Source organism: Globicephala melas, chromosome 19 (genome assembly GCF_963455315.2).
Source record: "Globicephala melas chromosome 19, mGloMel1.2, whole genome shotgun sequence".
Taxonomy (NCBI): Eukaryota; Metazoa; Chordata; class Mammalia; order Artiodactyla; family Delphinidae; genus Globicephala; species Globicephala melas.
The window spans coordinates 5116637-5176124 of record NC_083332.1 but is presented as its reverse complement, the minus strand read 5'-3'; the positions used below and the strand labels follow the sequence as shown (position 1 = coordinate 5176124).

Here is a 59488-nt window from a genome sequence, read left to right as displayed (position 1 = left end):
ATATAATAATCAATATATAATCATTAGGTCAAAATAGTTCCTTGTGGGAATTCCCTGGTGGTCCAGTGGTTAGGACTCCGTGCTTTCACTGCATAAGTTCGTTCCCTGGTCGGGGATCCCACAAGCTGCTCGGCGTGGCCAAAAATAAAAACAAACAAACAACAACAACAACAAATTAGTTCCTTATGTTTTTCTTTCTTTCTTTCTTTCTTTTTTGGCTGTGCTGTGCAGCTTGCAGGATCTTAGCTCCCCAACTGGGGATTGAACATGGGCCACTCAGTGAAAGCCTGGAATCCTAACCACTAGGCCACCAGGGAACTCCCTTCATATTTTTAAATCTTTAATAACTGGCATCTGTTTTTTGATAGGGCAAGATGTTGGGGCCCAGGGTGGGCCACCCCAAAATGTGCCTCAATGGTGTATTGATTATTTTGAATTAAAGCTACTTAAGAAACGGCCAATGCAGGGGGACACTTCGACCCTCCTTTTCTATCTCCTGAAACCAGGAAATAAATCTTTCATGTGAAAGGTTCATTCCACGCATCTGGAGGTAGAAGAACAACCCTTATGGCCAGAGATGGCAAATTCGGGCGAGATGCCTGTATAAACCTTACTACTTCTTTAATTTACTACCCCAAGCTCAAATTCTGTTTAGATTCTTCACTAATTGAGCACCCGAAGCCTAAGTTTCTTTGTCCTGCCAATTCCTCGCAAATCTTTTTTCTTTGTCTAAAAAGTATAAAAGCTACCTGCCTTGTCCCCTTCTTAGGTCCCTGTGAAACCTCCATGTGCTCGAGTTAAAATTTATTTCTTTTTCTCCTGTCGTTACCTAACCAAACTTGGGTCTGCTCACCTGAGCACAGCTGCCAATCTACTGACCAATCTACTGACACCAGGTTGTGGTGAAGGAAAATGCGGCATTTATTGTAAAGGCACCAATACAAAGAGGACGGAATCCTCATGCTCAGAATCGTCGAACTCCCTGATAGTTTTGGGGGAGAAGTTTTCATAGGCAGAATTTGGGGTGAGGGCTGCGGGGTGTGTGAATTTCTTCTGATTGGTTGGTGGTGAGATAACAGGGTGGTGCTCCAGGAATCCAGTGCTCAGCCTGAAGTTACCATCCTCCACCTGGGTGGGGGCCTTAGTTCCTGCAGAAGAACTCAAAGATATTATTATATATGTTCCTTGAGGAGGAACCAGGACCCTGCCCCAAGGCTGCACTACTGCTTCTTGACTGCCCCTCCTTGTTTCTGCATTCCTTCCCTTCCCTAATTAGCAACTGTTTGAATCTGCCCTTTGGAACTCAGGGAAGGTCAAGGAGGCTGAATGATGACTATTTTCTACAAACAAGAACCAGGGACACAGAAAGGACTTGTACCCAGGAGGGGCCCATAGGGTCCTGCTCCACTTTAACTCCACATCAGTTCCCCAGACCAGTCCAGCCTCACTGGCAGGACTCCAACATGCTCACAAAAATAGCTTTTGATTTAAGCCGTTTTCAACTGCGAAGAGGAAGACATCTTAGGTTCCAACATATGTGGCCCGCACAACTGTAGCTTTTACCTTAAAACTGTGAGAGATAGTGTTACCAAACTCAAGTTCGTGTGCCCGATGCACAGGGAGGCCAAAGTGAAACGTCAGCGTTTTGGAGGAGATAAAGTTTTACCGCAGTGTCAAGCAAGGAGAAAGGGTGGCTCATGTGCAAAAAAAAAAAAAACAACTCCCCAATGGTTTTCAGGGAGAAGTTTTTAATAGGCAAAATTTGGGGTGAGGGCTGCAGGGTGTGTGACTTTCTTCTGATTGGTTGGTGGTGAGGTAACAGGGTGGGGTCCAGGAATCTTGCACTTAGCCTGAAGTTACCATCCTTCACCTGAGTGGGGGCCTGAGTTCCTGCAGAAGAACTCAAAAATATTGTTATATATATTCCTTCAGAAGAAACCAGGATCCTGCTTTAATCTCTGCACTATTATTTCTTGATTGCTCCTGCTTTTCTTCTGCATTCCCTTACTTCTCTGATTAGCAACTATGTGAATCTGCCTTTTGGTACTGAAGGAAGGTCTAGGAGGCTGAAGCCTATTTACTATAAGCAAGAAGGGGGACAATAGAAAGGATCTGTACCCGGTAGGGCCCGAAAGTGTCCTGCTCTGTTTCAACAGTAACTTAAAGTAAGCAGGAAGCAACAGGGCTGCACAGAAGAAACAGACAAGCACTTCCAAATCCTGACAACCCAGAGGCACTGAAAGCGAAACCCTGGCCCCGCCCCTGCTTTGGCCCCACCCCTGCTTTGGGCCCGCCCAAGCCCGGCCTCTTTTACGTCTCTACGTTCCCGCCCAGCCCAGGCCCCGCTTCCAAGTTGCCCCGCCTTTTCCCTTGGTGCTCTTGCGCAGTTTCCTGCAGACCCCGGAAGCGGTTACCGCGGAGCGAAGGTCGCCCTACGGGATCGTGAGTTTCATCTTTCTTGTTTAAACCTGCGCTTTGCGTTACCCCGTCCTCCATACCTGGGTCTGAGGGTATATTGGGATCTTAAAATCCTGGCACTCCTCTTCCACCCAAAGTAAATGCAGACGTCGCCAGTGAGAGGTGGGAGGGGGAGGGGGTGGGAGTGGGGAGGTGCCGCTTCTCCTTGTTTTTGAAATGCGCGAGCTGCACGCCCCTCAGACTCGCCCACTCGGCCCCTGGAGGGCAGCGCCGACTGCCCCGCTTCAGAAGAGGCCGCGTCCTCTTTATGATCCTGGGATTCTGGAGAGTCCGCCCCGTTTCCTAAACACACCCAGTTCCCTTCAGTTCGCACACTCCTCAGCCGGGTCTTTAACGCTCCCCAGGCCTCCTCTTGTTGGTCACCGCCTCTTCTCACCTTAAGTTGGGGTAAGAGGCTAAGAAAGGGCCTTTCTTGAGTCACCCAGAGTTTTTCTGTCCCGAATTCTACCCCACTGGATAATGTGCTCTATTAATGTGGAATTAATAGGCGGGCATCTAATCCCATCTGTTGACTAAAAAAAAAAAAAAAAACCACCACCTAGAAGTTGAGAATTATGTTTTATTTGGCAGACAGATCTGAGGACTTAAGCCCAGAAGACAGCCTCTCAGATGGCTCTGAGGGACCGCTCCCAAGAGGTAAGGGAGGAGCCAGGGTATACAGGAGTTTTGCAGCAAAAACCAGGTAGTTAGAACATCAAGAGATGAGTTAATTTAAGAAAACCAGACATCTCCAGTTAATGAATTTAGTGCTTTTCTGCGTATGGGAAGATGCGAGTCTGGGCTCACTGAAATAATTCCTTTGGTACGCACGTTAGCTATCTAGGGCTGGCATCCTGCTTTTGTCCACCCTGAATCCCCTTAGGGAGTACAGTCGGGGTGGCTGCAGTGGCTCTTGGCTTGATGGCCGCAGCGTCCTTTGTTTAGTGGTGTGGCAGGAGACATTCTTCATCCATACGGCCCATTCCTGGGTGAATGAGGCACAGACCCACCGAGAGAATGAGGAAAATGAGAAGAATGGGGAAGAGCCGTAAATAGATGGCAAAGTGAAGGACAGATGGATGAGCTCGCCAAGAGACAGAGTTACTGCCCTCAAAAATGGAACAGCCAATTATTTTACCAGCAGAATGGGTTTATTAAGGAATTGCAACACATGACAGGCAGACGGCAGCAAAACACCATAGGCAGGTCCAACAAGTCAAGGAGAGGAATGTTGCTTTATAGAGGAAAAGGAGGAAGTTGGGAGTGGTTGTTTTGAACAAAAGTCCCTTGAAGGGAAGCGGAGAGTTTGGAGTTGGCAAGGCGATTCCCGTTGGCTGGGTTTGTTGCGCGGCAGCGAGGAGAATAATTCATTTTTTTCTTTTCTTTTTTTTTTTTTGAGAATAATTCTTGTTTGAGATCTGCAATTGATGTCTTCCTGTTGGCGTTTGTAATTGACTTGTAGTGCCCGAGGGCTTTCCCTTAAAGCCTCCAGATTGATGAGGTTTCCCTTATTCTGTTTCACAGAGTGAAAGAATAAGCTGAGAAAGTAGCAGGGGGAGAAAAGAAGATACAGATTATTTAGAGTGTGTGTGGAGGGTCCTCCAGGGAGATGAAGGGGAGCAAATAGGGAGAGGAGGCCCTTGATCAGCAAGAAGAGCGTGGATAATAAAGGGGGATGCGGGGCATTTTACCCAGAGTGGGGAAAAAGGATAAAAGAGTTGGGCAAACAGCAGCTTTGAGCTGGTACAGAAAGAAGGGGCAACGGGAGACAAGAGGAGCAGAGCAAGCCGGGGGTGCCAGAGGGTGGGGACGTGTCAGGTGTAACAGGAAAAGAGCAAACGTAACAGAGAGCAAAGATGGGGGAAAAGAAAGAGGCAGAAATACATGAAGATTTGAGACTATCCAGGGAGACTGGGCAGAAAGAGCAACAAGAGGGGAAACAAGTTGCCAGAATGGAGTGGAACCGGTGTGAGAGGAGGAATAAGACAGAGAAGGGGAGAAACGGCAGGACAGGGGAGGAGACCAAAATGAGCAGAAACCTAAGAGGGAAACACAGAACAGCCAACAGAAATAATGAGAGAGGGAAACAGGGAGCTGTGAAGACAGGGAGCCAGATGAGTGGTGAGTTGACCGGATGTGGGTGATGAAGTGGCGAGATATATTTATTTGTGACTTCTAATATAATGCGTTGAAAACGTGGTTAAAATATGCATGAAAATGACATTTGCAAAACTCCTTTCTAAAAGGCTTGTGCATTTTGTTATTATTTGTATCAGAAGATAACTTCCGTTTGCAATTGACGGAGCAGTGACTCGGTTGTGGGTCACCCTATTCCCTTTTCCCAGCACGGGGTAGAGGGTCACGGAGATGAGAAGGAGGGCAAGAAATGACTGTCACTCTGTGGTGCCCTTTGTTTTTGGCTGCACCTCGCAGCTTTCGGGATCTTAGTTCCCCGACCAGGGATCAAACCCATGTCCCCTGCAGTGAAAGCGCAGAGTCCTAACCACTGGACTGCCAAGGAATTCTCTACATGGTGCCTTTTTATTTTATTTTTTGTTTTTTAAAGCTTTTATTTAATTTATTTATTTTTGGCCGCACGACACAGCATGTGGGATATTATTTCCCCAACTGGGGATCGAACCCGTGCCCCCCGCATTGGAAGCGTGGAGTCTTAACCACTAGAACACCAGGGAAGTCCCCATGGTGCCTTTTTAAAGGAACACTAAAAGTGCTGTTTTTCATAATGGATTTACTTTTTTCTTCCTAATTCCTTTACAGTTAATACATTGCTTTTTTTGAAGCTTGAAAGAAATCTTCGTTTATTCAGTTTACACTTTTCTATAAATAATTTTTAACTTCTGACATAAGCTCTGGCGGCCTTCTATAGCAGCTCATGGCATTCTTTTCAAAGTATGACATATTTTCATTTAAAAAAAATTTGACTACGTAATTCATTAGATTTTCTTTTTCTTCAATTTTTACACTATTTCCCTTTTAAATTGTGTCCAGTACAGACTGAGGCCTGCAGGCTCTCTGCTCTTTGTGAGAAACATTCTTTGGACTCTAGTAAATAAATTTAGTTTCTTCCAATGTATACTTTGGTAAGGATGTCAATGATCTTTTGTCTTAACAGTCTAAACCTAGTTTAACCTAGTTTAAAATTCCATTTTTAAAATTTTTATGTGACCTATTAAAATAGTGAGCTGTGAGCTACCAAGTAGATGTTTCCCTCAAGTCCCTCTTGTCCACTCTCTGCAAATGTTGAAGGATGGTCGGGATTGACCTGGAACCTTCTTCCAAAAGAGCCCAGCAGTTCATGATGGAGAAATTTGCTCAGAGCTTATTTCTGTAGGTGACCCTCTAGCAGTGCTGTCAGCAGCAATTGCTATGTTCAGAATTATGTATTTTGTAAATGTTTTACTGTAATTTTTCTGGAAAAGAGGAGTTCATTGCTTGAGATCAATGTGATCAAACCTTGAAATAGAAGTTTCCTTTGCTCAGGCATGTGAAAGATGGTACTGGAATTTTTTTTTTTAAAGATTTTTGGATGTGGACCATTTTTAAAGTCTTTATTGAATTTGTTACAATATTGCTTCTGTTTTATGATTTGGTTTTTTGGCCACGAGGCATGTGAGATCCCAGCTCCCCGACTAGGGATCGAACCTGCACCCCCTGCGTTGGAAGGTGAAGTCTTAACCACTGGACCGCCAGGGAAGTCCCGGAATTTTTTTTTTTTTTTTAAAGGTCAAAGTGCTATGGCGGGTGGTGGGGGAAAGAAAAGTTTTTTTGGTTTTTTTATTTATTTATTTATTTATTTATTTTTGGCTGTGTTGGGTCTTCGTTTCCGAGCGAGGGCTTTCTCTAGTTGCGGCGAGCGGGGGCCACTCTTCATCGCGGTGCGTGGGCCTCTCACTGTTGCAGCCTCTCCCGTTGCGGAGCACAGGCTCCAGACGCGCAGGCTCAGCAGTTGTGGCTCACGGGCCCAGTTGCTCCACGGCATGTGGAATCCTCCCAGACCAGGACTCGAACCAGTGACCTCTGCATCGGCAGGCGGATTCTCGACCACTGTGCCACCGGGGAAGCCCAGTCCCGGAATTTTTAAGGGAGATCGATAAGGCTCAACTCTGCCCACTGGCACCTCCAGGCCACCTTTTCAGAATTCAGTTCCGTCTGGTTCTGCTCACTCAGCTCAGACCTTCTCAGGGTAACCTGATGAAATGACCCCCTCTCTGGGGCCCAGTGAGCCCACCTCAACGAGGAGATGATGGGCTAAAGCAGCAACTCTGAATCTGAGTGATACCAACCCCTGAAACGTTAGTAAGATTCAGTGTGTGTCTGCATGTGGCAGTTCTTGGATGGAGTGCCCAGTTGCCATGAGAATTCTTTTAATGGGTCCTAATCCTCCAGAACGAGGGCGGAGGGGGGAAGGCTGGAAGCAGGGGCGTGGGCGCAGACAGCGAGCCCATCTGTAGCGGGCTTATCCCTGCCTTAGGATGGTCAGGGGTAAGTCTGTGGGTAAATCGTGCCACTACCTGGCGTTGAATCCTCCGTTAGCTCTCCTCATCCTCAGCACAAAATCCCGACTCCTCCCTGTGGCTGCTCAGCCCTGTGTCATCCTCAGGGCCCTGCCAGTGTCCCCAGCCTCATCCTGGGAGCTGACCCTGTTCTCAGGTTCACTCTGCCCCAGTCACATTTTCTGTTTCTCTGGTCCCAGACACCAAAAACTTTTCTGTCTTAAGTCCCTGCTCTCACCCTGAATCGTCCTGGCTCTGGCCCTTTCTCCTCCTTTAGGTCTAGGCTTAGAGATGTGTTGCCACCCCTCCAGGCCATTCATGTCAGGTTCCCTTCACCAGTCAGTATCTGTCACGTTAGCGCTGGTTTTATTGTCTCCAGACCAGTCACTCATATCAGAAATGCTCTTCTCTGTTGATTATTTTCAGTCATTCCCATTTTCTCTCCATTGGAGGGCACAGAGACCATCTTGCTTACAGGACAGCTGCCGCCTCTTACATTGGGGTTGGGCTTCGGCGCTAGGGCTGTGGGTTGGGCTGAGTACTCCTCAGCATAGATCAAGAGGCAGGGATGGGGATGGGTGGCATTTTGCTTCTGGAAATTTCAACACCAGTTAATCTAAACCTCCTGTGGTTCCTTATTTTACTCAGAAAGGAGCAAATCCCTGAGTACCTGGTGTCCTCACCCAGTGTGCTGAGGTGTCCCCACGTTCGGCCTGCTGTGTCATTGTCTTACTTTAACCCCCAGGTCTTCCAGACTGTGCGTGTCTGTCACCAGGGACGAGTTACCGTCTTGGGCAGGAGCTTTGCCTTCCACCAGGTCACCTTCTTAGAGTCAGGGACCCTAATTTCCCTTCACCAAGGGTGGGGAGAAGGTCAGGAACCTAAGGGGGCATGAAAGAGGCACCTGCTTAAGAGGTAGGGACTCTTGTAAGTTGCTGTGAGTGGGAGAAGACGAGACAATGGTAGCCTCTTCGAAGAGATCTGGGGCTTCTCTCTCTCCCTGTGATGTCCTCACTGAACTCACTACAGCCAATTTTCAGCTGTGGGTTTGTTTTTTGTTTTTGTTTTTGGTCACACCCCTCGGCTTGTGGGATCTTAGTTCTCGACCAACCAGGCATCGAACCCGGGCCCTCGGCAGTGAGAGCTCAGACCCCTAACCACTGGACCACCAGGGAATTCCCTCAACTGTTTTTAAACCAGAATGCGTGTTGTCCCTGGTTGCGGGCAGGTGTTCCCAACAGGGCTCACTTCTTGGCCTCCATACTGAAGGCCCAGTGTCCTTCTGTTTGCAGTTTGCATGCAGTACTGCACTGTCTGTGCCCAGAGGTCCCTGTGACTTTCAGTCCAGTTTGCTCGTGTGGAGGTGGAGTAGAAAAGGGAGGAAGCAGAGGGGAGCCCATAGGCATCTCCAGAAGGGCCGTGGAAGCTAGAGCGGGCCTCTAGATAAGCCCAATGAATAGTGTGTGCACCTGTCCCAAGTGTGTTTGCGGGATTAAAGGGGTGTGTGGAAGCGTTGGCAAGGGAGTCTAAGATCTGTGAAGAGCACGTGGAAATGGGTTAATGGGTAGTTACGGGGCTGCGTTTTGGGGTGCCGCTGTCTTAAGTCAGGTTCCCCGGGACACAGATGCCAAGACTGAGATTTGCATATGTGGGTTTAATGGGGAAACTCATGGGCGCACTTGAGGAATGATGGAAGTGGAATTCGGCCGAGAGAAACGATATCCTGCAACGTTAGAACCAAGGCCTGAGCTGAGCCCATAGGGAGCTGTGGGTGCAGGAGGATGGGTGCCTTGGTCCTGAGGGGCTGGATCTAGCAGGCGCCCCCCAGCACCCACTCCACACGGTGACTTCCGTGGGGTTTGCAGGAATCACTGCCCAACCCAGAGGATTTATAGGGAACGTCTCAGAGCATATTTGGGGGGTACCTTTGGTATCTGGGGTTATTTTGAGTCGCAGGCTAAAAGGTTTCCCACGCATTTTGGAAGACTCGTGAGAATTCGGAGTGTTTCTGAAAGATGCTGGCGTCTCAGTGGGGCATGTGCATCCCTGTAGACATCTCTTTTTCTTTGGTAGATTTTGGTCGTGCCAGTGTTTGGGGTGGAGTCATCATGAATGAAAACATGATGTCTTGTTTCAGTAGGTCCTTGGGTGTCTCTCTATGTGTTATTCCGTTGTGAATTCATGAGTTATTGGGGCTTGTGGGATTTCATAGCAGGAGCGGGGTTCGTCACGGAGTATCTGGGGAGGCTGTGAGACCCCATGGGAGTTTGTAAGAGCGTCTGATTCCAGAAGGGGAACAGCTCAGCTGGCAGATGGTTTTCATTAGGGAGAACTTACTGGGAGTCCGTAGGCAAAACACTGTAAGAGAGCTTACAAGGGGGCCACGATGTAGGGAAAGATCTGTGAAAAATCAGAGGGCAACGACACCCCAGCGAAACACCTGCAGCAGAAAGGCTCATCCTTGGGACTCTTTTTGTTTTGTTTTTTTTTTGAACTATAGTTGATTTATAGTTGTGTTAGTTTCAGGTATACAGCACAGTGATTCAGTTTTATACATATATACATAGAAAAAAATATATATATATATACTTTTTCAGATTCTTTTCCCTTATAGGTTACTACAAAATATATAGTTCCCTGTACTATATAGTGGGTCCTTATTGGTCATCTGTTTTATATGCAGTAGTGAATATTTTAATCCCGAACTCCTAATTTATCCCTCCCCCTCCTCTCCCTTTCAGTAACCATAAGTTTGTTTTCTTTGTGGGTCTATTTGTTTGATAAATCAGTTCATTTGTATATTTTTCTTTTTTTTTTAGATTCCACATATAATCGATTTCTTTTTTTTTAGATTCCACATATAACCGATATATTTGTCTTTCTCTGTCTGGCTTTACTTCACTTAGTATGAGAATCTCTAGGTCTAGGTCACACTCTCCTTGAAAAGATACAGCCTAGCTTCCTTGCTGCTAGGCCAGTGGGGATTACTCTCTACTGGTCACACATAGCGCCACCCACCCACCCACGCAGAGTCACAGTGCACCTGGGGGAGCAGAGAGGCCAGATGTTCCAAACTCACTTTGCAACAGGGATATATCTTCAGCAAGGAGGAGCATGAGGTCCTGGGTAGGCAGCTGGGGAGAGGATGGGGAATGCTGGCTTTCGGGGGCGACAGCCCTGATAGTGGCAGGGAGACTCGGGAATTGGAGAAGGGGAAGCTCTGTTCATCCTCACTGGGGGACCCTCTCTTCAGCAGTGACTAGTATAGAACAGGGTGAGCTGGTGGGTTCATATTCAGAGAAAGGGTGTCTTCTTTCCGACCAACACACTTGCCCCCAGCACACCCTTCTCCCTCTCTCTCTGCTCTCTTCTCTAGAACAGCGAAGGTGATGCTTCCGCAGGTGAATGACCTGAGATTGGAAACATGGTTTGTCTGTTTGTGCCTCTCCTGTGTCCCCTCCCTTCAGGCCTTCCACCTTCCTCTCTAATGTTCTGTTCAGACACACCCACTTCCTGCTGTTCAACCCTCAGTTTGCACAATCCCAAGACGCTTGGATTGGGGGCTGTGACCATTTAAGCCAATGTCATAGCAAAGTGAGAATTTACACACCAGGACCCTTCCTCCATTGAGGAGTCTGGGCAGCCAGGAGGCCTCTTCCCTTTCTGCCGAGGACAGCCTCTTTCTTTGCGAACATGCATCTCTCCTCTCCTCCTGTGGCAGCCACCTGTGGATCAGCTCACTGCGATCCTGGTGGAACTTGCACTTGCCCTTGCCACCTTTTGAGAGGGCGGAGAGTGATTTGAGTGAAGGACTCTCAGCTTGACCACCCTCCTCCTCTGCTCCTGCTTAGCTCCCCCCTCACTTGTGATGAAGGCTAATCAGTCCCCCAGAATGAAGGCCACGCCAGAGGGCATACAAGTAGCGCTTGGTGTGTGTCTGACCTGGCAGTCGTGCCCCAGTTGCCAGCCCCACGCAGTCTCCAGACAGTATGGCATCCTTCCTCCACTGCATCTTCAATTTGCCTGTCTCAGCAGTTGCTTTGGTCGTTTGTTGTTGTCGTTTTTGTATTGTTTTTGTTTGTGGTTTTTATTTGATGTATAGTTGATTTACAATGTTGTGTTAGTTTCAGATGTACAGCAAAGTGATTCAGTTATTCATATATATATATATTCTCTTTCAGATTCTTTTCTGTTATAGAAAAGAATAACTCCATTCACTATCTTGTACAAGATAGTGAATAGAGTTCCCTGTACTATACAGTACGTCCTTGTTGGTTATCTATTTTAGACATAGTAGTGTGTATATGTTAACCCCAATGTTTTGGTCATTTGTAATGGTGGTATTGTCCATCTTAAACACGCTTCCCAAATTTTTTATTCACTCCTTTCTTCCATCTTTAAAACAAGACATTCTCTATTAACTACATTTCCCTCTCTAGTAAGTACCCCTTTTCTGTGCCCCATTTCAGAGCACAAGGCCCTAAAAACTTGTTTATATTCTTCAGTTCTTCACTTGAACCTTATCCAATTAAGCTTTCACATCCTCCATGTCACTGACACTTTCTTTTTCAGAGTCACTGATGACCTCCTCATTTCTTTTTTTTTAAATTTATTTTATTGAAGTGTAATTGATTTACAATGTTGTGTTAATTTCTGCTGTAGAGCAAAGTGATTCATTTATATATATGTGTGTGTGTGTGTGTGTGTGTGTATATATATATATATAGTTTTTCATGTTCTTTTCTGTTATGGTTTAATACAGGATATTGAGTATAGTTCCCCTTGGCAATCACCAGTCTGTTCTCCATGTCCATGATTCTGTTTTGTAGATAAGTTTGTGTCATATTTTATTTATTTATAATTTATTTATTTATTTTATTTATTTTTGGCTGCATTGGGTGTTTGTTGCTGCGCGCGGGCTTTCTCTGGTTGCGGTGAGCGGGGGCTACTCTTTGTCGCAGTGCATGGGCTTCTCATTGCAGTGGCTTCTCTTGTTGCAGGGCACGGGCTTTAGGCGCGCGGGCTCAGTTGTTGTGGCTTGCGGGCTCTAGAGCACAGGCTCGGGAGCTGTGGTGCACGGGCTTATTTGCTCCACGGCATGTGGGAGCTTCTCAGACCAGGGATCGAACCCATGTCCCCTGCATTGGCAGTTGGATTCTTAATCACTGCCCCACCAGGGAAGCCCCTTGTGTCATATTTTAGATTCCACATATAAGTGATATCATATGTTGTCTTTCTCTGACTTACTTCACTCAGCATGACAATCTCTAGGTCCATCCCTGTTACTGCAAATGGCATTATTTCATTCTTTTTTATGGCTGAGTAGTATTCCATTTTGTGTGTGTGTGTGTGTGTGTGTGTGTGTGTGTGTGTACGTACACACCACATCTTCTTTATCCATTCATCTGTCAATGAACACTTAGGTTGTTTTCATGTCTTGGTTACTGTGAATAATACTGCTATAAACATAGGGGTGCATGTATCTTTTTGACTTGTAGTTTTGTCTGGATATATGCCCAGAAGTGGGATTGCTGGATCATATGACAACTCTATTTTTAGTTTTTGAGAAACCTCGGTACTGTTTTCTATAGTAGCTGCACCAATTTACATTCCCAGCAACAGTGTATGACCTCGTTTCTAAATCCAGTATTTAACTTCCTGTGCACATTTGCTTTTCCTGTCAGCAGCAGGTGGCACAGGTCCTCACTCCCTCTTCCTTGAAACACTTTATTTCCATGGTTTTGAGGACGTCCCAGTAACCTTTATAAGCCTATCTACCTATTTGTTTTATTTTCTTCTCCCCTCCCTGTTCACTTCTTAGCTCCCTCTGCTGAATTCCTGATCTCCCTGGTCTCTGAATGTGGGTGCATCCCAAGGCTGAGTCCTGGAACCTCTTCTCTGTCTATACCCGCTGCCTTTCCTCATCATCTCATCATATGGCTTTCAACACCACCTACGTGTCTCACAGTTTATCCTCTCCATCCAGACTTCTGCCTTAAACTCTCAATCCTGTGTCCAGCTGTCTCCTCGACATCTCTGCTGGGGACATCTAACAGGAATCTCCACCTTAATTTGTCCAAAACTGGTCTTGACCTCCCCCAACCCTGTTCTGCCTGCCGTCCTCCACATCTCAGTTAAGGGCGACCCTGTGAATATCTCGGCATTGTAAATGCATGACATTATTTGTAAGTGTTTTAATGTATAAGATAAAAGAAATATTAGATGTTTACTTAAAGTGAGAGAAACAATACATAGTTTCTAAAATTCTTTTGAGAGATGGGCGAAAAATGCTTGGAGACCAAGGCCCTTCGTCATCAGCTTCCTCCGGTGCCTCTCTGACCTCCCCTCCCGCCCACCTCCTCACCCTGCTGCAGCCACCCAGCCCTCTTTCCCTCTCCAGGGATGAAGTTTGTACTCTCAGGGCCCTCACAGGGGTGTCTCTCTGCCTAGAACTATCGGACTCAGGAGACGCAGGTGGCAACCACGCTTCCTCCGCCAGGTCTGTGGTCTGATGTCAGCGTCTGAGTGGAGCCTTCTCTGACCAACCCCCTCCCATTTAACATGCCAGCCACACCCTCACCCCCACCTCTGGTCCATGACACTTGCTTGACGTGTTTTCTTCTGCCCCTTCCCCTTCCACTGCTGGGTCCTGGTGACAGCAATTCACCACGGGTCGAAAAGAGACAGAAAGAAGGTGGGAGACGGGCCCGGCTTGCCTCCCGGCTTCACGTTAGACGGATGAGGCATTTTGCAGATACATGTTTTGTACCCCTCCCCCATCAAAGAGTCTTCGTCAAATTTAATTGGGTGGGGCATAGCCCCAGAAATGTTTTAAAGTGCCCCCAATGATTCTGAGCTGTGTCCTGCACTGAGCACCAGGGCTCTGTATCTTCCCTTTCTGAGGCTGAGATTAGCCCCTGGGAGAGGCAAGGGGATTCTGCTCCACGTGGGGATGGATCAGGGCTGGTCTGTGACCTGCAGGGGATCATCGGGTCCAGCTGAGGTGCCCGCTGCTGCTGGGTACGTGAGGGCCTCACCAGGAGGGGAGCGAGATCTGAAGAAAGTGTGGGAAAACTCACCTGTTGGTCTTTTACGAGTTTACTGTCCTGAGCCCCTCCTGGGACAGTGGGTAGCAGAGGACCGTCTATTCCACATGCTGAGGGCTTCCCTGTGTGTGTGGTGGTGACTCAGGAAGGGGGTGTGTTGATTCTGAGCATTAAAAAGCATCTTTTCCACTTTCAGGGTCGACTTGAAAGACTCATATTGCCTGAGGAAGAAGCCCTGAAGAGGAGGAAGAGGAAAGAAAGAGGAGTCTGGAATGGCTCTTTCTCAGGTAAAGTCATATTCTCAGTTGTTTCTTCTGTCTGTCCTTCCTGAAATGCCCTTCTTTGGACTCACTGATCTTGTCTGACTCTGAAGTTTCCTGCCTGACACCTGTACAGTCATAGCCACCCGGGGCCTTCCCTCAGGGCCTGTCATCTCCACTTAGATTCTGTCTCATAATGACCCAGTGACGTGGAACTTGAAGAAGCTCCATTGTGGTCATCAAGAGACAACTCTTATTTCAGTAAATTTAAGTGTGTATATGTGTGTGCATGAGTGCATGGATGCTCAAGCCCATGGTTTTTATAAAATACATATCATTATCTCTAAGTAGGTTAGGTATGGGAATTCCCTGGCGGTCCAGTGGTGAAGACGCCACGCTTCCACTGCAGGGGGCACAGGTTCAGTCCCTGGTCGGGGAACTAAGATCCCACAAGCTGCGTGGCGCGGCCAAAAAAATTATAAATAAATAAATAAGTTATATATTATTTAGTTGTTGAAATTATAAGTATTTTTCATTGCATTAACTTTTTTCTACACTATGACATTAATGAGTTAAATAGTTATGAAAAGAGTAACATGTATGTGCGTGTGTGTGCATGTCTTCATGATGACATTTTATGTAGTTCTAGGTTGTTAGCCTTGAACTTGTTTCAAGTTTCCTCAGGGAACCCTCTGTCAATGTACCTTTGATGCTTTTATATGACTTAAATTCTTTAACGTTTAAATTCAGAATCTAAACACCTGGGTTTATATGTTTGTTCTACCATCTTTAGCAATTTGACCTGAGGCAAATTTCTTAGAATGTCCGTGACACAGCTGTCTCTGCCTTAAGATGGAAGGGACCAGACCTTTTTTTTTTAATTGTTTTAAATTTGATATTGGAGTATAGTTGATTAACAATGTTGTGTTAGTTTCAGTTGTACAACAAAGTGATTCAGTTATACATACACAGGTATCTGTTCTTTTTCAAATTCTTTTCCCATTTAGGTGATTACAGAGTATTGGGCAGGGTCGCTTGTGCTATACAGTAGGTTCTTGTTGGTTATCTATTTTATTTTATTTTTAAAAATTTATGTGTTTATTTATTTATTTTTGGCTGCATTGGGTCTTTGTTGCTGCGCATGGGCTTTTCTCTAGTTGCGGCGAGTGGGGGCTACTCTTTGTTGCGGTGCACGGGCTTCTCATTGTGGTGGCCTCTCTTGTTGCAGAGCACGGGCTCTAGGCGTGCGGGCTCAGTAGTTGTGGCTCGTGGGCTCTAGAGCACAGGCTCAGTAGTTGTGGCGCACAGGCTTAGTTGCTCCGCGACATGTGGGATCTTCCTGGACCAGGGCTTGAACCCATGTCCCCTGCATTGGCAGGCGGATTCTCAACCACTGCGCCACCAGGGCAGTCCCTGGTTATCTATTTTAAACATAGCACTGTGTGTATTGTCAATCCCAAGCTCCCAATTTATCCCTCCCCACGCCTGACCAGATCTTTTTATTATGTTTTTTTTAATTTTACTTATTTATATATTTTAAAAGTAATTTTTATTGGCGTATAGTTGATTTACAATGTTGTGTTAGTTTCAGGTGTGCAGCAAAGTGAATCAGTTATACATATACATATATCCATTCTTTTTCAGATTCTTTTCCCATATAGGTTATTACAGACTGTTGAGTAAAGTTCCCTGTGCTATACAATAGGTCCTTGTTGGCTATCTATTTTATATGCAGTAGTGTGTGTATGTTAATCCCAAACTCCTAATTTATCCACACCCCCACACCCCCTTTCCCCTTTGGTAACCATAAGTTTGTTTTCTATGTCTGTGAGTCTGTTTCTGTTTTGTTTATTGATTTTAATATTTTAATTTTATTGGAATATAGTTGATTTACAATGTTGTGTTACTTTCAGGTGTGCAGAAAAGTGAATCGGTTATACATGTATCCACTCTTTTTTAGATTCTTTTCAAATTTTTTTAAAATTTTTTAAATTAATTTTTTTTGGAGTAGAGTTGGTTTACAATGTTGTGTTAGTTTCTACTGTACAGCAAATGAATCAGCTATACGTATACATATATCCCCTCTTTCTTGGATTTCCTTCCCATTTAGGTCACCACAGAGCATTAAGTAGAGTTTCCTGTGCTATACAGTATGTTCTCATTAGTTATCTATTTTATAAGTAGTATCAAGAGTGTATATGTGTTAATCCCAATCTCCCAATTCCTCCCACTCCCCCCATTTTCCCCCTTGGTATCCATACATTTATTTTCTACATCTGTGTCCCTATTTCTGCTTTGCAAATAAGATCATCTATACCATTTTTCTAGATTCCAGATATATACAGTAATATATGATACTTATTTTTCTCTTTCTGACTTACTTCACGCTGTATGACAGTCTCTAGGTCCATCCATGTCTCTACAAGTGACCCAATTTCGTTTCTTTTTATGGCTGAGTAATATCCCATTGTATATATGTACCACGTCTTCTTTATCCATTCCTCTGTTGATGGACATTTAGGTTGCTTCCATGTCCTGGCCATTGTAAATAGTGCTGCTGTGAACACTGGGGTGCATGTGTCCTTTTGAATTACGGTTTTCTCAGGGTATATGCCCAGTAGTGGGATCGCTGGGTCAGATATTTTTAAATTTGGTATTACGTTATTATACGAGTTGGTACATGCAAAGTATTTAGAGGAATGCGTAACACATGAGGAGTGTTCAAACACTTTTTGAGATTACCGTTGCTGTCATCACCGTTTCTTTAAAGCCCCTATAGACGTTGTCATCTTTGAAGATGTCATTCCTGCTCTTGTTCCTCTAGACATTGAATATAACTTGGTGTGTGGAGCATATCTCACATTTCTATACAGATAATCCTGTGTTGATTGTGTGTGTGTGTTTCTTGTATTGTCCACAAAAATGGGAAGTCCACACCGATTTAGAGGCTATCATAACCTCTTATGGAAAAGTGTAATAAACCAAAATTAGGGACACATAACTTGCTCAAAAATACCATAAGTGGATCTGCAACAATACTCACTTCAGTCCAATCGATCCTTTCCCCTCTCTCTCCTCTTCTCATTTTGTGTGAAAATAAGGACTCTCCTCATGGCCCGTTGGTGAAATGTGTTTTCATTTCAGACACAGTTGACATTCAAGGATGTGGCCATAGAATTCTCTCAGGAGGAGTGGGAATGCCTGGACCCTGCTCAGAGGGCCTTGTACAGGGACGTGATGTTGGAGACCTACGGGAACCTGCTCTCCCTGGGTGAGGATAACTTCCCTCCAGAATTCGGGACCTGTCCTTGGGTATCTTTGCATTTTCCCTTGTGTGCCTCTTGGGAACCCCTACATTGCCTGCCTGAGATCAAAGCCCTGTTGACTCAGAAATGAAAAGCTTCATAATGTAGCATGAGGACTTTGAACTTGTCCTTTCTTCATATGATCTTCCCATTTCATGATCAAGGGTGAGTCCAGAGCTTAAATATGCATAAAATCTTATGGCAAACTTAAAATATCCCGTTCCCTCTTTTCGACCCCTGTGCTTTTGATTCAGTACTTCTTGGAAGAGAGTGAGATGTCTGCATATTTTACTACGCTCTGTGCATTCAGAAGGAGACAATCAGTGGGTGAATTTTTGAAATTGTTTGTTTAGCTTTATTGAGGTGTAGTTGTCAAATAAAATTGTAATATATTTAAAGTGTGCAACGCGATGATTTGATATACATATACATTGTGAAAGGATTCCCATCAAGTTAATTAACATACGTTACCTCACATACTTTTCTTTTTTCTTGGGGAGAACACTTAAGTTCTACTCTCGTAGCACATTTCAGTTTTATAGTATTATCCACTATAGTCATCACGTTTTACATGAAATGTTCAGACCTTATTCATCTTATGACGGAAATTGTGTGCCCTTTTATCAACCTTTCTCCATTTCCATAACCCCCACCCGGGCATCAGTTATTCTACTCTGTGTTTCTAGACCTGGTTTCTTCCCTCATCATTGTACTCTCTCCCACTGATTGACTGACTGATGGCTGCGCCGGGTCTCAGTTGCGGCATGTGGGCTCCTTAGTTGTGGCATGCATGCGGGATCTAGTTCCCTGACCAGGGATCAAACCCAGGCCCCCTGCATTGGGAGCGCAGACTCTTACCCGCTGGACCGCCAGGGAAGTCCCTGCACTCCCTCCCTTTTAGATCTCTTCCTTTTTGCCCCATGTCCTATAGTTAAGAATGGGACAATGTTATGCTACTTGCTAAGTCAGTTTCTCTTTTTTCCTAAGTCAACATTTTAAGTGTCCGAATGCATTTATCTTCCCACAGATTGGCAAGTACACACACTGCCCACATGCCCATTACTTCCTAGTCTCTACGCTTATTAACATTTTTTTATTCTCTTTTTTTTAATTGAAGTGTACTTGATTTACAATGTGTTAATGTCTGCTGTTCAGCGGAGTTCAGTACATTCTTTTTCACATTGTTTTCTGTTGTAGTTTTCTTATGACAGGGCCGAAAGTAAGCTCATCACACGAGATGAATTGTGCAGAAGCACAGCAGTAGAGGGCTGCTGCTCGCTCAGGCAATACAGCGCCGTCTGTCCTGCTGTGGTGACTTTTATTTAAGCATTATCTATATTTACATCTTAAGACTTGTTTTCTTAACATTCCAGAAATGCCAAAGCAGCAACATATGCTTTTATTTATTATACAAGCAACAATGGGCTTTCCTGAAGACATGCCGTGCTTCGTCCTTGAGCTCACAAGCAGCACAAGGACATCTCCTCGTGTTCCCATCATTCTGATTATACTGAAGTAGCACAAGGACGTTTCCTTGTGTTCTGATTATACCGAGGTCATTTCATGGATCAGTGCCCAGAGTATCCAGGACTGCCTGCAGTCCTGGCTTATTCGCCCGCCCTCGGTTTGCCGAGGGGTGCCAGCCCCTTGCCTTGCAGAGGGGTTCTGGCTTATGGGTCACGTCTCCTTTCCATGTCCTCAGTTATTCCACTACATTTTCCATTACGGTTTACCCCAGGTTATTGAATATAGTTCCCTTGCTTATTTTTCAAAACACATTGTTTGTTTTCTTAGTTTTGAGTGTTCTTTGTATGACCTGGACACAAGTCCATGGTGAGATATCTGTTGTGCACGTATTTTCCCCTAGTCTGTAGCTGGTGTTTTCATTTTCTTAACAGTGTCTTTTTTAAAGAACTTTTAAAAAATTGAAGTATAGTTGGGAATTCCCTGAAGGCCCAGTGGTTAGGACTCTGCACTCTCAATGCTGAGGGCCCAGGTTCAATCCCTGGTCTGGGAACTAAGATCTCGCAAGCCGCTTGGCCAAAAAAAAAAAAAAATTGAAGTATAGTTGATTTACAGTGTTGTGTTAATTTCTGCTGTACAGCAAAGTGATTCAGTTATACCTATATATACATCCTTTTTTATATTCTTTTCCATTATGATTTATCACACAATATTGAATATAGTTCCCTGTGCTGTACAGTAGGACTTTGTTGTCTGTTCATTCTGTATATAGTAGTTTGCATCTGCTAATCCCAAACTCCCAATCCATATCTCCCCTGCTCACCCTTCCTCTTGGCAACCACATGTCTGTTCTCTATGTCTGTGAGTCTGTTTTTGTTTCATTTGTGCCTTTTTTTTTTTTTTTTTTTGCCATGTGGCTTGCAGGATCTTAGTTCCCCCACCAGCGATTGAACCCTCACCCTCAGCAGTGAAAGCACAGAGTCCTAACCACTGGACCGCCAGGGAAGTCCCACGTGCCGAATTTTAGATTCCACATATGAGTGATATCACATGGTATTTGTCTCTCTCTTTCAAAAAGTCAGTAGTCTTAACGTAAATTTCAGTTCCCGTTTTGTGTTGGTTCTGGAACAGAAGCCTTGCTTATTTTGTCTTCAGAAGGATTTGTTGAGAATTTCACAAACAATAGTTTCATATAATTGCGGTTGCTTATTACTTATACCCTGGTTTTATCATAGCTTACTAGAATATTTTATTTACTAATTTTCTTTTTTTTAATTGAAGTATAGTTGATTTACAATGTTGTCTTAATTACTGCTGTCCAGCAGAGTGACTGAGTTATACCTACACATATATACATTCTTCTCCATATTCTTTTCCATCATGTTTTATCACTGTTTGCTAATTTTCATTATGATTTATAGATGATGGCTTTTCAGTGGGTATTATGCAGTATAACTGACTCACCTCACTGGTTAGTGTTGCAGAATGGCCATTCTGAGTGAATATAGTTCTACGACTTTTATAACTGGTATTCAGAGAATTACTGTATTTTTATAACATTGTTTTATTAAACTTCATTTCCGCTTCTAAATTGCGATTTATTTATATTACTCATTAGTTAAAATTATGGCTTATTTACCATTAGAGTACTGTGCTTTAGCATTTATTGGTGCACAATCGATATGCAGTAAATATGTGTAATATCTTTATCTCTTCAAATCTGAAACCGCCATATGTTTTCTGTGAAGTGGTGTGTGCTTTGGGGTCATGGTACAAAAATACCCCTTCTTTCAGGGCTAACATGGGTACACTATGGGTGTTTCAGCCATTGATTGTTTAAAGTAGGCTTCCCTAAAATTAATTTGAAATACATGTAATCACCCTTTCTCTCTCTTTTTTTTTTCCTAATTTATTCATTTTTGGCTGCATTGGGTCTTCGTTGCTGCACGTGGGCTTTCTCTAGTTGCGGTGAGCAGGGGCTATTCGTTGCGGTGCGCAGGCTTCTCACTGTGGTGGCTTCTCTTGTTGTGGAGCATGGGCTCTAGGCACGTGGGCTTCAGTAGTTGTGGCACGTGGGCTCAGTAGTTGTGGCTCGCGGGCTCTAGAATGCAGGCTCAGTAGTTGTGGTGCATGGGCTCAGTTGCTCTGTGGCATGTGGGATCTTCCTGGACCAGGGATCAAACCGTGTCCCCTGCATTGGCAGGCGGCTTCGTAACCACTGCGCCACCAGGGAAATCCCACCCTTTCTTTATGAAAGAATCTCATTCCCTTTGTGTTCCTAAAAACTGAAGATCATGGTTGCAACATTACTTAACTGTTCAAGATATGTAGTACTTCTGATACAATATTATGTTCTTCAATATGAAATATTTCTTTCAAACTGTAATTAATAGGAGACATACGATTCTTTATGTCTTGTAGATGCCTCTCTTAAATGTGTGATCAAGGAATCCACACCAAAAGAGAACAGTCATACAGGGGAAGTGTTGCAAACAGTGTTGTTGGAAAGACATGAAAGCTGTGAGACTGAGGACTATGGCTATAGGGAAATCCAGAAAAATGAGCGTGACTTTGAGTACCAGTGGAGAAGTGACAAAAGAAATCACAGAGGAGTGCCTGTCACCCATAAAAAAAATCTCACTGGTAGAAGAGATCAACATGGTAGAAGAGATGAAGGAGAGAAGCCTATTGAAAACAGGCTCGGACTAAGCTTTCAGTCACATCTGGCCGAACTGCAGATATTTCCAACTGAAGGGCCATTGTATGAGTATCATCAAGTTGAGAAGTCTAACAACAGTGGTTCCTCACTGTCAGTACTTCAGAGAATTCTTCCGAGTGTCCAAACCAACATTTTTAATGAATACGGGAATGATTTCTGGCATTCTTCATTACTCACAGAAGACCAGAAAGCATACATTAGGGAAAAACCTTACAAATGTGATGAGTATGACAAAGCAGTTAATCATGGCTCACAACTCACTAACCATCAGGTAATCCACACAGGTGTGAAACCTTACAAATGTAATGTATGTGGCAAAGCCTTTAACCAGAGCTCACATCTCACTAGACATCAAAGAATCCACACAAGAGGGAAACATCACAAGTGTGAGGAATGTGGTAAGGGCTTCAGTTACAGTTCACACCTTCTACGTCATCGCAGAATTCATACCGGAGAGAAACCCTACCAGTGTAGCGAGTGTGACAAAGCCTTTAGTGTGTATTCAAGTCTTATTTATCATCAGGTCGTCCATACTAGAGAGAAACCGTACAAATGTAATGAGTGTGGCAAGGTCTTCAGTCAGAGTTCAAGCCTTACTAACCATCGCAGGATTCATACTGGAGAGAAACCTTACAAATGTAATAAATGTGGCAAGGCCTTTAATCAGAGCTCCCACCTCACTCGACATCAGGTCATGCACACTGGAGAGAAACCCTACAAATGTAGTGAGTGTGGGAAGGTCTTCACTCAGAATTCAAGCCTCGTCAGTCATCGGAGAATTCATACTGGGGAGAAGCCATACAAATGCAACGAGTGTGGCAAAGCATTTGGTGTGTATTCAAGTCTTACTTATCATCAGGTCACCCATACTAGAGAGAAACCGTACAAATGTAATGAGTGTGGCAAGGTCTTCAGTCAGAGTTCAAGCCTTCCTAGTCATCGCCGGATTCATACCGGAGAGAAACCTTACAAATGTAATCAGTGCGGCAAATCCTTTATTCATTGCTCAAACTTCAACAGACATAAGAAAATCCACACTGGAGAGAAACCTTACCAATGCAGTGAGTGTGGCAAGGTCTTCACTCAAAACTCAAGCCTCATAAGTCATCGGAGAATTCATGCTAGAGAGTAACCTGACCGATGTAACGAGTGTGGCAAAATAACACAAGTTCAAGCATGGATTGACACCAGAGAGTCCACACTAAAGAGAAATTACATCAGTGTAACATATAGGACAGAGGACTTGTACAGACTTCGCAACTCACTAGACATCAGAATATACATCTTTGATGAAGCCACAAGAATGTAATGTGTGTATAAAGGCTCTTATCTGTAGATCAAAACTACAGAACATCGCAAGATTCCTACTGGAGAGCAGCTTTACAAATGTAATGAACGTGGGAAGGCTTTTTATTAAACATTCATGGCTTTGATGTCATGAGAGGATTTATACCTGAGAGAAACCAGGGAAATTTTTTTTTTTTTTTTTTAGGTACGCGGGCCTCTCACTGCTGTGGCCTCTCCCGTTGCGGAGCACAGGCTCCGGACGCGCAGGCCCAGCGGCCATGGCTCACGGGCCCAGCCACTCCGCAGCATGTGGGATCTTCCCGGACCGGGGCATGAACCCATGTCCCCTGCGTCGGCAGGCGGACTCTCAACCACTGCGCCACCAGGGAGGCCCAGGGAAATTTACTGAATGTGGAAAGGCCTTTAAGCAACAGTGTCCCCTCAGGATTCACCAAAGAATTCATAATGGAAAGAAGCCTTACAAAAGTAATGAATATTTAAAATTTCTTCAAGACTTTTTGCAACAGAATCCACATCAGAGCATTCACATGAGGAATAACTAAGTCTCAAGTTTAGTCTGAAATATTGCATACTGCAGAATAAAATTAAAAGTCAAAATATGTTAAAACTTAGGTAGATATATAGCTAGATCCTGCGGATGTTATCCTATGGTTTCTTTTCTGAATCTCTTACAGTTTAAAGTAGTATGGTTTTACATTTCACGTTTAAAGCTATGACCGATTTTGAGCTAATATTTGTACAGGTGTGAGGTTTTGGTGGAGATTCTTTCATTTTTTTTCCTAGTGTGGAAGATCAGTTGATATGGTGTAATTTTTTTCAGATTCTTGCTTCATTCAGGTTTCTTGGTACCTTTGTCAAAACTCAGTTGCAAGTAATTGTGTGGGGCTATTTCTGGGTTCTCTGTTTTGTTCCATCGTTCTGTATGTCTCACTCCACAAAATCAGTCTTGATTACTTTTTATCTTATTAGAAGTTTTGAATTGAATGAGTGATTCTAACCAGTTTATTCTTCAGATATTTTAGCTATTCTAGTTCCTTTTGCCTTTCCATATAAGTTTTAGAAAAATCTTGTTTGTGCCTACAAAATATCTTGATAGAAAATGCATTAAGCCTGCCTGTCAGTTTGCGATCATTTGACATCATTTCTATGTTAGGCCTTCCAATAAATGGCTGTAGTATGTCTATTTATTTCTCTGATCTTTGGTTTCTTTCACCAGTATTTTATAGATTTCAGCATCAAAATCCCGTCAACGTTTTGTTTGATTAACACATTTCTACTTTTTTTTTTGAATAATTGGACATGTTATTTTTAACTTGTTTCCATGTGTTAATTGCTACTATATAGAAATACAATAGATTTTTGAATGTTGATCTTGTATCCTCAGAACTTACCAGTCTCACTTATTCTAGAGGTATTCGCAGATGACTTGGACTTGTCTGTATATATCATTTCATTAGTTTCCTAATGCAGCTTGTTGACGAAAATTCAATTATCTATCAAGAAGAAAAAAAAAAGGGGGAATTTTTATGCACGCCAAATTGAGGACTATAATCCAGGAAGCAGATTCTCCGAAAGCTCTGAGAACTGTTCCAGCTGTTAGAGTTCAAGGTACAGTCATACACATTTTCGAGACAAAGGATCATGCATCAGAATGACATACTGATACTTGACATAAAGTTCACCAAGGATACGTAGTCCAGGTGAGTACATACAACGCGAGCAGCAAGTCACCATGACCCCCTACAGAGTTGGGAAAGAACGCTATTCTTGTAAGAAGTTAAATTGCTAGTGTCAAAAGAGAGGAAAACAATTTGACCTCTCCGGTTGGTTGGGCAGGCACTCCCACCTTTGAGGAGCTGTGGTTAATGTGTAATGCAGATGCACACTGCACATCTGGGAGGGAGGAGGCCCAAACAGAATTTTATGTTAATTTTTTTCTTGTCTTGCCTTAAAATATAAATTTTATTTCATCAGGCGTTAAGAAATTATCACAAACTAGGTGGATTAAAACAATAAAATTTATTCTCTTTCAGTTCAGGTCAGACGTCTAAAATGGGTATGTTAACAGAACTGTAACCCTGACATTCCAGGGAGGAATTTATTTCCTTGCACTTTGCAAATTCTGCAGACTGCTTATATGCTTTGCCGCTTCATCCATCGTCAAAGTCAGCCAGGTACCATCTTAATATCTTTTTATCTCCGTCCTTCTTCCACCACAGTAGCAGCTTCTATGTGGCCAAGTCCAACTGCATCCTTCTTATTCAACCCCTTCTGATTATACCATGCTTATTGGATGATCCAGGATAATCTCTCATCTCAAGATCCTTAACACTTGAAGGTTACAGGGGTGAGGATGTGGCTGTCCTTTGGTGGCGGGAGGTGATTGTTCAACCCACCACCACAATGATACCTCCTCCTGATGGATACACTGTTATTATCTTCTTTCTGTTCTTTATCACTTCTATTTCCTTTTATTCCCTTATTTCATTGGCTGTAACTTCTAATTGCATGTTGACTAACAGTGGTAAGAGCGGACATCCTTGTCTTATCCTCAGTCTCTGTGGGGGAAGCATTCAGTCTTGCACCATTAAGAATGATGTTTGTTGTAGGTAAGCTTTCTTAGGTGTTCTTTATTGAGTTGAGGAAATTTCCCTCTATTCCTGGTTTTCTGAAAGCTTAAACTGAGTGTTGAATGTCGTCAAATGCTTTTTCTGCATCAATTGATAGGATGCTATGATTTTTCCACTGTAATCTGTTGCTACTGTGATTTATGTTGATTGTGTTTTAAACGTTAAAACAGCCTTGCATCCCTCGAGTGAACCCCTTTTGGTCATCGTGTACAGTTCTTTCTATATATTGTTTGTTTGTTTGTTTTAAATATTTATTTATTTGGCTGTACCAGGTCTTAGTTGCGGCACACAGAATCTTCAGTTGCAGCATGTGGGATCTAGTTCCCTGACTAGGGATCGAACCTGGGCCCCCTGAATTGGGAGTTTGGAGTCTTAGCCACTGGACCACCAGGGCAGTCCCTCTTTCTATATGTTGCTAATTTCTATCACTAATATTTTGTAAGAATTTTTGCTTTTTTTTTTTTTTTTTTTTTTTGCGGTACGCAGGCCTCTCACTGTTGTGGCCTCTCCCGTTGCGGAGCACAGGCTCCGGACGCACAGGCTCAGCGGCCATGGCTCACGGGCCCAGCCACTCCGCGGCATGTGGGATCTTCCCGGACCAGGGCACGAACCCGCGTCCCCTGCACCGGCAGGCGGACTCTCAACCACTGCGCCACCAGGGAAGCCCTGCATATTTTTTATGTGGGATTTAGTTAGTAGTTATTGCTTTCTTCAAATGCCTTTATTTTTGTTACCATGGTAATAGTAGTCTCAGAAATTGAGTTAAAAAGTATTCATGGTCTATTTTCTGGAAGAAATTGTATACAAATGCTGTTATTCTTCATACATTTGATAGAATTGCCTAGTGTCACCAGTTGAGTCTAGCAATAAGTTTGGGAGGGGCACTTTTTTTGAGGTAAGAACACTTAACATGAGTACTACCATGTACAGTATTGTTAGCTATAGGTAGTATGTCATATCGTAGATCTCCAGAACTTATTTATCTTGTATAACTGAAACTTTGTACCCTTTGAACACCATCTCCCCATTTCCCTCTCTGCTAATCCCTGGCAACCAACATGCTACTCTGATTCGATGAGTTTGACTATTTTAGGTTCCACATAAAAGTGAGATCATACAGTATTTTTCTCCATCGGTCTTGTTTCACTTAGCATTGAGTCCTCCAGGGCTATCCATGTTGTTGAACAATGACAGGATTTCCTTCTTTGTTAAGACTGAATAAGATTGCATTGCATGTTTATAAAACATTTTCTTTATCCATTCTTGTGTTGATGCTCATTTAAGTTGTTTCTATACTTTGATTATTGTGAATAATGCTGCAGTGAACATAGGAGTACTGGTACTTCTATGAGATCCTGATTTTATTTCCTTTGGATATATAACCAGCAGTGGGATTGTTGGGTCATATGGTAGTTCTATTTATAATTTTTGGAGAACCCACCATACTGTTTTCTGTAGTGGCTGTACCGCTGTTCCCTTTTCTCAAACATCCTTGGCAACATTTGTTATCATTTGTTTCTTTAAGAATCATCTTAGGGACTTCCTGGCGGTGCAGTGGTTAAGAATCCGCCTGCCAATGCAGGGGACATGGGTTCAAGCCCTGGTCCGGGAAGATCCCACATGCCATGGAGCAGCTAAGCCCATACACCACAACTACTGAGCCTGCTCTCTACAGCCTGCGAGCCACAACTACTGAGCCCATGTGCCACAACTACTGAAGCCTGTGCGCCTAGAGCCCGTGCTCCGCAGCAAGAGAAGCCACCACAATGAGAAGCTCGCACATCACAACGAAGAGTAGCCCCTGCTCTGTGCAACTAGAGAAAGCCCGCATGCAACAACGAAGACCCAATGCAGCCAAAAATAAATAAATATATAAATAAATTTATTTATTAAAAAAAACTAATAACCATTCTAACAAGTATGAAATGATATAGCATGGTGGCTTTGATTTGCTTTTCCCTGATTAGTGATGTTGGGTATCTTTTCATATACCTGCTGACCATTTGTATGTCTTCTTTTGAGAAATGTCTGTTTAGGTCCTTTGCCCATTTTTTAATTGGATTATTTGGGGGAGTTTGCTATTGAGATGAGTTCCTTACATATTTTGGATATTAACCCCCTATCAAATATATGGTTTGCAAATACTTTCTCCCATTCTGTAGATTGCCTTTTCACTCTTTTTTAATTTTATTATTATTATTATTTTTTTTTTTTGCATTACGCGGGCCTCTCACTGCTGTGACCTCTCCCGTTGCGGAGCACAGGCTCCAGACGCGCAGGCTCAGCGGCCATGGCTCACGGGCCCAGCCGCTCCGCGGCATGTGGGATCCTCCCAGACCGGGGCACGAACCCACGTCCCCTGCATCGGCAGGCGGACTCTCAACTACTGCGCCACCAGGGAAGCCCTTATTATTGTTTTTTAAATTATTTATTTATTTGGCTACACCAGTCTTAGTTGCGGCATGTAGGATCTTTAGTTGTGGCATGCAGGATCTTTAGTTGTGACATGCAGGATCTAGTTCCTTGACCAGGTATCAAACCTGGGTCCCCTGCATTAGGAGCGTGGAGTCTTAGCCACTGGACCACCAGGGAAGTCCCTGCCTTTTCACTCTTTTTTTTTTTTTAATAAATTATTTTATTTATTTGGCTGCGTTGGGTCTTTGTTGCTGCATACAGGCTTTCTCTAGCTGCGGCGAGCGGGGGCTACTCTTTGTTGTGGTGCGCGGGTTTCTCATTGTGGTGGCTTCTCTTGTTGCAGAGCACGAGCTCTAGGTGTGTGGGCTTCAGTAGTTGTGGCACACAGGCTCAGTAGTTGTGGCACATGGGGTTAGTTGCTCTGCAACATGTGGGATCTTCCCAGACCAGGGTTCGAAACCGTGTCTCCTGCATTGGCAGGTGTATTCTTAACCACTGTGCCACCAGGGAAGTCCCTGCCTTTTCACTCTTGATTGATTCTTTTGCTGTGCAGAAACTTTTAGTTTGATGTGGTCACATTTGTCTAATTAGCTTTGTTGTCAAATAAAAAAAAATTATTCCACAGGCCGTTGTCAAGAAGCTTTTCCCCTGTTTTCTTCTAGGGGTCTTACAGTTTCAGGTCTGACACTTAAGTATTTAATTCATTTTGATTTGATTTTTTTTTTTTTTTTTTGCTGTGCCATGCAGCATGTGGGATCTTAGTTCCCTGACCAGGGATTGAACCCGTGCCCCCTGCAATGGAAGTGTGGAGTCTTAACCACTGGACCTCCAGGGAAGTCCAGTAGGATCTTTTTTAATGATCAGTGATAGGGTGAGCTGTTTCAGTTACAACACTTGTGACAACAAACATATGGGGGTTTTCCCCACACCAAGCAATTCTCCAGCTCTTCGGACACCAACTGCGTGTCCTACAATTGAATTTTGATACCAACTACTTGGAGTAAGTACAGCCTCCAAAGAATTAAGGACTCAGTTGCACAACACTACCCCCACTTCAGATGCCAATCACAAGTCCTAGGCCTCCCATGCTTCTGACCTACTGGCTGTAATGGCTACAAATTCTACTATACTCTTGAGTAGAAGTGATATTCAGAGATCAATTCTCAATTTATTCCTGACCTAAACAGAAATGCTTGTTAACATTTTTTTAAACATTTTTTTGGAGTATAATTGCTTTACAATGGTGTGTTAGTTTCTGCTGTATAACAAAGTGAATCAACTATACATATACATATATCCCCATATCCCCTCCCTCTTGTGTCTCCCTCCCACCCTCCCTATCCCATCCCTTTAGGTGGTCACAAAGCACGGAGCTGATCTCCCTGTGCTATGCGGCTGCTTCCCACTAGCTAGCCATTTTACATTTGGTAGTGTATATAAGTCCATAACACACTGTCAACATTTGACCATCAATATAAAGTTCTATATTCATTGTTGATGGACATGATCAGATTAATTTTCTTCCTGATCCTATATGCTGGGTGTATGTTTATTTTATTTTACTTTGTTTTAAATTTTATTGAAGTATGGTTGATTTACAATGTTGTGTTGTAGATTTCTATAAATGTAACTGAGTGTTGAAATGTTTCAAGTGCTTCTCTGAAGCTATTGGTATAATGGAGGTCAGTGTTCTCATTGTTCACACCACAGCAGGCTGTGTAATACCACATATATTAAAATATCATTTATTACTAGAATAACATCTACTCAGTCACATTGTGTATTTTAATGATCCATTTTGCATTAAACTTCAGAAGTCAAACTGCTTTTTTTTGATGTCTTAACATGAGGGATATAATAGCAGTATTACACATTTTCATATCTTCTGTATTGAAAAAAGTTTGTAAATGAAGAGAACTGCCAATACCTTGCAAATGTGGGAAATTTTCCTGTAAAACAATCAGTCTTGTTGAATATTGCAAAGTTTTGAAGTTATTTATGTTTCTCTTATTTCTAATTCTTCTTAATTCAGTTTTAGTGATCTATATTTGTAAAAATCATTCTTCTCAATTTTCAAGTTAATATAAAGTTGTTCTTAGTAATCTCTACAGGTTTTGAAAATCTCTATCAATAGTCATCTGCTATGATTAGTATTGTTCAAGTGTGTCTTTGCACATTTTATTTTATTTTATTGTTTCTTTTAATAAGTTTATTTTATTTATTTACTTTTGGCTGCATTGGGTCTTCGTTGCTGCACATGGGCTTTCTCTAGTTGCGGTGAGCGGGGGCTACTCTTCCTTGCAGTGTGTGAGCTTCTAATTGTGGTGGCTTCTCTTGTTGTGGAGCACGGGCTGTAGGTGTGCAGGCTTTGGTAGTTGTGGCACGTGGGCTCAGTAGTTGTGGTGCGCAGGCTCAGTAGTTGTGGTGCATGGGCTTAGTTGCTCCATGGCATGTGGGATCTTCCCGGACCAGGACTTGAACGCATGTCCCCTGCATTGGCAGGCGGATTCTTAGCCACTGGGCCACCAGGGAAGCCTTTTGCACATTTTAAAGCCAGTATTTCAAAAGAACATTTTGTTATATTTAATATAATTTTCATTTTTGCCTTTTGTTGGATTTACACTATACCTTTCTTTAAAAATTCTTGAATTGGGCCCATAGGACATGGATTGTCCAGTGAACTTCTAATATGTGAATTTGCAGCTATCTTATTTCCTCTAAATAATTTTTTTCATTAACTAAATATCACAGGGTTGACACAAGAATTTTCTTATCTTTTCATATACATAAATTCTAATTATCTAAACAAATAGTGACTCTTTAAGGTTTTCAATATTTTAAAATTTCTGAATGTACAGTTTTCCAAGTGGTATTATTTGATGATGATAAAATATTATCTGTCTTATTAAAAATTTTTTTAGTGTTTGAGACTTTGTGGTCTAACAACTGCTGGAAATTGTTCTTTATATATATATTTTTTGACACAAGTTTGAATATATTGTGCATTTGTTGAAACTCCTTTAAATTTTTTGGATCCTCAAATCTAGCAATCACGAATAAGGGTATATTCTAATCTTTCTATGTGATTGAGGAATTGTCCATTTCCCTCACTTTTTTTTAAAATTATTTTATTTTTTTTAATTATTATTTTTTAACATCTTCATTAGAGTATAATTGCTTTACAATGGTGTGTTAGTTTCTGCCTTATAACAAAGTGAATCAGTTATACTCCCCCACTTTTTGATTCTCCTGTTTTGTTCCCTTAGATCTTTTCCTGAAGAAAAATCCACATAAACAAAAAGGTTATTCACCCACACCCTCCTCGTCTGCTATTCTAGAAATGTGAAGATTCCACCATAGGTATATTTCCTCCATAGAGGACATGGGAGTCCGAACTGACTCCTGTCTTCCCTCAAACTAATTGCGATATCACGTAATACAAAATATTTCAGCCTCTAAATATCCCAGTACCCGGTTGATATTTTTACTTGTCGATTTCCCATCTTAAAAACATTCTACAATGAGATACCACCTCACATCCATTAGGACGGCCACTATTATTTAAAAAACAACAGAAAATAACAAATGTTGGCAGGGAGGTAGTGAAACTGTAAACCTTATCCACTGTTGGTGGGATTGTGAAATGGTGCAGCTAATTTGGAAAACAAATGGTTCCTCAAAAAGTTAAACCTAGGGGCTTCCCTGGTGGCGCAGTGGTTGAGAATCTGCCTGCCAACGCAGGGGACACAGGTTTGAGCCCTGGTCTGGGAAGATCCCACATGCCGTGGAGCAACTGGGTCCGTGAGCCACAACTACTGAGCCTGCGCGACTGCAGCCTGGGCTCCGCAACAAGAGAGGCCGCAACAGTGAGAGGCCTGTGCACCGCGATGAAGAGTGACCCCCGCTCGCCGCAACTGGAGAAAGCCCTGGCACAGAAACGAAGACCCAACACAGCCAAAAATAAATAAATAAATAAATTTAAATTCATTCTATTAAAAAAAAAAAGTTAAACCTAGAATTAACATATGATCCAAAAATTCTACTTCTGGGTATATACCCCAAAGAACTAAGAGAAGACTCAAAGAGAAATTTGTACAGGCATGTTCAGAGCAACATTATTTACAATAGCCAACATTATTTACAATAGCCAAAAGGTGGACGCAACCAAATGTCCACTGACACACAAAGAGAAACGTGATGTGGTCAACGATAAAATATTATTCAGCCTTAAAAAGGATAGTCTGACATATGCTACAACATGGATGAACCTTGAGGACATTATGCTAAGTGAAATAAGCCAAGCGCAAAAGGACAAATACTGTCTGATTCCACTTATATGAGGTACCTAGACCAGTCAAATCTAGAGACAGAAAGTAGAATGGTGGTTGCCAGGGGCCGAGGGAGAGGGCAATAGGGAGTTACTGTTTATTGCGTAGAGTTACAGTTTACTAGATAAGAATCGTGGAGATGGGTGGTGGTGATAGTTGCACAACAATATCAAGGTACTTAATGCCGCTGAACTGTACACTTAATAATAGTTAAAATGTTAGATTTTATGTGTATTTCATCACAACTAAAAATATTACTTTAAAAATCCCAAGACATGTGTTTACTTTGTTGCCTTACCTTCGTCATTCAGCTGAGTTTTGCCAGAAAATGCGGAAAAAACATATGGCAATCTCTCCCCATCCAAAAACAACTCAAATAGCAAGGTCTCCTCTCAGGCTTTGAGGTAAAAACACATACTGGACCTTCAGTGTTATGCAGTGTCTGACACCTTATTCCCTCTTCCAGGTCCGTCCTAGGTATGTGAATAGTCAAAACCAAAGGCTCTTTCTTTCCATAAACTCTTCTCACATTTCACTGCCTCCTGAGTTCTAGGGACGTTTTGATTTATTAGACTGAAATATACGTACTCAGAGAAACTTTCTATTATCTCCAAATAATACAGGCCACACTTTTTACAAATTCCTAGACTCAAGTATTATATTGAAACAGCTCATGAAAATGAGATTACATTGCATTTTGCTTAGTGAATAGCTGGTTCAGTGTCTTCCCCAGTATATTTTGTGTGTGTGTGTGTGTGTGTGTGTGTGTTAATTAGATCTTTTTATTTTTGCTTTTTTTAAATTTAATTTTTATTTTATATTGAAGTATAATTGATTTACAATGTTGTGTTAGTTTCAGGTGTACAGCAAAGTGATTCAATTATATATATATCCATTGTTTTTCAGATTGTTTTCCCATATAGGTTATTACAGAATATTGAGTAGAGTTCCCTGTGCTGTACAGTAGGTCCTTGTTGATTATTTTATGTACAGTAGTGCGTGTATGTTAATCCCAACCTCCTAATTTATCTCTCCCTGACACATTTCCCCTTTGGTAACCGTGTGTTTGTTTTTGAAGTCTGTGAGTCTGTTTCTGTTTTGTAAATAAGTTCACTTGTATCTTTTTTTTTTTAGATTCCACATATAGGTGCTATCATATGATATTTGTCTTTCTCTGGCTTACTTCACTTAGTGTGATCATCTCTAGGGCCATCCATGTTGCTGCAAACGTCATTATTTCATTCTTTTTTATGCCCAAGTAATATTCCATTGTTTATCTATGTACCACATCTTTATCCATTCCTCTGTCAATGGACATTTAGGTTGTTTCCATGGCTATTGTAAATAGTGCTGCAATGAACATTGGGATGCATGTATCTTTTCAAATGATGGTTTTCTCCAGATATATGCCCAGGAGTGGGATTGCTGGATCATATGGTAGTTCTATTTTTAGTTTTTTAAGGAACCTCTATATTGTTCTCCATAGTGGTTGTACAGACAAAAAAAATTTTTTTAATAAATTTATTTATTTATTTTTGGCTGCATTGGGTCTTTGTTGCTGCACATGAGCTTTTCTCTAGTTGTGGCGAGTGGGGGCCACTCTTTGTTGTGGCGCACAGGCTTCTTATTATGGTGGCTTCTCTTGTTGCGGAGCACAGGCTCTAGGCGTACAAGCTTCAGTAGTTGTGGCACGTGGGCTCAGTAGTTGCGGCTCGCGGGCTCTAGAGCGCAGGCTCAGTAGTTGTGGCGCATGGGCTTAGTTGCTCCGCGGCATGTGGCATCTTCCCGGACCAGGGTTCAAACCCGTGTCCCCTGCATTGGCAGGCGGATTCTTAACCACCGCACCACCAGGGAAGCCCCCAACCAATATATTTTAAATTCTGAAGACAGCCTGTTGCTCACCACTCTCTCTGATGTGACTGCTCATTGTAGTGCTGAATACAGCAAAAACTGAATGAATAAAGGACTTTTATTGTGAATACAAATAGAAAATTTAGAGTTTTCTGACCAGATTAGGGACTTGGGTATTCCTTCTACAGCAGGTAGAGCAGAGCCTGGGTACATTGGTGTCTGGACTCATGAGAAGAAAGGGGCTGACAGCGGGGAAATGTGAATGCATTAGTGCAGAGATGTTAACCAGCCACTAACTGGGATTATTGAAAATCACCATATAAGTTGCAAAAATGGGGCAGAGGATGTAGAAAGAAAGAAAGGTGCTCACCAAGGCAAGGATCCTTTGGGAAGCTCTGGTCTCAGGAAAGGATCCAGTTGAATGGTTGGTCCTATGAATGTGTCAGACTTGCTGGTCGTCGTGTGTGTACAGAATGAAAACCATGTATCCACTGGCCAAGATCATGAGTCCAAAAGACAAAGTAGTAGGAGGGCTTGAAAAAGCTGCCAATAGTGTGGATGTTGTTTTGTCAAGAAGAGTACTAGAGCAGTATCCCAAATCGTTTTGCTTTGTGATGTTTGTGTTGCCTCATTTACCAGACACATGTGAAAACAACTATATGTACAAGCAAGTGCAAAATCCGTCTCAGGTAAATAAAGGAGCCAGTGTACTTGGGAGCCTTTACCTTAACATTTGTCCATGTGGAGTTCCTGGGGCTGATCACGATGGCCTGTAAGATACTTAAGAGACAGGTGGTGCTGAAGGACACAGCCGTGGCCACTCTGTGAACATAGAAAACAAGTTTGCATCCAAAGTCACTGAGGGAATGTTTCAACCCAAAGGCTGCCATTGTGTGGGGAAGTCCTTTAGAAAGGAGTACCAAGGTATTGGCAAAAATCGGGTGACTGAGAATCAAATCTAGGGATTTTAACCTGTATCCCCTGAGGTGAATGATGACATTCTGATAAAGAAAATAGAAATTCCCGAAGATTACAACTACAAGTCTGTGATAAGGAGATAACCCCTATTGCCAAATCCCTGGAGGCCATTCTGCCACCTCCCAGACACTGAGATTCATATTCAGAGTAAGACGGCACTGCAGGAATATGTGAGTTTTATGTTATTGGTGACATGGCAATTGAAATTCACTATTCTTCATTCAGAAACACTCCCATTTTCCATTAACAAGTGGTTGCATAAGTGATACTGTTTTGTATGTAACAACACTGAATCTTCAACTCTGAGATAAGTACTGTTGTTGTCATTTTCCAGACGAGGCGACCCTAAGTACAGATTATAAGAACCATCCCAACTCGCGTCCCCCTAGGTGGCAACATCAGAAACTGCATCTGTGTTTTCTAGCTGCAGACAAGCCTCTTCACCAGGATCCTACATGAAGAAAGGTAGTCAGTTTTACTCTTCACGTCCTCAACATCTGTATTTTTTTTTTTTTTACTGATGTCCTTTGCCATACTTAAGTGGTTTTATCTTCATTAATAATGTGATGGGGCAATTTTATAATTATAAGTTTATTTTATAGGCCAACGTTACCTATGAATAAATCTTTGAAATGCAAATAAGATAATAATGCACCAACTACCATAAAATCCTATAAAAAAGATTATCCCAGACCAAGTGTTGGGTTTATAGGGGCAATAATGGTTTGATGTGATGGTGGTAACAGAGATGCATTTGTCCTTATCCCAAGAACAAGCATAAAATGAGAGCAACCAACAGAATCTTTGTACTATAATATGATGGGCTAATCTCTGGGCTTTGAAACATGTATGAGACAAAACACTAAAATAGAGATTAAACTATTATTGATTACATAGGATATAATTGGTTAACAATGAAGGAGGATTAAATGAAACTCTGTGAGGAACAATATAATAATTGTTGAAATAGACTCAAATACAAGTATTCCAAATGATATCCAGAAGTCATGGAAACAAGTGCAATGAATAAGTTTAAATATTAGATTTGGTGTGAGCCTGGGGTTGACGTTAAAACATTTATTCTTAACAGAAATATCAGAAGATACATCTGAAGCTGCAGACTGTCAAGTCCCAGATCGTTTGCTCTGAAACCCACAACATAATGCTAATTTTTTTCTGAAATGGTCATTGCCTCATTTCTTTTTGGGGGGGGGTGGGGGTGGGAGGGTGTGATCTCTTTTATTGTTTTTCCAAATTTCTGAGCAAAAATCCACAAGGAAGACAGCTAAAGTGGATAATGAATATTTGCTGATGTCTTTCACTGTCAACCACTGAGCCACCGGGGAAGCCCTGTAGTTCTTTTTTTTTTAAGTTGTTTTTTTTTTGATATGGACCATTTTTTAAAATTAATTAATTAATTTGGCTGCGTCAGGTCTTAGTTGCGGATCTTTCCTTGTGGTGTGCAGGCGCTTCGTTGTGGTGAGCGGGCTTCTTTCTAGTTGTGGAGTGCGCTAAAGTGCGTGGGCTCAGTAGTTGCCCCGTGGCATGTGAGATCTTAGTCCCCCAACCAGGGGTCGAACCCTCATCCTCTGAATTGGAAGGTGAAGTCTTAAGCACTGGACTACCAGGGAAGTCCCTCTGTAGTGTTAACCAAAAATTCAACTGAATAAACTTTAAAGATCTAATTGGCTTCATTGATTGATTAATGAATAGGGCAGCGTCCTGTACAGTGAGGAGAGGGGAGCTGTAAAGGGCTACAGAAAAGGAGAGGTTTTTTTAAAGGCAAGGCAAGAAGTCATAAACAAAAAAGATAACTTCAGGCTTAGGTCACTCACCTGTGGTGGACAGAAGGGGTCTGTGTGGCAGAGGACCTCATGTTCCTTTGGAGAATGGAGAGGGCCCACGTGACGCATGACCTCACTGGCGCAGACCAGAAAATTCTTGACTGACCTGTTAAGACAGCATTTCTGGAGGAGGTTGAAGCTTCAGTTAAGTTATCAAGACCCGGTTTTTTGGGGTTTTTTTGGCCACACCATATGGCATTCAGGATCTTAGTTCCCCCACCAGGGATCGAACCTGTGCCCCCTGCAGTGGAAGTGCAGAGTCTTAACCACTGGACCGCCAGGGAAGTCCCTCAAGCCCCAGTTTAGTGGTGTGGCCTAGCATGAGTGATTCCATTTTGGCCTGTGGTTTTCTTTTTAACAGTAGTAATGTTCCCTGTTTCATTTGATATTAGTTATTTGTATTTCTCCTATTTTCCTTCTTTTTTAAAAAAAAATTATTTATTTATTTGGCTGCGCCTGGTCTTAGCTGCGGCACACGGGATCTTCCTTGTGGCATGCAGGATCTTTTAGTTGCAGCGTGAAGGCTCTTAGTTGCGGCGTGCATGTGGGATCTAGTTCCCTGACCAGGGATGGAACCCGGACCCCCTGCCTTGCGAGTCTGGAGTCTCAACCACCGGACCACCAGGGAAGTCCATCTCCTATTTTCTTTGGTAGTTTTGATAGTGGGTTTTCAGTTTTATTTTTTTCAATTAACCCGATAATCTTTGGGACTGTAAATATTCATGCGAAGGGAGTAACCGGAGCAAGCAGCCCATTGCACAAGGAAGGCAACATTTCCAATACTCCGTTAGATGTAACTAGGTGAAGGCAAGAGCAACGAAATACAAACCACTGCATGTCCGTTCTCCGGGAAAGAGCTGGATTCAAGAAAAGGGTCCTTTGTCATTCCTGCCCCCACAGACCAGCGCCCTCACTACATCTGCCCAGCAGCACTGCACATTTGCTGTGGACCCGAGACTACTGGGTACCTCTTTCCTTTTTTTCTTCTAAATGACAGTGTTTATTGAGATTTTATTTCTCTGTTCCACCATAATGTGTTATGAGTGAGGAGAGCTCCACATGGGGCTCTGAATTCAGAGGAATCTCATGAGATTATTATGAAATTCTCATTTGTGATTGAACTCATGTCTAGGTAGAAATGTTTTTTCCTTCCTCTGGGACCAGAGTAAATATATTTTGTGTGAACAAAGGACAGACAAATTATTTCTGATAGAAGCTTCACTAACATATATTGTACTATTATTTCCAATCATTTATCACCATCCTGTGAGATCATACATGTCTGCCCTCTGATATCAAACTTGGCCACTTGACTTAGGCAACCAACCCTTCCTTCCCTTTGAGAGGACTGCACTTCCCTGCCCGTTTTATGCAAGATTGGCTTTGTGAGTTCCTGGTGTGAGTAGAATGGTATGTTTCAACTTTAAATGGAAGCTTTCAAAACCTTTGTTTGCTTTTTTGAACCTTCTCTTCCTGCTGCAAGAATGGTAGATCCCAGATACACTGGAATTTTACCCTGAATCCCAGAATCAAGTTAGAGAAACCAGCAAGAGGTGAATAATGATAGACATCATATGAGCAAGAAATAAATGTTTGTTGTTATAAGCCAGTAAGAATTCAGGGATATTTGTTACCACAGGAAAACTTGTAGAAAGCTGACTGGTACACTTTCAATGACCTTTTTTTTTTCCTTACCCACCTTAACCACCCAAGGTTTAGGTTACAGATGGGAGTACATTATTCCCAGTAATTGTTCCACCTTTGAAATCTTGATTTCAAGATCCCCTTCCCAAATATTACCCTCATTCCTTCCATTATATATTCACTGTTTGCATTAGAATATCCATTTAATTTTAATTCATCTAGAAATATATTGCCTTTCATTGTCTAACTACCCTTAATGGATTGTGTGTTCTCAGTTTTCACATGTTTAACTGGTTTATCATATCAGATACTTGTAACAACCTCAAGAAACTTGCCCTCTTTCACTGTGATGCCTTCACCTACCTAAACAAGGCTCAGAACTGGATGAGCTCAGTTAAGACTTAAGTCCCGTTACAAGCAGGAAGTTCTCACTGAGAGCCAAAAAGCCCAAGCAAACAAAAAAAAATGAAAGAGCCCTTAGGCTTTTAGGTGTTTTGTTAAATTGCTATCCCTTCTCCAAGGGTGCTCTTTTTAATTTCTCCGGCTATAGTAGCAAATTATAAATTTGATACGTTCTGTTTTCATTTTTATTCAATTCAGAATACATTCTAATCTCCTTTCTGATTTCTTCTCTGTCACAGGGTTGGTCACAAGTCGGTCATTATATTTCAAATATTTGATTTTCCAGATATTTTTGTTAATGCTTTCTGTTTTAATTCCATTGTGGTCATAGAGATATTTTGTATAGGATTCTTTTAAAGTTTATCCAGACTTGTTTCATGGGCCAGGATGTGGTTTGTCTTGGTAAAGTACTATGTGCCCTTTGAAAGATTGCTTAAAATTCTCATTAGCTGGATTGTTCTTATAAAGGAAAAACTCAGTTCCCTTCCCCCTGTGGAGAGAAAGATCCAGTCCATCCCACTGTGTGCTGCTTTTCTCTGTGTTTCCTTTATGCTCACACTATTACGACCTTCACTCTGAACACTTCACTTCTCACACTTTTGGTCACCAAACATGGAAGTTTTTCCCCACAACAAGCAATTCTCTGCAACACCAACTAGGTGTTTTTTCACTTAAACTCAATTCTGACACTATCTACCTGGAGAGAGCATCACATCCCACAGATTAGGGCTCAGCCCACAACACTGCCCCAGCCCCCGCCCGACACACTTCAGACCCCAGTCACAGGTCCAGGTCATCATCACCTTTGCTTCAGACCAAGTAGCTATAGATGGTGGATTCCAACAAGCCCCTCCTGGGATCAGTTAATTTGCTAGAGCTGCTCACAAAACTCAGGGAAACACATTCGCCAGTTTACTAAAGGATATGATAAAGGATACAGTTGAAGAGACACATAGGGTGAGATCTGGGAGGTACCCCAGCTTAGGTGCTTTTGTCTTCATGGCGTTGGGGTGCATCACCCTCCCCATGTGGATGTGTTCGCCAGTCTGCAGCTCTCTGAACCTCCTACTGTCGGGATTTTATGGAGGCTTCCTCGTGTAGGTATAATGAATTTTTAGGGGTAGGGCTGAAAATTCCAAGCTCTAATCATTGCTTGGTCTTCCTGCTGACCAAGCTCCCCTTATAGGATGGAGCCGCCCAGAGTCACCTCAATAGAACAAAAGATGTTCCTGGTGCTCTTATCACTTAGAGAATCACAAGGTTTTAGGAGCTCTGTGCCAGGAACCAGGGCCACAGATCAATATATATATTTTCTGTTATCTCACAGTTCTATAAATCTCCATTTCATTGATTAACGGTATTGTTAGAATCTTCCAGGAACTTGCCGACTTTCTGTCTCTTCTTCTACTGTTATTGACAGAGGAAGCATGGAAATCGCTGACGATAAGTGTGGGTTTATTTATTTCTCCTTGCAATCTTGTCAGTTTTTTCCAAGGGTTTTGAAGTTCTGCTGCTGGATGCATAGTTTTTATGATTGTCATGTCATTCTGATGAACTTAATCCCTTTATGATTATGAACTAGATTTCATTATCCCCGGTCTTATTAGTTGCTCCTCAATCTACTTTGATCTTACAATAGCCACTCTATTTTGAAGAGTGTTGATATGGTTTATCTTTTTTCCATGCTTTTATTTTGTGTCCTTTAATTTTCAGAGTGCATTTCTTGTGGGAAACATAATGTCATCTCTCTTTTAAAAATCTAGTTGACAATGTCTGCCTTTCAATTGGGGTCTTTAGGCCATTTGGTTTGAAAGAGATAATTATATAGTTAGATTTAAATTATTATCATGCTATTGGTTTTATATTGTCTGCTTTGTATTTTCCACTATCTCCCCTCTTTTTCTGTCTTCTGTAAAATAACTGAATTTTTTTATGGGTTTGTTTAAACTCCTTTTTCGGTTCATCACTGTTAGCTGTAACTATAAGTGTTTGCTCTAGGGGTTTTACTATACAGCTTACCACCGTCTATATTCAAGGACTTTCGTGCTACTTTCTATAGAGCCTCCGACCCTTACACACATATACTTCCATTTCTCCACTCCTGCCCTTTGTGTGATCATCATCATAGATTTTACTTTGACATATACTATAAACCCAAACTAGATGGTTAAGTTTTTTAAACAATTATATTTCAAAGAAACTTAAAAATAAGAAAGGTATGGCTTATGTATTTACCCGTGTAGCTACTGTCTCTGGTGCCCTTCATTCCTTTGTGTAGGTCATGGCTCAGCAACCTACAGAACAGGAGCCAAATACAACCTGCCATCAGTTTTTAAATGCCGTATCAATGTAATTAGAATACACTTATGTTTAGGTACTATGGACCTAATAAGGGCAGAGTAGAATAGTTGTAACAGAATCAGTCTGGCTTACAAAGCATAAAATATTTGCTATCTGCCCCTTTACAGAAATGTTTGCTGACTTCTCATGGAGTGTCACATTTTGATTTCGTATCTCAATTACTATAAATTTGGGACATAATGCATACGGAAAAGTCAGTCTGGTACTCAGGTATTAGGCAGTGGTGACACAGGAATTACTCTTTTTTTAAAAAAAGTTATTTTATTGAAGTATAGTTGATTTGTAATGTTAATTTCTGCTGTACAGCAAAGTGATTCAGTTATACATATATATATTCTTTTTCATATTCTTTTCCATTATGATTTATCACAGGGTATTGAATATAGTTCCCTGTGCTACACAGTAGGACCTTGTTGTTTATCCAGTCTCTATATAATAGTTTGCATCTACTAACCCCCCGCAACTACAAGTCTGTTCTCTATGTCTGTGAGTCTGTTTCTGTTTTGTAGATAAGTTCATTTGTGTCATATTTTATATTCCACATAGAAGTGATAGCATATGGTATTTGTCTTTCTGACTAACTTAGTATGATGATCGCTAGGTCAATCCGTGTTGTTGCGAGACAGGGTTGCTCTTACTTGGAAAAACAAAACTGGAAATAATTGGCAGTCAGTAGGTCTTGTACTCATTCAGGGGAAATACAAGTGATATGAGATTGTGTTGCAATTGGGTTCGAAAGTACAGTATCTCATTATACGTTAAAATATTTTGATGAGGGCTTCCCTGGTGGCGCAGTGGTTGAGAGTCCGCCTGCCGATGCAGGGGACACGGGCTCATGCCCCGGTACGGGAGGATCCCACATGCCGCGGAGCGGCTGGGCCCGTGAGCCATGGCCGCTGAGCCTGCGCGTCCAGAGCCTGTGCTCCGCAACGGGAGAGGCCACAGCAGTGAGAGGCCCGCATACTGCAAAAAAAAAAAAAAAAAAAAATTTGATGACATTGACACTGAAGGAAAAACTGAGGCTTAAAAGCGTCCACTTACTTTACTTGTCATGCATTCATAAGTGGAACTAGCAACATACCCCTACATAGCTACAGGGGTCGATACAGGAAAAGTGTGTATATAACTAGTCCTGGGATCAAGTCGCTCAGGCAATTTTGACAAATGATATTAACTATCTTTCCATTAATTCATTATACTGCCCCATCCCCATGTCTTCTCGGCAATACTGAGGATGCTATAAAGAAACGTCTGTGTGTCCTTCAAACAGGTAATCATGATTTTGGATCCATTACTTATATCTTAAGCTCTCTAGGGAATTATATCATTTTTTAAAACGAAGACTCAACATGCAGAAGTATACACAGCCTATTTATATAGGGTGGCTTTTTAAGTCCTGAAAAATAAAAAAATTGTAACTACAAGAAGTCCCAAATTTTAAATGTCTCCAATAGAAAATTAATATCACACCTCACCAAGCCACACAATAATTATGGCTATTCCTCAATCATTGTAAATATGTTCCCATCCTGGCAATTTTCTCCTGTTGCCTTCACCGAATTGCCCTTCCCCATTTGTATTTGTATGACACACTCAGGGCCACTGCAGTGACCAATGAGCTTGATCCTTGTAGAACTGGAATGGCATGGCAACATTTTTGTCCTTACCGGTGTTAGTATGAAATAGCCCATTCTAAGGGTTCTGTGTTTCACATCGTTTGTAATCCCTACACAGACAGATCCAGCTCCTGTTTCCTTAAACTGCTTAAATTAACTCTAATTGCAGGAATGTTCCTGGGTCCAAACACCACCCCACATCAAGCCCCCGCCGAGACTGCAGTTCCCAGACCAACATAAGTATCCCACACTACTTTAAGCTTTTACCTTAAAACTGTTACAAACTGTTAAACCAAGGAGGAAGCAATGGTGCAACACAAGACCCTCAAGCGTTTCTAAACCCAGACAGGATCAAACGGAGGAACGTGCAGCGCCCGCCCCGTCCCGCCCTCTCACGCTCCAGGCGCTGGCTTGGGCCCACGCCCCGCCCCCCCTCGTGGCGCTCTGCTCAGGCCCCGCCCCTCCCCGTGGCGCTCTGCTCAGGCCCCGCCCCCAGCCGCTTCTAGCGTCTCTACTCCACGGTCGCGCAGTTTGCTGCAGTTCCCGAAGCAGAGAACACGGAGCTGACGCCGCGGTGGGGAGTGTGAGTTAACCGTTCTTTGCTAGTTAAACCTGCGCCTGGTGGTCCCCACTCCGTATCCGAGGTCTGGGGTCGCTACGGACCTTAAAATATCCGGTCCCCCACCCCAAGTTAATTCAGTTGTGGCCGTGAGAGGCCTGGGGTCTGATTTCCCTTTGGTGTAAAATCCAGAGGTAATGCATATAATGCACGAAATACGTAGTAACTTATAGAAAAAAGAAGTCATTTTAATACCGACATGGTACTTAATTTTGTAAGTGTCCCGTAACAAATGTTCAGGAAATAATTTAAGTAGAATTTCAGCTTTGGGTGCTGATAGTGGAGCTTCTTCCTTGAGTCTTAGGTCTGTTGTTCTCCTTTTCTGGTTTACAAGACCAAGGTAATATACTACAAAGACTCTTCATGTTAGGAGATTATTTTCAGTGATGCTAGTTACTGGTATTAGAGCTAGAATTTAAAAGAAACAAAATGGATGCTTGTTGTTCGATAATAACAGGTGCACTAGGGTTTGTCCTCCGATTCATGTGTCGATAGGTCTGCTCCTAGTACTCAAAATAGGCACTGGTTGAGGGGTTGGAATGTTATGCTTCGTTGTTTCAATGTATGGAGTACTGGGTGAAAGCTAGGATTAAGACTGAAAAAATTAGAGCTAGTACTCCTATAAGTTTATTGGGAATTGATCGTAGAATTGCATACGCGAATAAGAAGTATCATTCTGGCTTGATATGTGGTGGTGTATTAAGGGGATTTGCTGGGATGTAGTTGTCTGGGTCTCCTAGCAGGTCAGATGAGAATAATACTAAGATTAGAATCAACGATAAGACACCTAGGATGTCTTTGTATAGTAGGGGTGAAATGGGATTTTGTCTATGTCATATGAGATTCTTGTGGGGTTATTAGAGCCCGTTTCTGGAAGGAATAATAAGTGAACAGTTGCTAGTGCTGTAATGAGGAGGGTAAAATGGAAGGCAAAGAATTGTGTTAGAGTTGCTTTGTCTACTGAAAAACCGCCTCAGATTCGTTCCACAAGGCTTGTGCCGATACAGGGAATTGCTCAGAGAAGACTGGTAGTAACTTGCTCCTCAGAACGCTGTTTGTCCTCAAGGTAATACATAGCCTATGAATGCTGTGGCTACACCTGTAAATAGTAAAATGATTCCAGTATTTCATGGTTCAGAAAAGGTATAGGATCTGTAGTATAAGCCTCATCCTACGTGAATGAATTGGCAAATAAAAACCATGGAAGCTCCATTTGCATGTAGATCTCAGGTGATTCTAGTTTACATCTTGGCAGATATATGTTACTCATAAAAATGCATTTACTATATCTGATGTATAATGTATTGCTAGGAATAAGCCTTTCAGGATGCGTACAACTAAACAAATGCCTAAGAGAGAACCAAAGGTCCATCATGATGAGACATTTGATGCAGCTGGAAGATCAATGAACTGCCTTGTTGATAACTTTTATTAGTGGGTTTGATTTTCAGATGTTGGTCATTAGTGTTCTTATAGTTGAAATACAGCGATGATTTTTCATGTCATTGGCCGTGGTTAGATTCCATGTAAGAATAATGGTAACATACATTGTATTTAAGTACTATTTTTATAATTAGTTTTGTGGGTTTTTCTTCTAAACCTTCACCTGTTTATGGTGGACTTGGGTTGATTGTGGGTGGTGGTGTTGGTTGTGGAATTGTGTTGAATTTTGGTGGTTTGCTTTTGGGTTTAATGGTGTTTTTAATTTCTTTAGGGGAAATGTTAATAGTATTTGGTTATACAACAGCTGTGGCTACTGAGCAGTATCCTGAAATTTGAGTTTCAAATAAAACTGTTTTAGGTATTTGTTTTGGAATTAATGATAGAATTTACAATAGAAAATTGAAGTGATAGAATTTTCTGTGCTTTAAAGGACAAGGAAGTAGAAATTTTATTTGTTCAGTGGACTGGGGGACTGAGTAATTTATGATTCAGGTGATTCTGGATTTTTTAGTGAGGAGGCTATAGATATTGCCGCGTTGTATAGTTACGGTAGTTGATTCAAGGTAATTGTTACTGGTTGGTCATTGCTTATAGTTACTATAGAGGTTACTCATGGTAATTAAATACTGTTATGCTTAGGGTAAGGATAATGAGGAATGAAAGGAAGTATAGTTTGATTAGGCCTTTTTGGTGTGACACAAGTGTAGAAAATTTTATTTGAATAAGATAATTGGGTTTTGGTAAGATATTTTCTAGTCGAATTAAATCCAGTAGGGAAGATGCTGATTTTTGGCTTGCTGAAAGTGGTGTATAATGGGAAAATACCCTAAGAGTTTTGAGATTTTGAAGAAGTTTGAGGGATAGTTAAGTTTTAAATTTTATGCAGCAAGGTCGATTTCAGGTGCTAGAATAAAGCCTAGGACGGTCACGGCAAGGGCAGTTGGTTTCCAGTAAGGAGGCACGGTTATTTGTGGGATTGTTGTTGGGGGAATGTTGTTGGAGATAAGAAATCCGGAGAAACTGCTTCCAGCTAATAGACGTGTGATAGAGTTGATTAGGAGTGGGTTGTCTTCATTAATTAAAATTAATTGGACAAGCATGGTTGTCCTCAGAGTGGGAGGAAAATAACGTGAGTGCTACCCACAGCTGTGAAGGATGTGGCGATGGGGGGGGGTTATTAAGAGGGCTCAGGTGTTGGTTATACAGCATGTTAGCGGATTCGATAATAAGATCTTTAGAGTAGAAACCTGTGAGGAGTGGTATCCTGTTAACGTGAGACTTCCAATAACGAGGGCTGTTGTGGTGAAGGGCATTGCGTTACATAGGCCTCCTACTTTTCGAATGTCTTATCTATCATTTAGACTGTGAATAATCGATCCAGAGCATATGAATAGTATATCCTTGAAACAGGCGTGTGTGCAAATATGGAGAAATGCTAGATGAGGCTGGTTAATGCCGATCGTTACTATTATAAGGCCTAGTTGACCCGAAGTGGAGAAAGCAACAATTGAGCATATATTGCTGTAAATAATGTGGTGATAGCTCCTACACGTGATGTTATTGTTTGGATAAATGTATTATTTTCTATTAAAGGGTAAAAGCGGATAAGTAGGAAGATGCCTGCTACAGCTGTTGTGCTCGAGTGGAGTAGGGCTGAGATGGCAGTAGGACCCTCTATTGCTGAGGGAAGTCATGGGTGGAGGCCAATTCGGGCGGGTTTTCCAGTTGCGGCTAATACAAGTCCTATCGGGTAGATTTGGGTGACTTAGGTTAAGTATAAAGATTTGTTGAATAGAGATCATGCTGTTGATACAATGAATCCAGTGTCTCCAGTGCGTTGTATAAAATTGTTTGAAGAGCGGCCGTATTTGCGTCTGCTCTGTCACGTCATCACCCAATAAGTAGAAAAGACATAATTCTGACTCCTTCCCATCCAGTGAAAAGTTGGAGAAGATTGTTAGTGGGAACCCGAATTAGTATTGTGGGAACTCCCTGGCAGTCCAGTGGTTAGGGCTCCGTGCTTTCACTGCCGAGGGCCTGGGTTGCATCCCTGGTCGGGGAAAAGAATTAGTATTGTGATAAGAAACAGGAGTAAATATTTTAAAAATTGATTAATATTAGGATCTGAGTGTATGTATCATATTGAAAATTCCATACTAGATCATGTGACAAATCAGTGCCACCAGCACAAACACTGAGAAATAATCTATTGTGAAGCTAAGTGATAATAAGGTTTGGATTGTGATTCACTGTCAGTCTGAGATATTTCTTGTTCTGTAAGAATAAGTATTGTTGGAATTAGGCTGGTGATAAAAGCATATGAGATAGTGGTTTTCACATGGGGTGGATATACATTACTTTTGTAAATGTTGGAGTTTGTTGTTATAATAGGCATTGTTAGTATGAATAGTGTGACTGAAGAAGGTAAGTTATTATTTTTACTTGGAGTTGCACCAGTTTTTTGGTTCCCAAGACCAGTGGATAACTACTGTCCTTTAGAAGCTTGAAAAAGCCATCCTAACAGGTATGGACACGTGAATTAGCAGTTCTTGCATACGTTTTTGGTAAATAAGATTTAGTCTTCTGTTACTGGATTCACAATGTACTGTTTGATTCTTTTTTAAAGTATACTTACAGTATAAGGTCCTAAAATGATTTGGGGATTTAATGATAGGAGTAAGAGAGGTAACGGGTGGAGAGTTACGATGTGTAAACGATGGCTTAATATTATTGATATGATGCGTGTATTTGCCTCCTTCAGCTTTTCGGTCTCCGGTCCACGTAGACATCGCCTTTAGGGTCGTTTTCCTCCATAAAACCCTTTACGACCTCCCCCGCCCCCCCACGTAACGTCCCCTTCCACAAGGTGGATTCGCGCCCCCCAGCCTGGCCCTCTCGGCCCCTTGAGAGCAGCGCCGGTCGCCCCGCTCCTGGAGAGCCCACGTCCTCTCCCTGGTCCTGGGGTTCTGGAGAGCCCGCCCCTCTCCTGAGACCCCCTCCTTCCCTCCCAGCCCCTCTGTCCTCGCGTCTCCTCAGGCCGGTCCTTCTGCTCCGCAGGCCTCCCCTTCCTAGTCAGCCCTTCCCCTCACCCCGTGTAGGGAGAGGTGACCTGGGCCAGCCTTGTGACACCCAGTGTTCTTCCGTCTGAAATTCCACCCCGCTGGAAAATGTGTAATCAGGGGAAAAGTAATCAATAGTCAATCTAAGAAAGAAGTGAAAAACTTATTTTTGCCAAGCTGAGGATTATAACCCCGGAGACAGCCCCTTAGAGAGCTGTGAGAACTGTGCTGAAGAGGGAAGGGGGAAGGCTGGTGTATAGCTGATGCTGGGAAGGGGTACAGGCAGTCAGGCACGCATCTTGGAAGAAGGTAACTGCTGTGCTTGAGGAACACATAGCTTAGTTAATGGTTTTAGTGCTTTGCTAACTATGGTAAGATGTAAGAACCCAGGTTCATAAAAATTTTTCCTGCGAACGCTTGACTGTCTGAAGGCCGGTTCTGCCAGTTTTCCCAGTGCCTCATCCTGCTCTCTGCCCAGAATTCCTGTCAGGGTGGCTGCAGGTCAGTGACCGCGGTGGCTAATGTCTTGAATCTTGTAGAACTGGATGATGGGCAACATTCTTTTACAATCTGTTCCCTCTCGGTCTTAATTTCATCCAACATTTGGGAGGCATTTTGTGACCAATTTGTCCCACAGTACTAGGAATGTTCATTCCCAGGTCCAGTGAGCAACCTTGTCTTCTAAGCGTTCACCAACCCATTGCTATCTGGGCCTTTCAGGAGTAGGGTCTTGTTTTTTTTTCTTTTTTCTTTTTTTTTGGCTGCGTGGCATGTGGGATCTTAGTTCCCCAACTAGGGATCGAACACACGCCCCCTGCATTGGGAGCTCGGAGTCTTAACCACTGGACCGCCAGGGAAGTCCCAGCAATGCTCCTTTTTAAATGGTAGCTTCCAATTAATTTGCAGGGCTTTAGACCCTTGTTGGGTGTTGCTCAAGAGAAAAGCAGACCCGTTATCACTTTGAAGGGTGTTAGGCAGAGTCCACGTCAGGGGGTAATTTCCTTGAGGGCTTTAACCACGTCAGAGGCTTTTTCTCTGTCTGGGTGGGATAGGCCTCCACCCATCCTGAAAAAGTGTCCACAAACACAAGCAGATACCTGAAATTTCCTGTGGCTCGAGGCATTTTGATGCTGCAGAAATGTGTCTCAGGGGGGGCTCCCAGGAGCTCTGGTTCTCAGCGCAGAAAGAATGCAGTGAGAGGCAAAGTGATAGATAGGGACGTTGGTGAGGCTTCCGGGGCGGGTGAGAGGGTGCCGCCCTGGGAACTTAGCTACAGTTTTATATAATCAAGGGAAAACTCCTCCACGTCCCGAGGGGCAGTTTTCTTGTCCCTACGTGGTCAAGCCGGGACTGTCGTGGAGCAACGGAAATGAGCAAAAAGGTGGTAACATATACTAAAATACGGTAAGTCATCTCAGCTTTCAGCATAATGTCACCTTTTCCTTATATTTTGTTTTTAGTGTGTGCAGGAGTGTGTCCTAGGGGTCATCAACTTACTGAGCTCACTGGGCAGAATGTGGGTCTCAGGCCACCATTGTTTTATTGTTTGGGGGCGTGTCTCAGGCTTCTGTTGCATGGTTTTATTTCTAAGCAAGCCTGCTCTCTCTTTTTTTTTTTTTTTGCGGTATGCGGGACTCTCACTGCTGTGGCCTCTCCCGCTGTGGAGCACAGGCTCCGGACACGCAGGCTCAGCGGCCATGGCTCACGGGCCCAGCCGCTCCGCGGCATGTGGGATCTTCCCGGACCGGGGCACGAACCCGTGTCCCCTGCATCGGCAGGCGGACTCTCAACCACTGTGCCACCAGGGAAGCCCTCTGTTGAGTCTTTTATCTCAGTTATAGATTTAATCTTGTTTCTTGTGAATATCATTTGGTGGTAAGGGTGGCTTCCTTGTCCCTCAAGAGACAGGGTGGCCCCTAATTTAGTAAGTTCCTTGCACTAAAGAGAGGGGACAGTCAGGCACAAACGGAAAGCAATGTAGAAACGACCGGCCGTTGCTGTTGCACAAAAGGGGTTCCTGGAAAGTGTGCCCCCGTCTCTTTCCCGACACTCCCATTACATATTTCTTATGCTTGTTAAGGCTTCTAATCCTTTTGGTTAAGACTGAAAGGGTTGCACCGGTGTCTATGAGAAATTCTATCATGGCCCACCACTTAATGACCACCCAGGGCTCGACACTAGTTATGTACATGGTATCTGTAGGCAGAGCCACTTTCAGCCTCGAGCCCCCTCAGTGTTCTGATTGTGAAACCATCAAAGGCCCCCGTCACTCTCTGGCGTCTGGGGCATTCCCTCCTCCAATGCCCTGTCTGTAAAGGGCGCGTGTCACAGTCGTTCCTCCAGTGTCCCTTTGGTCCACACAGGGCACACTGGTCCTGTCTGGGTACCCACGGGCCTTGTGGTCCACCACAGCCAGATTGGCCCAGAAAGGCCGGCCTCCCCTTCGGGGCGCTCTGAATGGACAAAGCCACTACCATCATTTGGGCCTTTTGTATATATTTCTCTGGGTGTGTTCAGCCTTTTCGGCCGTATCCCTATTATTGAAAACTGAATAAGCCAATTGGAGCAAATCACTCGTAGGGGTCTGAGGGCCAGCAGCCGCCTTTTGAATCTTGCGCCCGATGTCTGGGGCCGACTGGGCTGTGAAGTGTATAGCCAAAGGGCCTGTGCCTTGGGGGAGGACGGATCCACATTTATGTACTTATAAAAATCTTCTATTAACTTTTCTTGAAATACGATCAGATTTCCATCTGACCCCTGTTGGACTTCTTTCACTTGTTCATAATTGACAGGTTTCACTGGACATTGTTTCATAGCCTCTATTGAACAATCATATGGTCTCATCCGTCCCTATCAGTAGAATTTACCTGATAAGGCATCCTGCATCTGCCTCGGGGACAGCGTTGTTCCCCACCCGGTGTAGTGACTGGCCCTGCTGGGCTGTGGCTGGCTGCCAATGTTATAGGCTGTTTTTCCTCTGGGGTGCAGCATGGGGTATAGTAAACTCTGCAAATCCCCCCAAGTGAGATCAGAAGATCGTATTAACCGGGTAAACTCCTTCGTGAAAAGTTCAGGGTCCTCAGAAAAACTTCCCAGTTGATCTTCTGCCAGACTTAGATCAGACATTGAGCAAGGCACACGGACTTCTATGTTTCCTCGATTTCCGTCAGGAACTTCCTCTCAGAGGCAGAACGGTAGGGGCAGTTGGCTGGTGACTTACGCCACTGCGGGTGCTCGCTGGTCCAAGACTGGGCCCCTTGGGGTACAGAGAAGGAGCTCCTGAATTTGGTGGGGGCCTCTCTCTCCTCACCCTCGGGTGCGCTTTCCCCTGGGATAAGGGGCTCCTGCCTGTGAGATAGCCCTTACTGGAGCAGCCGCTTCCACGGTTATAGCACCTGCCACCGGAGCAGTAGTTAGCTATCCAGAAGTTTCCTTCCTTTGTCAAAACCCACCGTGCAATTTCATCAAGATTTGTACTTACTACTTCAGATGGATCCCTTCCAAAGTAGTCAGTCTCCCAGCCTGGTGTTAATGGCCAAGAAACTGTCCCAAAGGAATAGTACAGAAGGTGTCCCCAGTGGTGTTAACAGTGAGTGGGAACTGGTCTGACTGTAAATTGGAAATAAAGGGTCAGCACCTGTAAGGGGCGTAGGGAGGGGATGACCGACATCAGGGCACTCCTCCGTTGGGCACTCCTAGTAATTGGGGGGAAAGTACCTTAAGCCTTGGAAGTTGATTCCCTTCAGTTTCCCTGTGCATGACGTGCTTAAGAATACCTGTTAAGAGGCCTTTTATCTAGGACGGACACAGTCCTTTAAATGATGCTTTTTCTAGTATGTATAACCCCCTGGTTATAGATTACGGGCATCTAATCTTCATCCAAAGATAGATTACGTGATCAGCTTCAGAAACAAGCTTAGAATATCTTAACTCAATTAAGCTTTAGAATAATATAGCAACAAAGAGCTATTAGAAAAGTGAGTTTTAAGACAGTAGATACTGACCTCAGTTAGCAAAACTAAAATTTAATATCTGTTAAAACATAATTTTTTCTTTTCTAAATAACCCTCAGTTTTACCAAATATAGCCAAATTAAGATTAATTTGTAAAATAAGTCTGGTTAATTAATAACATAGGCTTGTATTATAATTTGTCCAGTAAAGTGGTTGCCTTGATCACTAAAATTTATAGAAACTATACCCAAGTGAAAAACACGTTTTTTTTAATTTATTTTTTTGCGGTACGCAGGCCTCTCACTGTTGTGGCCTCTCCCGTTGCAGAGCACAGGCTGCGGACGCGCAGGCTCAGCGGCCATGGCTCACGGGCCCAGCCGCTCCGTGGCACGTGGGATCTTCCCGGACCGGGGCACGAACCCGTGTCCCCTGCATCGGCAGGTGGACTCTCAACCACTGCACCACCAGGGAAGCCCAAAACACGTTTTTAAACCATTCTTTTTTCCACTGTGAGGGCATCAGCCTTGTAGCCAAGAAAGGGTTTAAACCATTAAATAAAAAATGGGGTTTGCCAGGGATCCAGGAGGAGCCAAGTGGCTGTCTTGGATTTCCCACAGCCCTGACTGTTCAATTTGCAGCTGTTATTTACCCATTTAATTTCTCTCATTTAGGAGCAGACTGGCCATGCTACAAGTACATCAGGACGGCAAAAGTCTGACAATGAGTTAATTTAATTTCAACTCATGAATTTTCTTGCTGACAGATTTTACAACAAAAATAGTATGAACTTAGTGACTTTCAGCAAACCCAGGTACAATAAAAATACCGTGCTTAACGTTGATGACTCTAAAGACATGTCTGTATTAACAATCTTTAATAACAACAAACTTTAATACCAGATATTAATTTAACATTAAATATTTCTCAGGTCATGTGAATCTGAAATCCATTTAGCTTAGTTTCTCTTGTATTCAGAAATGTTTAATTTGTAAGCACTTACTTTTTTTTTAAGCCAATTAAATTGAGCTCATTTACAAATTAACCTTAGCAATACTATCTAAAGACAAGACCACGTAAGACACACATATATCCAGACAGACAGAGATCTCATAGTTTCATTTTAAAACTTGTTCATAAGACAGGCATTGCAAAACAAAACTTATCAGTTTATAAATAACAGTTGGAATAGTTAAGTTTACAGACTTGAGTACAACAGGGACAGACCTAGAATGTACGTGTCCTTCCGGGTCCATAAACATCCACAGCGTCTTTCTGTGGCAAGCCATGCTGACTGCCAGCATTCCTCTGGTTCCGTGTCTCTAAACATCCATATCCTTGTTCCTCTGGTCTGTCCTAGATCTCTCATCAGAGTCCTAAAGCATTCGGGGTTGACCAGTCGCCTAAAAGGGGCACACATTGGGGGAGTGTCCTCCCCAGTCCACCTGGCATCCACGGCCCCTCTAGGACCCGACCCCCCTCCTTATCATCTTACCACTGCCCCTTTGTGGTCGCCAGCCGAAACCACTGAAATGTGTCTTGGGGGGCTCTGAGGAGCTCGTTCTTCAGGGAGAGGCAAAGTGATCTATTAGACTAGCACGCTTGTGAGGCTTGCGGGTGGGCGAGAGGGTGCCGCCCCCAGAACTTAGTGGGCTCCTGTTTTATAATCAAAGGAGAAGTGGGGAGGGGGAGAGGACCACCTCCTTCCTCATTCTTGAGTAGCCATCAAGCTTCCATCCTCAGCTCCGCCTGCACATCGGGTGGGGGCTTTTTCTTGTCCCTACATAGCCAAACTGGGACTGTCATGGAGCAACGGAAGTGAGGAAAAAAGGTGGTAACATATACTAAGATATGATAAACCATCTCGGTTTTCAGCATAATGTCACCTTCTCCTTATATACTTGTTTTTAGTGTGCGCAGAGGAGCGTGTCTAGGGGTCAACTTACTGAGCTCACTGGGCAGATGTGGGTCTCATGCCACCCTTGTTTTATTGTTCGGGGGCGTGTCTCAGGCTTCTGTTGCTTGGTTTTGTAGTTAAGCAAACCTGCTTTCTTGAGTGATCATTAACTTACAGGGGTCTCCCATGCTTTTTTCTTTACTTGCAGTCCCCTAGTGGGATTAACTATTCAACCGCCTACTTTGTCCCTTACTCTGTCCCTATCAACTTGAGTGAAGTCTATTTGCCAGTCCTTGGTGGCTCGTGGAGTCCTCTGTGTTGGGTCCCCATCTGGGGAGATCTGACAGCAGTATTTGGGTTATTTTTAGCACAAATCATGCAATTTTCAGTGACTCCTTGGATGGCCCTTGTAGGTCAGGCCCCATTATATACTTTTGAATCCACTGTAAGGCGGCATCTCTACCGTGGTGGGTACTGTCACGAATATGCTGCAGCAGTGTCCACGAAAGCCTCAGAAATCAAGTCAGTTCCGTGTGCGCTACATTTCTAGCCAGGCGAGGTGGGATCAAGAGTGCATCCCCACTCTTCGGCCCTCTCCTTGTCTTTTTCTGAATATTCCGGCTGGTATTCTGACAAGTCAGTCTGCGGGAGAAGTGACCCTATGATGGCTTGGTAATCGCCTGCCTTTGCTATTTTCTTTGCAGCTTGGTCAGCTAACCGGTTGCCTTTTGTTATATGAGTCTCACCCTTCTGGTGGCCTGGGCGGTGCATTACGGCCACTTGTGAGGGCTTGAGGACTGCTTCTAACAGGGACAAGATTTCAGAAGCATGTTTTATGTCTTTACTGTTTGAAGTGAGGAGCCCCCTTTCTTTCCAGATGGCGCCGTGAGCATGCCCCACGGAGAATGCATAGCGAGGGTCAGTCCTTCCAAGGGTTACCACCACATACCCAGCACGTCAGCTACTGTGAACAGTCCGTACCTGCCTCAGCCAGGCGTTGTCTGTTCAGTCTGGTCTGCCAGAGTACACCAGCCCCACGACGTGCAGGCAGCTGTGCCCTGGGGATTGTGCAGCCGCAGTCGGGAGCAGTGGTGGCTGGCTTTAGGGCTGAAGTGACCTGAAATGTTACATTGGGAGCAATGGTGGCTGGCTTTAGGACTGAAGTGACCGGAAATGTTACATTGGGATTGTCTAAGAGAATGGCCTGGTACTTTCCCATTCTCCCAGAAGTCAGCCAGTAGCCCCCCTTTTTGTTCCAGTAAAGAAAGGACAGGGTGAGAGACATACAGAGTGGTGGGCTGCCCACGGTAAACTGCTCAGCTTCCGGAAGTCTGTTGCAAGGAGCTGCTACAGCTCAAAGGCAGAGTGACCATCCCTTAGTGTGTTCTAGTTGTCCTGAGAATTAGGCAACAGGTCGAAGGACATTCCCCAGAATTTGAATTAACACCCCAAGATTTCTCTCTCACGGACATATAATCTGAAAGGTTTCTTTCAGTCTGGTTGTCCCAAAGCCGGAGCTGAGACTATGTTTTTATTGTTTCAAAGGCTGTTTGGCACTCTTTAGTCCAAGTAGGGGCTCAAAATCATGTCCCTTTAAAGCCTTATAGAGGGGCTTTACTCTGAGCCTATAGTTCGGGATCCAGATCCGATAGAATCCTGCCATTCCCAGAAACGCCCTGTTATCTGCAATTCTTGGTGTTCCCAAGCCTGCAATTGCCCGTTTTCTATCAAGCAAAAGACCCCGCTGCCCTTGGGAAAGGATAAAACCCAGCTACGTGACTTGTTGCTTACATACTTGAGCCTTTTTCTGGGAGACCTTACATCCACAGTTGGCCAAATAACTCAGGGTGCTGATGGTATTTTGTAGACACTTATCATTCATAGGGTTCGCTATGAGCAAATGGTCCACATTTTGGAGGAAGAGTCCTTCATCCAATATTAAGTCTCTAAGGTCCCCAGCCAACATTTCCCCAAACAAGGTAGGGGAATCCTTAAATCTTGAGGCAGGACCGTCCACCAATACTGTTGGACTACCTGTCTTTCTGGGTCCTGCCCTTCAAAAGCAAACAGCTGCTGTGATTCTTCTGCAATAGGAATGCAGAAAAAAAGCATCCTTCACGTCAAAAACAGAACCAGCTGTTTGCTTCTGGAATAGCTGTGAGCAGAGCGTATGGATTGCGTACCACAGGGTGCAAATCCTTGATTTTTTCATTAGTAGCCCTCAAGTCTGGGACAAAGAGATGCTCTGTTGAGTTTGGCTGTTTGACTAGGAGGATAGGGGTTTTATATGGGGACCTGCAAGGTTTAACCTGATTAAACCAACTTTTTGAGAACTGGCTAAATTCCCTTTTGGGCCCCTTGGCTCAGAGGGTATTGTTTTCGATTAGGTGTCCCAGCGCATCCCTTTTTTTTTGCCACACTGTGCAGCTTGCGGGATCGGGATCTTAGTTCCCTGACCAGAAATTGAACCCAGGCTACCGCGATGAAAGCACCGAGTCCTAACCAGTGGACCACCAGGGAATTCCCTCCAGAGTCCCTTTTTAACATGATTTGTATTGGCCATGCATTTTTGGCCTTCCCTAGGGTGCTATCGACCCACACTTGTGCCTTAGCTTTTCACAGACCTGGAGCGGGGGGAATGGGGGTGGAGTGGGTGAGAGCTCAGTCTCCTTTTCTGGGGTGTCTGTGGGCGCCATCTTTAGGCTCACAGTGTGCTCCTGTGGGACCCTGATGTCAGGCTGTTCTGGCGAAAAAGTTGCTTGAGTGCTTAATTTACAAAAGAGGGACTGATTAGACATACCGGCATATATAAGAAACTGCGTTTCAGGGTGAGGTCCCTAATTAGCATTCTAGAGGTTATAGGAACGAAAGATTTTGTCCTTCTCCAGAAACTCCTGTGACTGGGAAGGATTGAGATGTTTTCTGTGCCACCGTGCTGTTTACCACAGAGTATGTTGCACCGGTATCTATCGGAAAGTCAATCAACTTGTTCCCCACTGTCAAAGTTACCCGGGGCTCCTGTGGGGAAATTGGAATTGGACACCTCAAGTCCAAGGGAGCCCCTGGGCCGCTTTATTCATCTTCAGAGCGTTGCGCTCTCTCTACCATAGGAGAGGCTCCCGTCTTTCTTTTGTGGTTTTCCTTCTTATTCCTTAGATGAGCGCAGTCTTTCCCAGTGCCCTTCCTCCTACAGTAAGCACACTGTTCCCTCCCCAATGGGGCTCACCTCTCTCCAGGCTACTCGCCTTCCGGGAATCCAGTGCTGGCACCAGATGAGTGGCGTTAAGTCTTGCAAAGAGCTCCTTTCGTTGTTCCCTGTTGGTGAACACTTTAAAAACAACATCTACCAGTTGAGAAGGGTTCATTCCAAATGCACCATCTAGCTTTGTAATTTTCTTCTTAGATCTGGGGCGCTTTGCCCAATGAAGGTCATATTTACCATTCCCGTATTTTGGGGGCCTCAGGGTCTGCACCAGTGTAGTGCCTATAAGCTTGATAAATTCTTTCTAGAAACTCTGATGGGTCCTCATTGGGTTTTGGTGTATCTCTTGATCTCTTGAATTTTGTTGAAGCTCTTTTGCCTAGCTACTGCCTTTCGAAGACCCGCTGAGATACACTTCCTGTAATGCTCTAGGTGCGGCATATCTCCGTTATTAGGTTCCCAGTCAGGCTCAGCAGTAGGAACTGCCTGATTTGCTTCTGGAGTTCCACCTGGTCCGCTAGATGGAGCTAGTGCACTTCCTCTCTAGTCTTGTCAAAGAGCATCCTCCTTTCATCCCCAGTAAGCATGATATTCATAAAAGTGTAAATGTCCGCCCACGAGGGATGGTGAGTGGCAAAGATAGAAGTGAAAAGTTCAGTCACGTGGAGGTATGTAGGTTATGGTTTTTCCAGTTAAATCAAATTGAGAATGGATGGCGCGTCCATAGAAACCCAGCTGATTGGCCATCTGCATTAAGGCCTCCTCTCCAGGATATCAGTGCAAGGGAAGCTGCGTGCTCCAGAAGTGGCTCCTGGTCAAATGGGACGCCCTCCTGGGTCACAGATGGTGACACAAACTAGGCCCCTGTGCCCCAGAGGTTAACACAGAAACTTCTAATTGATCCCCAGAAGTAGGGGAAACAGGAGGTGCTGAAAGGAGTGCATATGTTGGTGGCATGGGGGCAGTCGGAACCACCACGGGTGCAGCCTGCTTGGCCAGCGTTTTGAAATAACATGTTCTCAGTCTCATTTTCTCCCTCTCCCTCTTGTAGAACAGATTTTCCCCCGGTTTTCCTTTCAGACCACCGTACCATAAGGCAGCAGCTGTCTCACTTCTTTTCCTCATGATGCAATAGCGTACATGCTTCTACATATGGAATCTCACCATTTTTACCTGCTCAATTCTAACTGCAAGATTGTGTAAGTGAGCAGGGCACCTTGCTCTCCTGATCCTAACATATACTGGGGCCACACGCTATACAATAGAATATCATCTCTTTTTAGTCACAGGCCCATAACTATACTTTGCCCATTCATTTAAGATACGCCCCAAAGGGCTTTCCTTAGGGACAGATACAAGTTCAAGAGCAACAAAACACAAAAGGCACAAACAAATTCCATCGTGAATGAATGCAAAACAAAAGCAAACAAACTGGTTCACAGAGTTGCAACAAAAATTCCCCTCTGCAACAGGGTACCCCAGTCAAATGCAAAACAACTTGGCTGTTCCCTTACAGGAAAAGCCGAAATTGAGAGGGTGGTGTGTTCCCAGTTGTACACATCAGACACACCTACTGTCTGGAGCCCGTGGATTCCATCTGTACGGAGCTCCCACTGCCAAGTGCTGGGGCATCTGGTGCTGCTTCAGGGAATTTTAAAGGGAAGATCCTCAGGACAGGTGGTCCCAGCAGCTGCTAGGGCTTTACCCAAAAATTCCCCAAGCGGGGCTGACCACAAGCAGCAAGGCTCCTGGCCGGCTTCGCCAAAATTGACAGAGTCCAAGGTCGCTCTGCTTGCTGCACGACAGGCCAGTAAACTGAGAGGCGAGTTGCTGGGGCAAGGCAGAGCGACTTTTTATTCGGAGAAGATGGCGGACCAGTGTCTCCACAAGCCATCTTCCCCCAGTCAGATTTCGGGCTCCTTTTATACAGAGGAGGGGTGCTGCGTGGTTGGTTGTTGCAGGCTTGGTGACTGCGCCGGCAAAGGGGGCGAGTGGGCAAATGGGAGCTGGACTGCGACCCGAGGAGACTGTGGCCACAGGGCCACTGCCACACTGCACCGGCGACGCCCCGCACGCGCCCTGCCCCTAATGCAACAGTAGCCAAAGGCCTCTGCGTGGTGTTCCACCAGTCTGTTGTGGTCCAGGAAATGGTTCTCTCTTGTTGCTGGTTCTCTCT

General features: G+C 43.5%; 1 protein-coding gene, 1 long non-coding RNA gene and 1 pseudogene across 2 annotated transcripts in view; 1 reads left to right on the top strand and 2 right to left on the bottom strand.

Annotated features, from left to right (window-relative positions):
• Positions 1–3048: 3048 nt before the first annotated feature.
• LOC115847706 (zinc finger protein 665-like) lies at positions 3049–24256 on the top strand (annotated as a pseudogene).
• A 10483-nt stretch (positions 24257–34739) lies between these two features.
• Positions 34740–37188, bottom strand: LOC115847763 (vomeronasal type-1 receptor 2-like). The gene is given in 3 exon segments (XM_060289477.1): positions 34740–34947; positions 34949–35361; positions 37111–37188. Coding segments are annotated over 3 exon segments (699 nt in total).
• A 19295-nt stretch (positions 37189–56483) lies between these two features.
• LOC115847723 (uncharacterized) overlaps positions 56484–59488 on the bottom strand; it is a 12640-nt gene continuing 9635 nt past the window's right edge. The window contains exon 6 of the long non-coding RNA XR_009560075.2: positions 56484–59488. This exon is cut by the window's right edge and continues 142 nt beyond it. This is a non-coding gene — a long non-coding RNA (uncharacterized lncRNA).